This window comes from Mytilus galloprovincialis, chromosome 10 (assembly GCF_965363235.1).
Source record: "Mytilus galloprovincialis chromosome 10, xbMytGall1.hap1.1, whole genome shotgun sequence".
Lineage (NCBI taxonomy): Eukaryota > Metazoa > Mollusca > Bivalvia > Mytilida > Mytilidae > Mytilus > Mytilus galloprovincialis.
Genome location: NC_134847.1, coordinates 13,082,832 through 13,154,920, shown reverse-complemented (window position 1 = coordinate 13,154,920; position 72,089 = coordinate 13,082,832). Strand labels below are relative to the sequence as shown.

The window sequence follows — 72,089 nt, the reverse complement described above, 5'->3', positions numbered from 1 at the left end:
AATGATAAAATGTCAAGGGACTCAAAACCTAACGAGACTAACACGATGTTAATCGATTATTGTGGTTATGGACTATTCGATCGTCACATGACTGGTAGGAATCACGAATTTGTAGTCTTCGCACGTTCTCGTCAATCCCCATATGCTCATTACAACTGACTTTATAAGCTGTTTTTATTTGATTTGTAAGTGTAAACAAAATCATAATTATTAGCATTCACGATTCAAAACACTAGTTATCTATGAACAGTTTTACTTAAATATTGAACACAGGTTGTTCCCCTTTGTTAAGTAAAGATTCGTTTGATACAAAATAAGTAGCTCCTTATGCTATGCATGGTTATTTAGAAATGATTTATAAACGTTTTGACCATTTTTGGAAAATTAATGACTTTTGATATAGAACGTTTTTTTTGGTAACACAATGTATAATAAAAGTTTGAAAGGAATACAAGATTTGAATAACTTTAAAAGATTACACACATCTTACACCTATACATTTAGTATTTTCGATACCAACTTCAAAAACGGATCTGCAATCACAGGTATGGATCAATTACGAAATTGACAAAAGGTAATAGGACAATAGTTAAATTGATGATATCAATTGTGCGAACAGCAACTTCATGAGTGTTATTCCGTTTAACGAGAGAAATGATCGCGAAAGAATATCTAACGGGGGTCAAGTATTACGAGACGATCGTGAAAGCCCTGGTACCGGATCGTGAAAGATATTTAATGTAAATTCTAGTTCAAAATCTGTGAAAAAATTGCTTAATTTTCAAAACGCGGAACAAACCGAAACAAAAAAAAAATGTGTCTGTCAAAATGGTTCAACTTTCTCAGTCTCAACATTACTGTGCAATAAGATAAAGAAAATGTGCAGTACTTTATGAAAAAGCACAAAAGATGCAATGCATGTCTATGAAATTTATTAAAAAGACACGTTATTTGTACCTATAATGGTCATATTTCAATATATCATGATATATTTGAAATTTAATCTTTGGTGTATCTGATAGTACATTAAAATAAAAGTATGATCTTCCCGTAAAACAGTTAATCTGTTTATGAAAACCTTGATTGTTGTTGAATTTTCATAAACTTGATCGTGAAAGATCAAGCAACGCATTATTTTAATCGTGAAAGATAATGCGTGATCAGACCTAATACTTGTAATCAGAAATCAATATATCTTTTACCACTTGATATACCTGCAACGGGTTGAAGCCTGTAACTATTTTGATAAGAATGAACATATTAAAGCTATCATGTTTTTATTAAATTCAACACTTTACCTCGAAAGTTAAAACCAGAGACTCTAAAGAGCCTGTGTCGCTCACCTTGGTCTATGTGAATATTAAACAAAAGAAGCAGATGGATTCATGACAAAATTGTGTTTTGGTGATGGTGATGTTTTTGTACATCTTACTTTACTGAACATTCTTGCTGCTTACAGTTATCTCTATCTATAATGAACTTGGCTTAGTAGTTTCAGTTGAAAATGTTGGTAAAAATTTACAAATTTTATGAAAATTGTTAAAAATTGACTATAAAGGACAATAACTCCTTAGGGGGTCAATTGACCATTTTGTTCATGTTGAATTACTTTTAGGTCTACTTTGCTGAACATTATTGCTGTTTACAGTTTATCTCTGTCTATAAAAATATTCAAGATAATAACAAAAACAGCAAAATGTCCTTAAAATAACCAATTCAGGAGCAGCAACCCAATAACGGGTTGTCTGATTCATCTGCAAATTTCATGGCAGATAGATCTTGACCTGATAAACAATTTTACACCCATGTCAGATTTGATCTAAATGCTTTGTTTTTTTATTTATAAGCCAAAAATTGCATATTATCCCTATGTTCTATTTTTAGCCATGGCGGCCATCTTGGTTGGTTGGCCGGGTCACCGGACACATTAAGATACCCCAAAGATGAGTGTGGCCAAGTTTGGATTAATTTGGCCCATTAGTTTAAGAGGAGAAGATTTTTGTAAAAGATTACTAAGATTTACGAAAAATGGTTAAAAATTGACTATAAAGGGCAATAACTCCGTAAGGGGTCAACTGACCATTTCGGTCATGTTGACTTGTTTGTAAATATTACTTTGCTGAACATTATTTCAGTTAACAGTTTATCTCTATCTATAATAATATTCAAGATAATAACCAAAAACAGCAAAATTTCCTTTAAATTACCAATTCAGGGGCAGCAACCCAACAACAGGTTGTCCGATTCATCTGAAAATTTCAGGGCAGATAGATCTTAACCTGATAAACAATTTTACCCGCGTCAGATTTACTCTAAATGCTTTGGTTTTTGAGTTATAAGCCAAAAACTGCATTTTACCCCTATGTTCTATGTTTAGCCAAGGCGGCCATCTTGGTTGGTTGGCCGGGTCACCGGACACATTTTTTTAAACTAGATACTCAAATAATTATTGTGGCCAAGTTTGGTTTAATTTGGCCTAGTAGTGTCAGAGGAGAAGATTTTTGTAAAGGTTAACAGACAACGACAACGACGACGACGACGATGGACGACGGATGTAAAGTGATGAGAAAAGCTCACATGGCCCTTCGGCAAGGTGAGCTAAAAAAAAAACACACAACTAAAAACGTGTCTAAATCAGTGTGAAAAATTCAGCTCTGAGAATCGGTCTAGTACAATTCAGGCAGACCGCCACTACATAGCCAATACTATGGGTATTTAACGTTTAAACCAAGATGTTAACCATCAACCAAAAACTAATTGCAAAAACAACACCTTTCATGAACAAATTGAGATTGAACGATAACCAACATTTTGTGCAACAGTACTTTCTTAAGTTCTATGTATCTTAATATACAACGTAGCAGATGTGGATTGATTTCCAATGAGATAACTATATACTGTGGATTCATTATTATTCGTTGGATACCAATTTTCGTGGGTTTCGTGGTTACGGGTGAACCACGAATTCAAATGTTCAACGAACACAATATTTTCAATAGGCTTTGTATACAGAGATTGGCAAAACCACGAAATCAAATATCCACGAATATGCAAGTTATCAGCCATCCACGAAAATTGATACCCACGAAAATAAATGAATCCACAGGACTACAGTTTAAAGAATACCAGAGCGCAAATGCTGAAATGTCTGTTCTGCTTTACTTGGGATAGTATATTTGGTGAACGTCTGTAATATTTGGGGTTTTACTAGAAGTGTCGAATACGCTCAAAATTGTCAATAGTTGATAAAAATATCAGATGAACCATGGCATACAGAACCGGTCCATACAGATCTCTACAAACATCCCGTACAGCAAGTATACGATCATTACAGTACCTTAGAAGCTGACAAATGTAAAAGTTATGTTTGGCTAATTAATTTGGAACATAAGGTCGAAAGTATATGAATCCTGACCGACAGCCAGACAGGTATCGTACTATCATTCAATATATCAAATTCAATTAACATCATATATGGAACATGCAGACAGACACGTACACAATACATCAAATACCGTGGCGCTATAGCATACAGGTATATAAGTAAAAGGCCAAACAACATAAAACGAACATTGCGAAATGATGAGTAATAATGAGGTCAACATTATTTGAAACCTTGCAGAAGTCGAAAATATACACTGTACAATCATAACAACAGACAGTTATCCTATAGCTTAACGAATCCGCAATACGGACTTGACCACAAAACTAAACCTTCATCCATGAAATGATGCAAAGTCGAGGTCAGATGAATCCTGTCCGACGGACATGTAGATTATAGGATTCAATATACAAAATGTAGTTATCCTATAACTCGTGATAAATGAGTACTTCGAGTCAATTCTGCTGGTCTTTAGATAGAGAATAAATTATTGTATGGAATCTTTTTTCGGCGTTTTGTTGGCCATTGTCTTTTCTTATTGCCGTATTTGTTATTCCTTTTTTCTTTTTATTTTCTGAATATATTATTACTTTGAAATGCTCAAATTAATTGAGGATCTTGGCCAATCTAGTTTTTCTCAAATCCAATAAAAATATTAATTATCAATCATATAATCGAAAAATAATTTGAACGTCTTCGTAGCATCAGATCTTTCACGATCCTTTTCACGATCTTCAAAAAAGCGGTACGTGATCGTTCTCGCTCCGAATAATCAATTTTGTGTAAATATTTCTTTTATTTTAACCAAGTTTCAGATTATGTTTATACAAAATAACAATGAGAACCATTAGATTCATTTAAATAGAATACCCTTTTTCGGTAAAAAAAAATAGTGTATTGTATTCAAATTTGTGAAAAAATCATGTTTGTTTACATTTTTTATGTCATTGAAATGTCAAGAAGCAATCTGCCTTTTGTTGATTTGTAGAAACTGTGTACTTTTAAAACTTGATTTTCTCACATACTGATCATAATATTGAACCATTTTGACAGACAGTTTTATTTTGTTGTAAATTTGTCTGTGTAATTAATAAAATTAGATTATTTACTAACATTTCATATGTCTTCTCGATTTAATGTCTTTCACGATCCGGTACCAGAGCTTACACGATCGTCTCGCAATACTTGACCCCCGTTAGATATTCTTTCACGATCATTTCTCTCGTTAAACCGAATGACACCTGTGAACTTAAGTCCCCTAAACATAATTTACTTTTATTTTTTTATTTGTTGCTTCAAACAATATAACAGAACTAAAACTAAAGCTTATAGACATAGACATGTGCTGCAAAATTTAATTTTTCAAACAAAATACAACTGTCTTCAATGACTTTGCCAACACACTAAGCTGTTGCGGCATACAAGTCTTACCAACATATCTACAAAGAAAAATACTAAAATAGAATTCGTTCTTTTCAAGATCTGTAGAAAAAACGTAAAAAGTTTATGATAATCAGAAATCAATTCAAAACGTTTTACATAGGAGGGATCGAGTTGGGAAACGTTGAACATGTTGAAGCACTAAGACTGAGCATTGAATGGTCAAACTATGAAAATTGTTTTTCAGTATCAACTTTAACCTCGAATGAGTAGTCCGTGTAATCATAGAAAGACATTTGACTATATTAAGTAAGCTATCGTTTTGCTGAATCAATCTTAATATTATTGTAAATATAATCATATTTGTCAATTAAACGACAATCTCATTAGTTATTAATAGTTGATAAATGCATTTACTTAAATAACATTGCAAGGCTTTTGACCAAAATAATAGGTTAGTTCTTCAACGGAGCAGCTGAGAACCAATGACAAAACTATCGAAAACTCAATTACAGATCAAGAAACAGTACTTGACAAACTCATAACGCCACCACACTAGCAGAAATTGTCCTTAAAAAAAACAGAATGACTACAACTTCACCACCTTGATAAACAATTCAAATAAAAGCTTCATTGAAAACAACAGTCATATATTAGGAAAATCGTGATGAGAAATGGAACTCTTAATTTCTATCAATTTGGAGTTAGGTACTTCTTATGCAGGCGATGCTGAAGTGTAGCTACATCGAAAACGAAGCTGAAATCCTCTCTTTGACGTTTTAATCTCATTTTCTAGATTTAATCCTTGCCATCTTATTGCAAGTAAGATACGGTTTAACGATTAAAAGGTACTAAGTCGACATGGACATTTTATTAAGGCGAAACGGAAATTTATCTGAAATGATTTTGGAATAAAAAAAAATTTCTAATGACTGTATTGTTGTTTTTGAAAGAACTTTGAATTTTGAATTTAAATCGATGTTTGGTTTATAAGATACCAAACGGAAAATATGAACATGAGTGGTAGCTTAACTAATTGAGGGAATCTTTGATTTCATTTATGATAAAAAAAAAATATACTTGCAAATTCAGATTTGCTAAAAGTTAAATCTTTCTAAGATTATATGATGTCAGTTTTAATTCTGTCAAAACACAGCAGTAAAAGATATAATAAAAATTTTCATAATTAAGATTTATATTTTGCCTTCGTTTTCTTGGTAAAAGAGTGCCGAACGATATCAAAGGGACACTTAAACTCATTTGTTGAAAAGAAACAGACAATGTCAAGGCTAAAAAAACAACAAAAAACAAATAGACAGACAAAAATACACAAAACACAACATTATTGACTAAATACTAAGCAACACGAACCCTCCAAAATCCTGGGGTGATAACAGGTGCTCCAGAAGTGTAAGCAGATCCTGCTCAACCTGTTATACTCGTCGTGTTGGTCATGTTATTACAAACCCGGTCATAAGCCTTATTCAGAAGGTCACATGTTGTAAAAGGTGTACGGCATTGTTGTTCCGACATTGGGGACATATTCGTTAGCATCTGTGAAACGAAGTTCCATTACGGTCAATCAACTCGAAACGGCGTCGGTAAATCTAACAAAGGGATCCATTCAACTTTATCGATTGTAACTCTTGTTTGAATAGATTCCTTGTCGGCAAAAACACTATTAAGATAATCAGTATAGAAAATACAAGCCATGAAATATCGTATCAACTGGGAAATGTATACTCTGCATGCAGGTGCTATTGGAACTTTGCTACTTGAAAAAAATGTGGAAAGTTCACATATTGGGAAACCGAAGTCATCCCTTTTGTCGTAAAGATTGTTTTCAACTGACCCTCATTGTCAATTTCTAGATGTAACTCAAGATATGAGACATACTTAACTGTATATGTTGCATTCTTCATCTTAAGTTCGATAGTGAGAGAACCTATCTATATAGCGGGAAATAAACGTAAAGGATACTGCTTATTTGTTTTCTTTCTTCTTAAGAAGTTCCTGTATGAAGTATAGCATAGGTTGTTTCACAAGAACTTTGAAGTCCGACTTTGATTATAGATTAAATTGATGTAAACAACTTTGAAAAATGTTTCATGGTGCACTTGTTCTATTGTTAAGCTGCTCGAACTAGTGTTTGTCAACTGCTATATATCCAATGAAATGTTTCCGATAAAGTGCGTGGTTCAAGTTTTTGATAAATTATTTATAGTTTTGTCAAGGGGTCAAAGTAAATATTTTGTCAACATTTCTATGAAAATTAATCAAGCTACATTAAATTTTATGAAGGTACATGTACCACCATCATAAATTGTACATTTTTAAAACTTCTTCTTTTGTATGAATAAATGTACTTGTTTTATTTTGTTTCAAATACATAATCGACAAATCTATACATGCAGTTAACCCTGATCTCGTAATTTAAACGATTTTCAGTTAAAGGCTATCAAAATCCCACAAATCGGCTAAGAATAAAATGGCAGAGATTTTAAAACAATTTAGCAGTAGAAGAGATATATTAGATATCGCGTCACATAAAGTGTATCGGGAATTGATCAACACCGTGCATAGACATATATAATTCAATAAACTTTCTGACACGGTCATTGAACGTGCCATATTATCAAACCAGACAACTATTACAACCCTATCTAAAATATATAGTATTCTAACTCACGAAAGTATGTCGATACAGATTGACCACAAAGGAAGAGATAAATGTCTAACATCGTGTGTACTTTAAATTATTAATTCAATCTGGCGAGGAAAATATCGGGCAGAGTAATGTAACGGAACATAGAGAAATTGTATTTTGCTGCATAGAAATGGAATAAAAGTTTTGTTTTCAACTGACCCTCATTGTGAATTTATAGATGTATGTCAAAATATGAGACAGAGGTAACTTTATATTGATGTTGAATCCTTCCTTTCAAATTCGATGGGATAAATTCGCTCAACAAATTTGAACTATTCAAATATACCAGGGTTTTATATTTGATCGATGGACTACAAAATACCCACCATGAAAATAAATCACAACTTGAACAGCATTGAGGGCTACGAATTATCGCAAAAAGTAACTTTTGGTATAACACATATTCTTAAACAGGACTCAATTTCCTTCAAGGGCAAAATCATCCTGTTGAATTAAATTTCCATCGATATTTTTTTTCAAATATAAAAGTTTCCGGGATTAGAAGAGTGTGGTTACATTATGCAAGGCGACAATGCTCCTAATGTTTCGCATCACAGTAGCCAGGGATTAAGTTTTGGTATAACTTAAGGTGGTAGCTAACACTACAGGGAGATAACTCTGTAAAGTCGGCAAAACGTTTTAATTACGTTGTGTTGTAAAAGGAACATAAGGTTTCTCAATGATCAAAATTGGTATTTGTCAGACTGTTATATAACCAGTGTAATTTTTCTGATAAAATGGTTGGTTCAAAATTTTTGATATTTTTATATTTTTGTCAAATGGTCAAAGTAAATACTTAAATTAATTTTAGTGAAAGTGTTAGGTACCACCTTAAATGACATTATAAGTGAACTAATCACCAATTGAAAAGTAAATCTACTTGTGCTAAAAGTGCCGCTTGTATTCGAGCGTCACTGATGAGTCTTTTGTAGACGAAACGCGCGTCTGGCGTATAGACAAAATTTAGGCCTGGTATCTATGATGAGTTTATTGTCAAATTGACCAAATTGCTACAATGGTTCTTTACATCTTTATATATATTGTTTACTATAAAATGCTTAAATCTTTGACTGTCAATAATTTGAGTCTTAGACGTCCATGACGTAGGACATTGTCCATTTATTAATACAAAGGAATATATATAATTTCATTGTTCGTATCTCAAAATGTGAATCACGTAACGCAGTTGGTTGATGTACTTTTGCTTTGGACGTTTTTAACAATTCACCTAACTTGAGAAACATGCGCTATGTAGATATAATTGTATCATGTACTTTATATGCATATATAGCTTAACCGCTTTGGTTTAAGTACCATCGGTAAATGCTTGTATGATGTACAATACACCTTCCAATATATTCCCGGTTTATTAATTGTTGTAAGTTTATTACATATTAAGCTCAACACTCTGTTGCAAAATTAAATCATTGAAGACTGAAGTATAACATTCTTTTTTTTCTGTTGTTGTCGGAAATAATATCATCTGTCTTTTTCAGCATACTCGGGATCCGTACACCAGGTGACGTTTTTTCAATTTGTAAAACTTAAGATCGTGTATTTCAGGGTAGTTCAATATCATGTAACTTTATTCTCCAATTCCTTCCAGAGTAAAACATGCAAGTCAAGCAAGCAATAACAGCAGGTACAATGATTGTAATACACCCTGTACACTCCGTCAATATATAACCTGACCTTTAGGTGTTGTGTTATCTTATTCACATCTAATCTACCATAGTTTTTAACATTACATATACACCATAATGCAATAATATCTTACGGTCCTTCAACTTCGTTGCATACTTAATTCATCTCACGTCTATCAATGTCTGTATTTTTATTCCATATTTGAAGAAATTTGACGCAACCATCTTCATTGGCCATCAATTTCAATTAAGATGACTTGTTAGGAAAACGACGTTAGAATATCATATCTATAATGGAATTAAATCGTCTTAAATTGGAATGGAGAAAAATTAAATCCAATGTTTATGATTAATTAGATTTCGTTCTAATTGAATTTTTGCTGTCAACAATTCAATTGATATGATCATTGATGAGGCTTTGAAGAATTGGTCATGTGTAACTGTCAATCTGATAAGATCTCTTAATATGTCATGTCATAGATACGATACATCGATGTCTTATCTCATTGGCGACATTTTTTGCACTTTTAGATTCTTTAGATACCATAATACTCGTCATCTTATTGGTATTTGCTAGTATAACTATTGTGTCCTATTGTAGACAAACTCGTCATAAATACCAGGATTGTAATTTGTAATTGCGATGGACGCGCGTTTCATCTACAAAAGACTCATCAGTGAAGATCGAATCTCAAAAAGTTGTAAAGGCCAAAAAACTGTACGAAGTTGAAAAGCATTGAGGACAAAAAAATCTTAAAGTTTTGCCAAATACGGCTAAGGTTATCTATGGGAGATTGTGACATTTTGACTAAGGGTGAGTTCATGTGGTGGTTAAGGCATGTATATAAAGAGACGAACCCGGTCTCGCTCATTTGAAGTTCAAATAAATTCCCTCAATAGATGCGTGTTGTCCTGATTTGCTCTATCCTAATCGATATAAATACTGTCGCCGTTATCAACACATTATCATTATCTTACGTATATATTACAGATTATGCTTAAATAATTTTAAAACTCCAAAAATGAGCAATATTACAAAAGGCTTAAGGTTATCTAAATATAAGTCACTAGTTTTTCAAAAGAACACAACAATTCAATTTCCTTTATAACATCTTTCTAAGAAAAACTTTATTACAATATCATAGACTCGTAGTACAGCAATGTTGCATTAGCCATTGCATTCTAACTAGAAGTAAGTAATTCACCGCTATCATATAGTACCTTATCAGTAATTATTTTACAAAATGTATGAATTCTTTAAGTTCTCCATTGATTCGATTGCTGTTTCTGTTGCTTTATCTTTCGTTTTGTGTTTTATGATCTGTGTATTGTTTATTTTCTTCGAAAAGTTAACGGCATTTCATTTTTTCTTTGACACAATGTTGAGAAAGAATACTTAGATACTCATTCCAAATGGATTAAGGCTGTGAGCTCGTTGATACAAATGAATGGGTCTATCAATAACCATGATATATCAATTTTTAAAGACTCAAATGTTGTAAAACACTTGTCCTACCTTCATGACAAATGTGTTGTTGTCCATGCAGAGCAAGCCATTGTGTGTGTGTGTGTGTGTGTGTGTGTGTGTGTAAATTACTTTACATAAACTGCTTTATAAATGATTTAGGTATTGACAATTCACTTGGAAACTCAACAACTTGATCGTCCAAGTGCACTAAGATTTTTTTTTTAAAATTATTGACATCAACTTATTCAGCGATCAAAGTCATGTTTCCAATTTATTCTGAAAATACTTACTCTAGAGATGGCGTATATCAGATACGGATACTGAAAAAAGACATCTTTTAGAGTACATACAATCTAAGACTCTCTCATCTTTTTCCACAAAATATGGGCATACCCATCAGAACCATCTGTGACCCTCTTATAGCCGATTTGTTCCTTTGTTCTTAAATAACAGAAAAGAAGTTATCCTTTAACATTAAATACTAAATACTTGACAGTTGGTGACTGTGTTGAACTACAATCCTGTCCCCTTTTCACGAATGAAACTTATCGAATTAGTTGTGTTACTGTTTTCATACTAACTTGAACAACACTACGAATGCAACATATGAAGCATATCTGCTTACCGTCCGGACACCCAAGTTAACCCCCCCCGTATTGATATGGAACGTGTTGTTGTCGTCTCTTTTATTGCTAAGAATGTGTATGACGTCATTTAGAACGATAGAGGTTATCGACGTTTTGCAAAGTCAGAAATATTACAAGGGAAAATGTGCATTTCTTAACAAAAAGTGAAAAATATACATATTTCTAAATATGTGTTTTTTTTTAAATTTTGTCGAGTAACTTATTTCTGAAATTATCCATCAGTGCTATCATATCAAACATGTCATAATAAAATTTCATGCGTCCAAAGCGGTTTTATGGATTTACCTTTATCAGGAACGATCAAAGCAAAACATTTGAAATCCGAGGATGTACATGTACAAGTACCGAAACCGTTGAAGAGCTATATGTAAAAAAAATCCTAACATAAATAGCCGAATTCATCTAAAGTCAACTTCGCCTGAAGGAGTTGAAACCTTAGTTTCTAAATAGTTTCAAAATTTATAAACGGAAAATTTTAGAAAGATTTGTTAAATCATGTCTGTAACGAAGTACTGACTACTGAACTGATGATACCCTCGATAGTCCACCAGCAGAGGTATCGATCAAGTGATGTAAAAAATTGAAACAACATGTTTATAATTATAAATGTATGAGCTTGGTTAATTGTTGATCGTCGCTGGATGATTGTTAATGGTCTCATTAGCAGTCATATCACACGTCATTGACAAAACTGTCATTTAATGAACCAAAACAGCTTCAGTATCTTGTAATTTTATTTCTTAATTACAACTTGTTAACATACTCTGATAATACTGTGTTATCTTAGTTTAAAGTTTGGAGATTCACAAGAAAACACTGAAACATCATAATATATGTACATACTAGTTAGAGATAATTAATAAATATTACAATGAAGGCAGAGTCTTTCGGACACAAAATAGCAATATGTTTTAATAACCTGATCATAAATTTAGTTTGTAGAATAATCTTTCCTTTTGACTAGCCCGATATAGAAAAACAAATTAAGGAAACGGACAATGTTAGATATGAACATATTGACCAAAGTAAAACAAGCAAACAATCAAAGTTAACTAAAAATAAACATAAACACAACACAAATGCTAGCCTTTCGGACGCAGTATTGTTTTTCGGCTTTATTTTTATGTCTTGCAATACTATTCCATCTTATTAAACAAGTCTAGACGTGTTTACGGCGTACATGGAATTCTACGATATTTCGATTAGTTTCTGCTGAATTCTGTTAGATAATTAATCAATTTTGTAATTATGCGCTTGAAACGCAATATAAAACGATCTATTAGAAGCTAATCTATAAAGCTTTAAAAGTTCAAAAAGATACTTCTTATCCCGCACTAAATCTTACGTAAAATGTTTAAACAGAAAGTTTAATCAACTGTTTACCATACTTAGAAACTGTTCTATGTAGATAATTAGCTAATAGGTCTTATTCACCAATTAAAAGAAGGATATCAAAGCTAGATAAGTTCTGTTAAAACTTGTTTACATCTGTTTTGATAGATGAGGCTAAATAATTAATGGGAAACCAGATTAAAAAGGTAATTAAAAAAAGTTAACATGCTGTTTTGTAATGATTTTGATTAATTGATTTAACAAAACGATTCAAGGGCAATTAATAGGCAGACCTAGATATTATTTAATCGTAGATGTTCTGCGCAATTTTACGAAAACGTGTAACTCCACTCTGAGTTAAAATCAGTTGACTTCAGCATGTTCAGTGTAGTGTTAAACACCTATTTGTTGATTTGCACTGCATCAGTGTTTCATTGCAAAAAAATATGTTTTGAAATGCAAGCACATGATTATATTTTAAAATGTGAAATGTTAACGTGTTGTGAGTTGTGAGGTTTAACACTTTATTGAAAGTAGAATCGTTTGATACTGCTAGTTTGGGAATTTTGTTTTTTGAATGTATACACCATGTATCTGTTCTTATCAATTAAATTTGTAGGATGAAAAAGAGGAAAACTAATATTAATTCATTGCTACACTTAAAATGACTTAGATGAAATAAATAATGTTGATGGTATAGACATTCTTTAAGGGAGCTATATAACTGATATTGAAATCAGAAGAGTAAACCAAGACAGCACTCTGAATACATGTGGAAATAAATTACTTCAATTATGTTCGTCCTCAAGTCTCTGTATACTCAATGGCCGGGTTTTTTTTTGGGGGAGATTCCGTGGGATATTTTACTTATATGTGTAATACTGGGTTCAGTACAGTTGATTATGCTATTGCAAGTGAGAGTCTCCTGCCTGAGGTAAAATACTTCAAAACAAATGACTTCACATATTTATCAGATCATGTTCAAATAAACTTATATATGAATTGTTCTATTATATCAGATACATGTATGAAGAAATGTTTAGATGAAAAGAGATGGCATTTGATAAAATTATACAAATGGACAGAATTGTCATTTTCAAAATTAATTGATGTTCTATCAACAGATAAAGTAAATTTTAGATTTAGAGATGTAACATTTTTATAGCAATAAACTAGGCGTTGATGGTGCAACTGAAAAACTTACAAAAGTTTTACAAACTATAGCAGTAAGTACATGCAAAGTAATATCTAAAGCAATAAAAAAGGAAAAGAAAAAAATTAAAGAAGTATGATCAGATAATACAGTATATGAAACAAAAAGACAAATAAATAAAAGAAATAAAATCAAGAATAACTTAAATGACAAAGTTTAAAACCTAAATATTTTGAATTAGGTAAAAAACTAAAAAAAAAAAAATGATTAAACAGAAAAAAAAGATATTCCTGAAATTTTAATGAATGAAAATAAAATCATAAAACATTTTCAGGATCAGGGTATACCAGCTCATATGATAAATCCTTTGTAAATGAACTGGAACGTGAACTAAACATTCTACAAGATAATTTTGAATTGAATATTGAAACTGATGCACCAAATACATTTGCTGAGGTAAAACTGGTCATTTCAAACCTTAAAGTAAACAAATCAGCAGGTCCAGATAGAATTGTAATAAAATATCCAAACACTCACAACCTGTGATAACTAATTCTATTGTAAAAGTTTTTAATTTGATTTTGAAGACAGGTAATTACCCAGATTCTTGGAAATTATCTCTCATGATCCCTTTACATAAAAAAGGTGACAAGTTAGACCCTAATAATTATAGAGGAATTTCTCTTATAAGTAATCTACCAAAAGCTTTTAATGCCATATTGAATAATAGGCTAATTAAGATTGTTGACAAACAATTAAGTGATTGTCAGTTTGGTTTCAGAGAAAATCACAGAACAGCTATAGCATCTTTTTATTGAAGTCTTTGATTAATAAATATTTACATAAAAAGAAAAAAAAAGATTTATGCCAGCTTCATAGATCTTAAAAAGGCTTTTGATTCAGTATGGAGAACTGCTTTACTTTATAAATTATGCAAAATGGGAGTTGGCAGGTCTTTTTACAGAGTTATAAAACAACAATACTTAAATACTAAATCATCTTTAAAATATAAAAATGGTGTATTAGAATATATTGATATTGCTAGAGGGGTTAAATAAGGAGACACACTAAGCCCCACTTTATTTAATGTCTTTATAAATGATATTGTAAACAAATTTGAGGGAAATGATTCAAGTCCCCTTACGGTTATAAATAGTAAAGTGGGATGCCTCCTTTTTGCGGATGATCTTTTAATCCTGTCAGAATCAAAAGAGGGTCTTCAAAACAGTTTAAATAATGTTAAATTATATTGCAACAGATGGCAACTTTCTTTGAATACAAACAAAATTAAATCCATGATTTTTAGTCCTTCAAAACATAATAGTGAAACATCACATATTTACTATGAGAATAAAGCCATAGAGAGTGTAACAGAATATTCATTTTTGGGAATGTTGATAAAATATAATGGAAATTTATCACAAAGTACTTTAAAGCTGACAAAAAAAGGCAAAAAAGGATTTTTTGCAATAAAATCCTATACTAAATCATTGAATAATCTACCTATAAAAGTAGCAAATAATCTTTTTGATTCTTTAGTGAAACCAATTATGACCTATAATTCAGAAGTAACCTATTTGGATACATATTATATTTCTTTTCATATAGCCAAACACAGAGCCTTATCTTCAGGAAAACAAATTAATCAACTTGATTTTACAAACAAAACCCCTATTGAAAATATGCATCTTAAATTTTGTAAATCTACTCTAGGAATAAGAAAAATTTCATCAAATTTAGGAGCAAGAGTTGAATTAGGGAGATTGCCTATAGAATGTGTTATTAAAGCGCAAACCCTTTTATATTTAGCTAGACTTTATAATAATAATATTAATCCATTGATAAAGGAAGCTTTTTCTCTAGAACAGTCTCTAGATTTTACAGGAACTTATTCATGGTATACATATGCCAAAAAATATTGTTGAAGAGACCAATGTTGACCTTAATATTCTTTCTACTTGTAAGGACATAAAAGATGTTAATAAAATGAAAAACGTTATAAGTTAAAAATGAAAAATAGATATGAAGATTTACTTCAAACTAAATTTGAAAACATTGATGGTGAAAGTAAATTTTATCTTAAGAAAAGACTTTAAAAAGATTACAAACTAGTATCTTATCTAAATACATCTAATTTTCAGATAAAGAGATTAATCACTAAATTTAGAATAAGTGATCACTCCTTCTTGATTGAAAATGGGAGATATTTTAAAATCCCAAGAGAGGAACGACTTTGCCATAAATGTAAAATACTAGAGGATGAGCAACATTTTTTACTCTATTGTGATTATAATAAAACTCTAAGAAATAACTTTTTTCAACACATTCGTACTGAAAATAGTAACTTTAATAATTTAACTGAAGAAGAAAAAATCATTATTTACCAAATCCATCAACGCCTCTACAAACAAATAAGTTATGATCCTTCTTGAAAAAGTCATTAGAACTGAGGGCAGGGGACTCTTAACAGCTTGTTTGTTGTTATAAATTTTGATGCTGTTTTTATTGTGTATGTTTGATATGTATGTATATATGTTTATTGTGTTCATTGTGTTAATATATGTTCGTCACAAACTGTAAAAGTTATACGGCAATAAAATATTTGATTTGATTTATATTTTCTTTGCATGTTATCTCTTTTATCAATAACAATAAACCAATTACTATATACACTGTTCCGTATTTGTATCTTTAAATCAATATACGTAGTTAACTTACAACAGACCTGAAAAGAAGTGGTAAATGTCTTCTTAACCTACAATAGCAAATGTTACATTAAACAAAAATGGTTTGTACTTTGGTGTGCTAATAATAAATATTACCACAGATGTAAGAAAAGGAGAGACACAAGATTACAGAAGGATATCCAAACTCATTAGTCGAAAAAAAACCATACAAAGCCATGGCTAAAAAAGAAAAAAACAAAAAGACAAACAATTGTACACAAAACAAAACAAAGAAAACTAAAGAATGAGGAACACCATTTCGCGGGCATCTTCTGGTCATAACAAAAGGATTGCAATGTTAAAAACAATGGAAATGCGACCAATTACGTGACGTCAATTACATGTGGGGTAGGAACAATGATAATACTAATAATCAAAAGGATATGGTGTATGATTGACAATGAGTCAGCTATTCACTATAATTCGATGAAGAGGAAGTAAGCAATTGTAGGTTACTATACGATCTTCAACAATGAGTGTAACCACACGTCTCATTAAAACTTTTTTTTTTCAAAACTGCTCAGTTTATGTATTAACAATATACGAAAAAGGAAAAAAGTAGAGACATCAACAAACAACCGCTGCATTACATGCTTCTGACTATGAACAGGCTTATACAGAAAGTATTGGAGCTAAACATGTTTGCTGGCGCTCAATCCCCACCAATACCTAGCTAGGACATTGATGCAACTGCACAACGACAAACAAAATATGATAATCAGTCTAGTTTCATCAGGTCGACAAGTACACAAAATACAAATTTGAGAGTACTCACAGTTTCTGAAAGCTAATTCAAAGCCATTACAACAAGTATAAAATCATGTTTCTGAGAGTAAAATATCAATCATTACACATTTAATGACAAATAAGCTATAAGATTTAGTATGAATTTCCCCGTGATTATATATAAAACAAGACTGCCTTGATCATATTAAATTCAAGTTAGTTCCTTTAGGACCATTTGCAAGTACATTGAACTAATTCGTAATAATGTGGCAAAAGATATCATCGAGATAAACGGCAATTTTAATATCACCGACTTTTGACTCTGAATGTAAAATGTTTCGATAAGTTTAATTGTCAGTGGTAAGATGTCCTGATACTCAGTGTTTGCTTAATAACACAATTTTGGTTAAAAGAAATTGTAAACGTTCTACTTTGTTATTTTCTTTAGGTTTATTTAAAGCAGAGTACTATTGACATACAGAGGTCACTAACATCGATCATTAATTGGAAATCAGAAGGGACCTGCATAATTTTAATTCTGCTCACTGCGCTTTTCTGTCTGTATACATCAATAACATGTCAATTGAATATCCTTGATTGTACAGAAAACCTGGTCAAACGCCTTTATGACATATTTAGGCATAACTAAAACTGACATTCCTGAATGAAAACAGGATTATAGCAACTATTATATAGTAAATGGTTTTTGTTTTAAGTCAACAGATAGACGTATGATTACTGGTGGGTCTCGATGGGGGATATCACATTTCTTTATTCTTTAGAAAGCAGTTATACCATATATGTTGCTTTTATGTGTGTGTTGTGCCTGCTATTCCATATTCTTTATATTTGTGTAGCCCATTATTCACTATTTTTTCTGTTTTTCTGTTTTTGTTATTTTTTCATTTTAGTTTCCTCTTTTGTCCATTATCTCCGTTCATGTCCTGTTATTGGAACAATAATATTTTAGTCTATTCATGTAACATTGAAACCAGTGAAAATAAACATTCAGCAGTTTTGAAAGTAAACATTAAAGGAGACGGCTAAGGAGCGATGAACACAATTTCCAGAATAAACGTGTACCATAAGAAAAGCACATAAATACACAACAATGTACACATGAGCTTTTCTTATTTTGCCATTCAATTTGATTGGAATCGGTGTCTAAATTTTAAATTATTTTGTGACATATTAAGTAATAAGTAATATGCAATTTATGAAATGTACATCAATTAAAAGACACAAAATTAACTAGAAAATTATACATGTAGATGTACTAATAGGGTATGTCATCAAATTGAGAGTACGGAAGCTACACGTATCTGTATGGCAACGCAGTGGTCAGCTTAATTAGATACAAGATTAAGAAATCTTTGCGTATATCGGAATCCCAAAGAATGCATGTGTTATCATGTTGCCTTTACATATCCTAACTCATAATAAACAATATCGGTAATTAGGAAGTATATGTACATGTATGTGTCTGACTGATATGAAAAGAGCACATGCATTACAGTAATACACTGTTTGGCTGTTGAGTTAATGTATTTAATGTCATTCTGTAAAGTGCTGAATATTTGAAAAAAATGTGACGAAGTTCACTGAAAAAAATGAAACTATGAACAATCAGGAAGCAAGACTCTGACATCCGAAAAGTACTTAAACTGTTAAAGTACTGATCAGTTTCAATCAGATTTCTAAATAAGAACTCATTCGTTTGGAAGTTTCTTAAAAAAGTGTGAAAAGATATGGTTGAACGTTTTGATTGACGAATAGTGAATCGACGAACCGATGGCATGCGAACTCATGGTACAAATGATTACCTTAAAGCATCACTCTCAAATATTGTTCTTGTTTTTATTTTTTTTACTTTAATGCAAATTGGATACTTTTTATGCTTGAACTTAAAAAAACACTTTCTTTATCTTACTGTCAATACATTTGTTGAGCCAAAAATTGTATAAATGACTAGCAAGAGTAAACATGTATTTATTAGTTCAGTGAAAATCTCATTCTTATTGATAGAGGGAGATCGGAGTGTCGGATGAGAACCATCGATAATCATTAGGAAAATAACAACCCTAGTCATTTGAGATTAGTGTCGAACGTACCTGCTACTTGCCGGATTCGAAGTCCCAAATTCAGTTTTGACAAGCAATATAGTTGTTTGTTTACCTAGAACACTCGACCACCAAGGCCCAAAAACATGCATCGAAAGTAATAATTAAATAATCAAAAAGTGCTACTAATTTCTATGAGACCAACTTACTAAGCATGTCATTATCAAATTGTCTCTCAACTCGTAAAATAGAACCAAGGACTGCTTACAGAATATTACAATTATATTTAGATAATGGGTTCAAGGGAGGACTCACCAAACTTGTATACTGTAAGAAGGTATTAATTGTGGTCAACTTTTGGCGGCAACTGTTATCGGATGTTTTTTTTTTCGTTTGGAAATGAACTGGTGTGAAATAATTTTGTTTATTGCAAAATATTAAATGCAAAATAAGCCGAGATCATGCCAATAATGGTAACCTTCATTTAAGATTTGTTTCCCCATTAAAATTCGCATATTTGACTAAACGAGATGCCAATAAATATAGTGGATAGTTAAGATGAGTAGATTCAAATCTTGGAAAGAAAATGAAGATATGCTATTGCCTAATGTTACGTTTATTTGGTGTACTTTCTCAACAATTTAAAAATATGTAGTGACCTAGTGTTGTAATTAAGAATAAAAACTGTTGTTCTAAGTCTAATCTGATATCCGTAAAAATAACTAGCTGTATAAATAAGTAAATAAAAACAGTAATAATGAAATAAGTTTGAACAATTTATATTAACGAGTCAACATTGATCAAACCAATTTGCTTAACTTGATACAATAATTGTGTTTAAACTTCCGATCGATTTCTTAAGCATACGTTAATGACTTTCACCCACGAAAATGTATTTTGATGTACAGCTTATATTCATAATATTAAATTAAATATATACAAAACAATAATGTAGATGTCTGTCTGAGCATTAGAGATAATTTATTTTGAATAAAGGGCTTCGTGTTCTCAGAGGTCTTCTTCATATGAAATAATTCAACAATTTATATACTGTGTTTATCTTCTGGGACACAGTGTCATGCTGTTATAACCGATATAACACAACACGTTAAATGGGTTAATAATTCTAATGTAAAGTATCTTACTCGGGCGTACATTGCTTGATTCATTTTTTTTTCATTGTTATTCTTGGTGATAGGCAATTTATATCCAGCAAAAAGTTATAATACTTTTCAACTTTATTTGGCAGTTTTCACAATAAAGCTTTCATTCAAGATTATTTCACTTCCAAATTAGATGTTCTCATTTGATCATCTACATGAAATTATCTAAACACGGTCGGATTGCATATCTTATTTTGTTGTTTTGAATAAAAAAATATGTCTGTTGCCATTATTCACGTCTAAATTTTACAAAGGAGAGAAAAAAAAAAACGCAACTTTTTAACGGAAACTGTTATTTTGATTTATTTAATCCGATACACTGTAAAACTTGCATTAATGTCAATTTGTTTAATGACATTTGTAAATATTTTTCAGAGACATGAAACCGACAAAACAGCAATGTCATAATATAAAAAAACAATGCTGAATATTGCCACAACCACATAAAAAAAAAGAAAAAAAAGTGTTTCATACGGGCATATTCTATGTTTATTTCCTAATAACGTTTAATTCAAACAACGACCTCTTATTGAGATTACCTGTTATCAACAAACATGTATACTTTATATAGAATACGATGTAAAGATTTAGAATTAAATATCTCGATTATATTTAAACATGTACAGTATACTAAGTGATATATAATACGGACTTGTTATATATATATACAGGTTGTTATCACCTTGAACTGTCACAGTATCTTACCAAAATGACTGATGAACATACCCTTGGTAAAAGTTTCACATTGAATGATGGGAATTCCATCCCTTTGGTAGGACTTGGTACATCTAGGGTAAGTAACTAAATGGTTAGGTACCTTTCTTCCATTAAATATTATTTTTGCCTTCGAAATATTGTCAAACCGGTCAAGAAACGATGGAATACCAGTTTACTATGTGGTAACATTTTCACTGCACGTCTTGTTTCCGCCGACTTTGTAGAAAAAGAAAAACTTATCACGATCTATTGGATAATAAATAACAATTATCATAACGTATATTTACTTATTTATATCACAGAGGTTGAATATTTGATATATCATTTAGTTATCTATTAAAATACTATACATGACTACATATAAAATTAAGAAGATGTGGTATCATTTCTAACGAGACAACTCTTCCAAAGTGATCAAAATGACACACAACTAACAATATGTTACTGTACGGCCTTCAATAAGGTAGAAAAGGATCAACGAAAAATAAATTTAATATACAGCAACAAAAGACCACCACTTAATTGGAGTTTCTTGACTTGGGACAAGTATATATATAGTAGTTTGGAGGGGTTAAATGTATATTTTGAACTTTGTTTCTATTTATTTATATGTTGATCATGTCTTTTTTCACCTTTTCTTTCATTATAATGAATTGGGTAAGTTTGGCTTTGTTATTATATAGATAAACATAGAAAGGGCTTAGGTACGTTATGTATCATTCATCGACATTTTCGATTAGAGATTTACTCGAGAATAAGTCAAAACAATTCACATTCACATATTATCTTATTAGCTCATGCAATTCATTTATTGGCCCCGTTTTTGTCTTAAATTTGTTTATCATCAAGTTGTGGTCAGCTCTAACATCGTGCTAATTCTTTAATGTACACTTTGGCAGAATTGCAATAAATAGTAAAATCACAAAAATACTGAAGTTAGAGGAAAATCTAATCGGAAAGTCCATAATAAATGAGTTGTTCTTTGCTTTGGTTCTATTGAGTGTGTGTTCTGACATGGGTCTTGAATCGATACATGTAAAGCATATTTTCCCTATTAGATAAAACAATAAGTAAAAGAAAACAAACGAATAAGATTATAAAATATATCATCATTGCACGGTTTTAGCTAGCAATGTATTTATGAGAACTGAACGTAATTTTAAAGGGTTGATCGTGTGCACACATGAAGCGCAGTCATATATATATATTAAAACTGCTTTGGTCAACTATAGATGTAAAAGCCATGTGGGTCATCTTTTTTTTTAAAGTTTATTGCCTGAATAAAATCACAAACTGAAGCATTAAATTCTTAATTTAAATGTTATGTTTATTTTCAAGATTTTACCAAATGAAACGATTTCTGTTATCACTACTGCTATTGATATTGGTTACCGTCACTTTGATACGTCAGAGTTCTACAAAAATACAACACAGTTAGGCGACGGCCTACGACAAGTTCTACTTTCAGGAAAGGTCAACAGGGATGAACTGTTCATAACAGCGAAGGTGATATAAGTTTAAAAGTTGAATTTAAATCACAAATATACTGAACTCCGAGGAACACTCAAATGGCAAAATCAAATCTCAAACACATCAAACGAATGGAAAACAACGGTCATATTTCTAACACAAAATAAACAATACAATAAAATGCAAATGGTATCTGCATCTTGAACTTTCCTCTGTTTCAACAACGCAGAGTCTTTTCTTGGACAGTGTAGAATTTACCAGCACATAAAGTATTATGGTGCACTGTCAGGAAATCGTTAGCAAAAAGTTGAGACAGGATACATGCTATATTGTTATAACATGATCAGATGCCAAAACACAATATGTAGAGTTTAAACTGATATGTCATTCCTTATATTACTCTTGAATTTCCCAAACAAACAGTTCATACTCAAAGCGAAAAGAAAATAAAGCTTATAATTTAAATTATCAAGAGACTACGAAAGAAACGCAACCTCTCGACGGACTAAGCCATAAAAGAAAAAAGTTAACAAACATCCTGAATAAAATCTAACCAATAGATTTTTTTATACCGTAGCTAATAAAAAAAGGTATTACGCTATGTGACATTGAGATCCTAAACTCCTATTAGGGCACTAATCGTCTGAAAGAAATATTTGCAGTAAAACATTTTCTGTGATTTAGTAATCAAGCAAAACTGGTTAAAGGCCGTATAATAACATATGCATGTTTACTAGCACGTTATTTGAATTAAGGTTGATAGATATCTCATTGCAAATCAAACCTCATCTCCATATTTCATTAAAAAAATCTGCTATTAGGGAGCAAATATATAGTGGAATACTTTTGATTTGTAAGCTGCGAGGAAGTATTCTAATTAAATATATTAGATGATGATGTGTTTAAATATGACTATGGGGGAAACGCAGCCAAGGCTAGTGCACAGATTAATCAACGGTTGTTTCTTTTTCATAGCGTTAAACACAACGTAACATTTGTCTAAATATAGACTGTTTTTAACAATAGTATGAAATTCAAAACAGTGTGGCTGTGGCCATTGATTGACACATTAAATTCATCCATTGACTGGGACAATTTACGTGAACGTTTGTCTGTAACGACCACTGTTGACGACGTACCTACGATAGTCATTTAAACTGTGGGGTCACCAAAGGTTTCTTAACGCCTTTAATTATAAAGTAAATCGAAAAAATAATCAGGAATAACCTTTATGTTTTGATTTATATAATTGGTATAAATCAAAACATCGTGTTATTTCTGATTAATTTTTTCGAATTACTTTATTGAGGTGTTGAGAACCTTTGGTGACCCCATAGTTTAAGTGTCTTTAAAAAGTACATAGTGATCAGTGGTCGTTACATACAAACGTTCACCTAAATTGTCCCAGTCAATGGATGAATTTAATGTGTCAATCAATGGCCAAAGCCACACTGTTTTGAATTTCATTCTAATTTCTGAAAATGATCACTACATATCCATAATTTAAACAATTGGATTAACCTTTAAAACATTTTTTTTTAAATAGCTTGCGGTATGTGTTATGTTACATTAAGAGGCATTTTTTATTACTTCCGAATTTTCTGAAAGGCTCTGTAGGATGAAAAAACCTCCTTCTTCCGACACGAATATACTTGACTAGGCGTTGGAACATATTCTAAACGTGTGTGAGGTGGGCTTAATTGTGCCTACCCACGTAAACATGTTATTGCTTGGAAGATTTTTAATACCAATTCGATCGACACATCTACCATGTATAAGACACAAATATGCTTTTCTTGATCGAATATTTAAGAATTAAAACTTTTTTTCTGCTTCATCAAAGAGTATAATGCTTTATTTATCAATTTTACTACCCTGAAAACGTATTTACCGTTTAAATGGTTTTTATAAATAGTTACCTGGATAGAGAGTTGTCTCATTGGCAGTCATATCACATCTTCCTATATCTATTTACATCAAACAAGAACAACAACGATCTATGTCATTGGTTGCTTTGTAAGAAAGTACAAAAACAAAATATAATTTATGGTACAAATACAAATTGAATAATACATTTTTATAAAAAAAAAAAAACCAAACACCTAACATTGATAGTAAATTGTGTGTTCTTTATATTAGCTAGCTCCATGTTATGAGGCCTTTGGAGACATAGAAACTTCACTGAAAGAGTTTTTAACACTATTGCAGCTAGAATATGTTGACCTGTGTCTTCTGCACTTTCCAATACAGTTTAAGGTAAATGTAAAGTTATCTTGACAAAAGTAACGTTAGTCATGCATGATAGGTAGAATGATACAGTTCTAACCCTTATACAATATGTCATTCACTATGTCTACCTTAAGTTATCTCATAAACATGTTGATCTTTACAATTTTAGATACTGTAAGTATCTAATATCAGCAAATAATCAGTCGAACCTTTACGAATGAGAAGATATTGAACATAGCTGTATAAAATATTTACCGAATTACTCCTTGTAACGCTCACATAGTTTATTGTGCAAATTGTACACGACTCTCGCTGAGAGATCTGATATTGATTTTGCATGTGAGTACAGATATGGCCCTTCCATTGAAATGCACATTTAGCTAATGTCCCTTCGAAATAACTGTTTTTTTTACTGTTGCCACTGCCGTCACAAATGTTCCTAACAACGATTGCGGACGACGTAGCTGCTTTACTGATAAATAACAGGATCACTCTTAATTCTTTCGTTCTTTAAGGTTTCACGTTATTGTCAGTAAATAAAGGCAAAAGTAGTATACCGCTGTTCAAAACTCATAAATCCATGGACAAAAAACAAAATCGGAGTAACAAGCTAAAACTGAGGGAAACTCATTAAATATAAGAGGAGAACAACGACACAACATTAAATTGTAACACACACACACACACACACAGAAACGGACTAAGCATTAGACAAAATCCTATGAGAATAACAAATATAACATCAAAACCAAATACATGAATTTGGGATAGATAAGTACCGTGACACGTCTTATAGTAATATGAATTCACACTCAAAAATAAGAAAAAACAAACGACACAACGGAAACACAACGTTAAAAAACGAACTATAATATAACAATGGCCATATTACTGACTTGGTACAGGACATTTTTAAAGGACACAATGGTTGATTGAAACTGGTTTTGTGGCATGCCAAACCTCCCTCTTTTATGGCCATGTGAAATATAACATTAAAATGACAACACAACATTACAGGACTACAATACAAATAAATAGGAGAACACAATTGACAAAGAAACACACGAATAATAGCTAACAAAAGGCAACAAGTTTAAAATTTGTAATACACCAGAAGTGCATTTTGTCCACACAAGACTTACTAGTGACGCCCAGATACAAAAGTTTGAAAGCCGAAACAAGTACAAAGTTGAACAGCATCGAGAACCAAAAGTTCAAAAAAGTTGTGCCAAAAACGGCCAGGTACCAGAACATCCCTATTATTTAGAAGAATTTATACTTTTGCAAACAGTAAATTTTATAAAATGACTATACAAAAGATGTACATGATAAAACTGAGTATTAACTAAATACAGGAAACAACCGAATACAATACATAACCCGACAAAATGCAACACATCCGAATAAGTTAAAACCTCAACGCCAAGTGACGTCATATTAGAAAATGTAAAAAATGACAAAAAAATTACGTCACATTTGAATTTGTAAAACAGATCATCAGAAAATGAAAAATGACGTCACATCTGAATGAATAAGATAGAATTAGGATTGATTTAAGATAATATTTGAACTAAATACTGATATTACATTTAATAACAATGCACATTTCAATACTTATTTATAGCAAACTAAGGTAGCAATTAACTATATTATATAGCTATGTCCGGTTTGTTTTGAATCTAACTTCAAACGTTAAACATCGTACAGATTACGTTAAACAAAATCAAATCTAATATATGAAGGCGGTGATTAATTTTCTTAACCATAACTCATGAATATAATAAAAAAGACGTCAATACAAATGACAAAATCCGATAAGAATTACAAATATAACATTAAAAATTTAACTAAATACATGAATTTGGGATAGATAAGTACCGTAACACGTCTTATGGTAATGCGAATTCACACTCAGCAAAACAGTCACAATCGGGAATAAGTCACGTTTGGTAATTAAAACATTAGACGACGTAATGACAAACCACAATCTACCATGTGGTAAAAATGTCCTTTGCTAGTTTGGTCAAAGACACATCGTATGGATTCACCAATTGGTGATGGTGTCCATAAAATTTACGGAGTGTCAATTCTAATCTGTCCTCCTCATAACTTTGTTGGAACAGTTTCTGCGTAAGGAGCACACTCCTGTATATGAAGTCCGTATAGTGTGAACAAGCACGAGAATAACGTATCAATTGTGATATGTAAACACCATACGAAGAGGCAGAGGGTATGTTACTGCTGAGAAATGGAAAATTGATAATTGGGAAGTTGAAATCGTCCCGTTTATCATAGAATTTCGTGTGAAGTCGTCCATCTGCGTCAATATTGAGGAAAATATCAAGGTATGAAGCAGTCCTTCTAGTATCAGTAGTATCCTTAATTTCAAGTTCACTGGGATATTTGAGATGTAAGTATTAGCTGAAATAGGGGTTATTCAATGATAGAACATCATCAATATATCGGAAAGTAATATTTTCTTTTTGTCTTTTAGAAGGTTCTGAATTAATTCTGCTTCAAACGAGTACAAAAACAAATCGGCCAGCAGGTGTGCACAATTAGTACCCATTGGAATAGCGACTGTCTGTTGAAATATAAATCCTCCAAACTCAACAAATATATTGTCGATCAAAAAGTCCAGCATTTTTATAACATCATCTTCAGTATACTTTCTAGAAGATTCAGTCTGATTCTTCACAAAATATGAATTATTGTAACCCAAAACAAGAAATGTGTATCTACGATTCCCATTTTTATAGAAAAAGCTCTGTTTTATGAGAAGGTGAAGTCGATCATTCAATTGAGCATGGGGAATAGTAGTATATAGCGTAGAAAAATCAAAAGTTTTTATGTTGCTGCAAAATTGCAAAGATTGTGATCGAAGATTAAGCAGTAGATCTGGTTAACACATCTGGTTAACACCACTGGTAGAATCATCACAATATTTTTAAAGCCCATCTCTAACTGTAGAAAGAATAGTAGTCAGTACTTTAGAAAGATGTTTAGTCGAACATTTTGAAGACCCAGCTATGTATTGTTCTTTATATGGAGTTTTGTGTAATTAAGGTATCCAATTTATAATGAAGGTAAGTTTTCTTCGTTTTCTTTGATGTTGATACCAAAAGAAAGAAGGACAGATCTATAATTTTGTAAAATTTCGTCCTTGGTAAATAATGTTAAAGAATATGTAGAGTTACCAGTAGTTTTATTTATTCCAAGCTCTGTTGTGAGACATTGCAAATAATGATTTTTACATATGAAGACAATATTATTGGAGGCTTTATCTGCTGGAACAACGACATATTTGTCATGCGTTAAGGATAAAGCATCCCCAACATCCGGATTCTTGAAAGGGTTAGTAACTCTTGTATTCATATTACATCGTAGTTTTTGTATGCGCCTCTGAATGCATGATCGAATTGCTTTGATCCATTCAGACAAAATGTCCAGTTCTGGTTCGTCTGGTTCGTGCTTTACCTATTTTCTTGCATAGTCCTCAACTGCATCCATCAGTAACTTGAAATTATTTTTCCAGTTGATGGACTGGGGGATTCTATATTTTGGTTCCTTGGCTAACAACTCTCTAAGTTGTTCATTGGTAACGATGCCAAGGTCACCAGTAATAACATGACCAGCTGTACTATAATGGTATTGTGACTATGCACATGAGCAATACGGAGGCTTGGATTTCGTCTCTTTGACGTTAAAAGCCTCTAAAACTCTCCTGTGGTTGAAAATTTTGGATGCAATAGACTTAGTATAAGTATAAGAAATAACAGGTGTAGCTTTAGTTTTGAAGTAATCAGGTATAGTTTGTTGAACAGATTTTTGATGGAAAAAATGCTAATAGTTACAGCATCTAAACCTTTATTGGCGAATTCTATCTTAAAAAATAACGTTTTTCCTCACTATTGTATGTAGTCGATACGGATTTGAAAAGTATATGGTTAGCAATGTCCATGACTATTTCAACTAATCTATACAAAACAGAACGAGAATCAGTAACGGAAGTATTTTGGGCTTCTTGAAATAGTCAAGAAAGTTTTGACAATGGAATGGAGTATAATCTAGTTCTAATATGATGATTGCCTAAAGGTTTTTGAACAGACGTTAATAGACTATCTATTGTCACGGTGTGTACAGCAGGTGGTATATATTTTCTGTTGTAATGTATTGACGGTACTACACCTGGACTAGATAAAATACCTACAGTAATAATTTAAACATTTAAAATATATTACAAATAAAGGCAACAGTAGTATACCCTGTTCGAAATTCATAAATCGATTGAGAAAAAACAAATCCGGGTTACAAACTGAAACTGAGGAATACACATCAAATATATGAGAACAACGACACAACAGAACCACTTAAATGCAACACACAGAGAAACGACATATAAGATAACAACTGCCATTTTCCTGACTTGGTATGGTCATTATAAAAAAAAAATGGTGAACTTGTTTTGTGGCAAGCGATTTTTAATTTCAGCAATCCGTTTGATTATAAACATCATTTACCAAAAGTCTTTACTGAAATTATTGCAATTATTCAACTTATAATATCCCACACGTTACTATTTTTATGCAGAAAGGGGCTACAAAGTGTAACAACGACCCAAAGTTTGGAGAATATATAAATGGATTTTGTGACCATGTTCAGCTGTGGAAAGTAGGTACAAAAATGTATTATAAAACATTGGTGATCTAGATCGGTTTAATACTTACTTTTAATTTGTTGTTTGTTTATTTTATATTCTTTCAATGTTCCCATAGTTTGTATTGTAGGCCAACTTAAGCCTTTGACGAAGTTATTGTTTCACGTGTTGCTACTGATCAATAAACGTATAATTATGTTTTACTAAAATTGAACATAGTAGAAAGTTGAATCCAGACAAATATAAAAACAAATTATTCTAAATTGATGTTGCTACCATTTATAGTGGCAAATACTTCTTGATTATTTATGATAAAAAACTTGGTTTGTAAAGTAACTAGACCGAGATGAAAGGTGGCAAATGTAAACCCTTACAAAAAAAAGGGAAAGATTCAGAAAGAAAAAAAAATGCTTTGTATAGAAATCTTATTTTCCAAAATTGAAAAATATCAATATATTTATTTCTCAATAAACCATTTACAGTTGAATAGTACAGAGATCATATGAAATTGGTAACAAATCAACCAGTCAATATATATGAGAGAGATGTCAGCCTGGATAACACAACCCTTCATTATCGATTTCAATAAATTTTCAGAGTTTCGAAAGTATCAATTTTCTTTTGCAATACGCTTTGTTTTAAATTTCAGGAAATGGAAGATGTTGTTGAAAAGGGATTAGCAATGTCTATTGGAGTCTCTAATTTTAATCAACAACAAATAAAAAATATAATTCAGACATGTAAAATACCTCCAGCTGTTCTTCAGGTATTTACAGTTGTTGCTCAGTTTTGGGTTTTGAAAAACAGACATGGGTTGCCATTAAAACACATATAATTTCCCCATAATATTCAATGATACAATGCTTGTTCCTTTTCGAAGTGTGTCCATTGCTTCTATTTCTAAGTAGTATCTAAACATTCTCCATCGTTATTGTACGATGAAAATCAAATCATTTTGACTGATGAATGATTTCAATAGCTCGTATTGTGTCTAAATCCATGCTGTACCTTAACGTTCGGATAATAATCTAGTTACCCATTCGGAGCACTTAATATCACGCTGGGTTTCGGGTGAGTTCGTGTTTGTCAGTCTTAAGGTAGATCACAAGTATATATTTTTTGAGACAGATTTTCTTTATAATTTGCCAAAATGAAGATTTTACTATGCTCTTTTCAAAAATTTAATAAAAAGTATGGGTCACCGTGCTATATTTCAAGCTATGAGTCGTTGAAAATTGTCTAAATTTGGTTAGTTTGTTCATGAAAAAACACATTAGTGTGCATAAAAAATATTCTATGAGATAGAATTTTGAAATAAATTGTGAGAAGAAAGGTTTCATAATATGTTTTAAGAAAATATAAAGAAAACATGGTGTCACCGAACTTGTTTTCTTGCTACGAGTAAAAATAAAAAATTTCCCAGTATAAATTTTGTACTAAAAGAGTTATCTCCCCTTAAATGGCTCATTTGAAAAAAATGATTTTTAAACCCAAAAAATTGATATTTGTTAAAATATTTTGTATAATACAATTAATTAACAAATTTTCTTTAAATAGAAAAAAAACATTCTAACAATTGAATTGCAAATCTGTCTCCAAATTTCCAGATTTAGGCAAATAACTAGACCGATTTTGTACTGTGATTGTACAATCCCAGATGGCAGTATACCATGAATCTACCTTAAGTTTTCTATCTTTTGGCTGGAGACGGGTGTTTGTCTTTGTCGTATTTCCTTTTAATGCCACAAACGTTGTCAATATTTTTAAATACATTTCTAATGTAAAATTAGTATCCCCCGCTTCCCTTTTCTACACCATGTCATCTATAGTCACCATCTCTCATATTTATTCCCAACGATTGGTGAAACAGATAATGTTTTTAACAATGTACATGTATGTATAAAAATAAGAAGCTGTGGTATGATTGCCAATGAAACATTTCTTTACCAGAGACGAAATGAAAAAGTGAAGTTTTCAACTATACTCCATAGGTCACCATACAGCCTTCGACAATCAGCTAAGCACATACCGCAAAGTCAGCTTTAAATGGTATCGAAATGATAAATGTTAACAATTCAAACGAAAAAAAAAATAGTATCCGCCTGTTTAATGTACAATACAATGAATGAACAAACAAAAAAAACCCAATATTATGCAACAATCCGAAACCTTTTATCATATCATTTTTTTTAGACAGAATGTCATGCATATCTACAAGTAAAAGATCTTGTAAAGTTTTGCCAACATGAAGGAATATTTATAACTGCATTTGCGCCATTTGGATCGCCTGGACTATCGAAGTTTGAACCTTGGTAAGAATTTAACAAATTATAGAACTTTTAATAGATGTTCATGCTTTCATGTTTTTAAGATTTTGTGTGTTTGTTTCGTTCTCCAGTATTTTCATAATTTGATTATTTCTTGTCTGTCAACTTTAATTTTTGCTGGTGACAGTTATATTCACTTGTGTCAGTTTGTCAAAGATGCAGTAAAGATATCATATATACATTACAATTTATCAGAATGTGCTTTAAATCCAGAAAATAAATGAGATGTTTCAGAAAAAATTTGTTGAACTGATCAGGACAACAACCTGTTAAAAATGTTAAGTATTTAATTATTGATTCAGTTGTTTTGCGTATTTTTTTATCCATTAGAAAAAAAAAACATTTGTGAAGGAGCCACCTTAAGTCGGGAATATGACAGTTGTAATCCATTCGTTTGATGTGTTTGAGCTTCTGGTGTTGCCATTTGATTGAGGACTTTCCGTTTTGAATTTTCCTCGGAGTTCAGTATTTTTGTGATTTTACTTTTTAAGTCCGCATCCGCGGGCGGGATTTTCTATCTGTGTTGCAGATCTGTTGGTGGCCTTGGGCTGTGTTTTGCTCTTATGATGATTGCTTTCTCTTTAACTCATTCCCTGTTTACATTCTTAATTTTATAAATGCATGCATTACATATTGAGTAATAAAGGCAAAGTAGTATACAGCTGTTCGAAAGTCATAAATGGAGAGATAACAAATCCGGGTTACAAACTAAAACTGAAGGAAACACATCAAATATGAGAGAAACGCAACGAAACAACAGAAACACTAAATTTTTAACAAAAATCCAAACGACAACGCAACACACACTTAAATGAACTAAAAGATAACAATTGCCATTTCCTGACTTGGTTTAGGACTTTTATTTTAGAAAAAAAATATGGGTTGAACCTGGCTGTGTGGTTAGCCAAACTGCCCGCTCATATGGCATTGTTAAGTATAACAATAAAATGACAACACTACATGACATAACTACAATACAAATAAATGGAGGAACAGCTGGGCAAGGAAATACACAAATAAACAATACAGTAGAACATTACGACATGCTAATAGTTATCAAAGGTATCATGTAATATGTCAGATGTGTGTGTTATTTACATAAGACTCATCAGCTTAAGTGAAAAGAGCAAAGAAAGCCAAACAAAAATGACAAGCATTGAAGACCCAAGATTCAAACAAATTTGTGTCAAATACGGCTAAGGTTATCTGCCTGGGATAAGAAAATCCTTAGTATTTATATTACATGTAGAATAATTTATACTTTTGCAAACAGTAAATTTATAAATGTGAACATATTATTGATTTACTGTCAACACGGAAGTGACGATTAACCAGAAAATAAAAAAACGAGTGAAACAACATAGGTCAGCACATAAAACAGCACAACTATAGCATGCTTTGTATTTCACACGATTTGATCGACGTCACAGGTAAATTTCTAAACATTTCTCAAAAATAAGATATAGTTCAAGATCAAAAATGTGAATATCACAGACATTTTAAACCAATACACATGTAATATTATACAACAGCTACAAAGAATGCGATATTCTCTCAGACGAAGTGGTATTAGATCTTGTTAGAAAGTATGGACGGACATCTGCACAGGTTCGTGTACTTCTAATTGATATGTTTTGTTTTAAACAACATTAAGTTTATTCATTGCTGTGATAAGAAAAATAAAAAACAATGCTACGAAACAACGACTGACAATAAACCGAATTAGGCAACAACCATTTTCTTATCTGGGGGGGCCTGGGATTTTTTTGAAAAAAATATTTTGATGGCCTAGCTGACCGAAAAAAAAATTATATTTTGCACTGAAGCTGAAAAAAATGTTATGCTGTCACCTGCTTGCAATTTTTTTTTTGCACTGCTGAATTTGAGAATGGTGAAACTAACAACAGACGAGACAGTGAAACAGCAGATTATAAACATCTATACAGATTAAGCTAAGATTTCTATTTATAGATCTTTATACCTTATCTCTTTTTGTATGTTCCTATAATAGTGTTTGATCCAGAAATATTTATAAGAATTCCAAATCTCCCTCATATATATGATACTACTGTAAGACCATACTTAAAACTGCAACTATTATAAACATGAAATGGTCATTTTATAACAGAAATAGATACGGTATCATACGCAGTCTTTTAAGATAGCCCTGATTGTGTTTGACACAGACTTGTATACTGGTAGTATTTTCCGTTTGTATCATTCTTTATTCCACTTTTTTCAATGGAATGTCAATTATCATAGTTGGAAACAGTGGATTTTATAAGTTGGAGCTACTCACTATTTGCCATTACATATGGCAATGGTGGCCACTTCAATTGCAGTATTAAAATTTAAGGATACCTGTATGACGGACTCCGATAACATCATAATGTAGAAAGTGGGCTAAAAAAACCAACTGAGACAACAGTCAATGCCAGGATATAGACAGAGCCATGCACTTTACATTTTACATCAATTAAAAAAAAATGAATTTTATGTTAATTTTATGGTTTTGTGAAAAAAAAATTGTATTTCTGTTCCACATTATAGGAAAAAAATTTTTGCTTTCCTTCTCATAAGAAAAAAAATATTTTGTCGCAGGAAGGTTCTGAAAAAAAAAAATATGAACACAATAAAAATCCCAGTTGTTTTATAAATGTTTATTTCTATTCTAAAATATAACTAAATGTACTAGTAAGCCATCAGCGTACAAAAAAAAAAGATGCAATCTTAAAACATACACCGAAATCATAACATATCAAAAAGCTTATGAAGATTAGAAGTTTAATCTGAATATTCATAATTTGATTAATGTAAAGATTACAGTTAAATTCATTAAGTTTAAAATATTCTACTAGTAATTTACAGATTGTATTTAAAAGATTTGTTTTCAGATTCTTTTACGGTACCTCATTCAGCGTGGTATTGGAGTGATTCCAAAGAGTTCCGATGCTGTTCGATTGACAGAGAATATAAATGTGAGATATGTTCAAGGGAATATAAAAATAATTATTTCATGTATTAAGGGCAAAAAATGTAATAAATATAACATTTAATTTGAAAGATAAAATCAATTGAGGTCATTTTTGACGTTTTTATAGCTGTTAGGAATAGTATATGATTTTCCGACTGTTGAAATAAAAAAAGTATAAAAAATACAAATGTAAAATACAAATTAAAATGACTTAGAGATGAAACGGAGAACTCGTATCTTACTGTTGTCCGAACTTTAGTAAAATAACGAATTTAATGATACATTTTAGCTGTAAGTAATTATATATTCAACGTTATTAAAATTGAACTTTCAACGCAGGCAAAGCTATCATTAGACTGGCTGTTCTATTTAAGAAAGTAAGTTCAGGCGTTAACGATTTATTTGTATTTACTATGTCAAACCAATGATTTCCAGCATTCTATGGGTGACGTCTATTCCAGACAAACTGTTGAACACACTGAAATGTCAATTTGACATGTATGTTATTACAAGCATAGTGAAACTCAATACTTCTGTTTAAATCCTATTAATATCTCGACTTACATAAAATGTTATCATTTAGTAGCAAAAAGTTCAGAACTTGCCAATTATACATTTAACAATCCAAGATAGTACAGAGATTCACATTGCCATACAAAAGCAGTAATAATTATCTATTTGACCGCAGAAAAAAGATTTCATTCTAAACCAAAAAGCATCTTATAAAAATGTTACTGCATCCATTAAATTTTAAATAGTGACACATTTCTTGTTTTATCAAAATTTATTTCGCCTTGTAGAGCAAAAAATACAAATGATTTATTGGTTCTATGCAAACAGACGTAATTGTCTTATATCTACGGAGCTAACGTCCCTCAAATATGAAATGTTAAGGCTTACATCGAATACTTATGTTTAATATTTCAGATATTTGATTTTAGTTTAACAGATGATGATATGGAAATGATGACCAAGTTAGACAAAAATGGTCGTATATTTTCTTTTCCATTGTAAGTTGTTTAGTATCTTTACTGTTATTTAAGCTAATCGAGTTTTCCATTTGTCTATTTGCTGTATAAAATAACTGGGTTGCTCATGCATTGATGTATATCTTGGGACCAATACATAAAAGAACATATTAACTTATACGTCATTGCATGGTCTCTAGTGTAGAGTGTTATCATTGGAAATCATTGCACGTCTTTTTATTTTGATATATGAAAACACTGGTGTGGTTCTCCTACATAGGAGGTTAAAGATACAAAGATTATATTATATTAGATTAGATAAGATATATAACTAAGAATGTTTCTCAACTAAATGACTGACAGAGTTTACCTGTAATTGACTGTTGGTTTTTTTTTTTGTGTGTTGTTTCACTGTCGGAACATTGGTCTATTATTTGTATAACTTCTTAAAGAATTTGTTTTTATTATGTTAAAACACATACATTGCTTTAAACATGTTAAAGATGAATATTGTTATGTGGAAAGGTAATTATCATTTTCATTATTTCTTAATAAGTATAAAAAAGAAGATGTGGTACAATTGTTAATGAGACGACTCTCCACAAAAGACCAAATGACACAGAAATAGACAAATATAGGTCACTATACGGCCTTCAACAATGAGCAAAGCCCATACCGTATAGTCGGTTATAAAAGGGCCAGAAATGACATATGTTAAACAAATCAAACGAGAAAAACTAACGGCCTAATTTATGTACAAACAAGAATGTGTCCAAAGTACACGGATGCCCACTCGCACTATCCTTTTCCATGTTCCATGGACCGTGAAATTGGGTAATTATCTAATTTGGCATTAAAATTAGAAAGATCATATCATAAGCAACAAGTGTACTAAGTTTCAAGTTCATTGGACTTCAGCTTCATCAAAAACTACCTTGACCAAAAACTTTAACCTGAAACTCCCACTTTCATTTTCTATGTTCAGTGGACCGTGAAATTGGAATCAAAAGTCTAATTTGGCTTAAAAATTAGAAAGATCATCTCATAAGCAACAAGTGTACTAAGTTTCAAGTTGATTGGACTTCAGCTTCAGCAAAAACTACCTTGACCAAAAACTTTAACCTGGACGGACGGACGGACGAACGGAGCCACAGACCAGAAAACATAATGCCCCTCTACTATCGTAGGTGGGGCATAAAAATGAGCGAAAAACAAATATGCAACACATCAACGAACAAAAACACTGAATTACAGGCTCCTGACAAGGGACAAACACATATATACAGAATGTGGCGGCGTAAAACATGTAAGCGGGATCTCAACCCTCTCCCTAACTTGGGACAGTGGTGTTGCACTACAACATAAAAAAGAACTATAAATTAGTTGAAAAAGGCTTTAAGTTAACTAACCAGATGGATAATAATAGAAATACTACACACAGTTTTTGATTTGTTTATGGAAATAATTAACAATTTTCATATAGTTGGAAAATATTTCAGGCACTGGTTTGTACGTTTATACATAATGAGTTTTAAGATTTACAATTACAACTGATAAATGCAGAAAATTATCTGATTCCTTAAAAAAAATATTTGAAAAAAATACTAGAATTGTTAGCATTTTAATACTATTGTTAAATCAGGCAAAACTTGTATAGCTTTAATAACTTCTGTGCACACTGCCTGCATGTATTGATGTTATCATATAACTGTAGTCTATTGTTGTTGCTTTATTGGTTTCGGTCATGAAGTCGTATATCACATTGTTCTATTATTGTATCATTGAAATAACAATAACAGTTTTTGCAAGAATATTCTGAATGTGCCAAATTCCAAGTTATAATATGGAGATATGATTTGATGAATTAAATATCACTGTTCAAGACGGGGCTATACTTGATTAATGATAATAAAAAATATAAACAATAATGATAATATGCCTGACGTGACACAATTGACGCCAAAGCGGTTAGTTAAATCCGGTTTTACTGTGCAAAGTTTACCTGTCAATTATATGAAAAAGGTCAAATACAAAAAATACATAACTCCAAGGAAAATTCGGAACGAAACGTCCTTTATCTAATGGCAAAGTCCAAAGCTAAAACCACTTAAACGAATGTTCAACAACTCTCATAATCCTAAATTGGTACAGATGTAGAAAATGGTGGATTACACATAGCTATCTTAACCTATCACAAATATAATAGTCGCATAGCGTTCCACAACAACGACAACAAATGTTTGAAAAAACAGATTTCAAAGACAAACGTACATAATCATATCGGGCCGTTAGTTTTCTCGTTTGAATAATTTTACATTTTTCACTTCGGAGTCTTTAAAAGCTTAGTATGCGGTTTTGGATTTGCTCATTGTTGAATGTTTCGGTATCATTTGGTTTCTGGTGGAGAGTTGCCGCATTGGCATTTATACCACAACGTCTCATTCTACCTATACTAATACCGTAAACATTAATACGAATCGATCTTGTATCCTTAACATCTCGAAAAAAATGTTATCAGTCCGATGTTCAATAAACGATACAAAGAATGAAATTCACTTATGCTGTAATATTTAAAGGTATTGCAATATTCTATCAAATTAAAATCTAGCTTTCGAAAAACTTTTTCAGACATTTTGTCAATCTCATAAAGACTAAAGATTTTATTGACTATTACATATTGTTTATGACATACTCATGTTTACCCTCAATCAACTAACATTCCAGAACCTTCAGTGTGTGTCAAGTGTTTGTTGTTTTAATTACGTATACCCCACAATTTTTTGCATTTATACATTCGACAGTAATTTTTCAAATAATTGAAACGTTTTACAAGTGCTTTCTTAACAGTTGGTTTGGTTTATAGGCTTAGAAACGACAGTTAAATTATAAGTGTTAATTAGATATGTTGTATTTGTTAATGATTTAATTAACACTTAACACTTAACAACGTTTGACTAACCTGACTTTAAATCTTTTTGTAACTTGAATGAATCCAGTTCATACCAATAAAATGTTTAGTACATCAATACTGTTTAACTTAAATGATACTCATGTCAATGTACTCCTTGTTTTCTTTTAGTTTCAAAGAACATCCGCAATATCCGTACTGTGAAGAAATAAATTAACATAACAAACATCAAATTCCGTACTTTGATCGATTCTGTTCCGGAGTTATTTTCTATTATACATCAGTATGCGGATGGGAGCTGAAGCTGTCGGGGAGTTTGGACAAACATAAAGGGACGGAAGAGATTTAAATATGTTTTCAAGTTTATAAAAGAAAGATTAATAAAAGTGCTCATTTCTTTTTATGATATGTTTTCTTCCTCTTGAACACTCTTAAACGCACGTTTATCAAATAATCGAAAGTGAAAATCCCGTTGAAACATCGAGTATTTACTAGGGAACAATAACTTTACCTGAGTATTGATGATTCATATGTGTTGGTTCATCGTTGAGGTCATTTTTGCATATTCTCACGAAGTGAACGATAACAAAGTTTTTAAAAATTAGTTATTTCATGTAGAAACGTCATTGCTTTGAAGGTTTCTCATTGGTGGTAACTTCATTTGAGAGGGATAGAAACGAACGTTAGAATGCTGAAATATGCATTGACGATATGTACACTTTATGTGTACAAGAGATATCATTTCATCATAGTTATAGAGGCATATAATATATGACGGTAGTTAGATATTTACAATAGGGCTTTGATTAATACAAAAGCTGTTTATTAATTAAACGAAAGACGAATCATTGACAATGTATGTAAACATCTTAAAAATTATCAAATCAAATACGCCTCCTTCCAAAATAAATGTACACTATTTACCTTAGCATTTTATATTCTCCGGGCATATCAACAGAACCAACCACACAAATATGAGTGACTTTGGATAAAAAGTTAAGAATTTAATTGAAATAAAGATATATCAATGAATTTTTAAAACAGCATTCATCTTATGTGATAAATTTGCCAATTCCGTAATTCAATTATTTATAAATTAAATAGAGAACAGTATACGTTGGTTACTGGATTTTACAAAAAAAAATGAACACGATTTATTATACATTTGTCGAGAAAATATTAACAAATGATGTAAAACATGTAGCTAGGTTTATCTTACAGATTTTGTGAATTATTGAATACGGCATTCATAGCAGTTCTCTGAATAAAAAAAATAAGAAATAAGAAAACAAGCATGAAAAAATCAACCGTTATCAACCAATGGAACGAGAGGAAAACAGCTATCATATGTCTCATAAAGTACAAGCAATTTTGAAAATGTGGCTACGTTTTATCTCGCACACAACAGGCATATGACATTTTAACTTGACGTGTCATACTTTCCATTTTTGACATGTTTAGCACAAATCAAATAAACAGCAAGCAATATGTGGAATTATTATATTATTAGTCGAATATATTTGAAGATTTTTGATTTGTTCAAACTTGATCACATGTACATTTGTATTTACTCACTTTACACGCCATAAGTGTTTAGCTTTTTGTAGGTCAAACCGGCATTGTGCACAGGGCTTAAAGCATGTTGTTAAAATACATTTAAAAAATCCCCAATTTCACACTGTTTATATAATAGTTGTTGATTGATAATATGACAATTACCCTTTGGGTGTCCTCGGTCAATATGCTTCTCGTATTTCTATATATCCTCATACTGACTTCATAAACAAGTCAAAATTATTTGATATGCATAGGCACTAATAAAAATATGTAGCCATTTGTGATGATCGAATTTGTATATCTTAGACTTGATATTGTTTCCTGTGTATTAACATTTAAAACGATGATGCATGACAAAGTTCCTAAAATATATAGAGATTTATACTTGGCCTTTTCCATATCGGCCGTGGTATCATCCCGAGACCCCCATATCAGCCCGAGACGTTAAGGCTATTTATCAATTTCTTTGTCATGTACTTCCGACAATAGTTTATGTAATGCAAATAAGAAAAGAAAATAACTAAAACAACCAAAAACTTCACAAAGATTTGAATTATGCATCCAACATGTACACTATAATTTTCCAACAATACCATCACTACCTCCCGGTAACATAGATCCTGTAGATTCTGTTAAATTTTTTTATAGTGTTATGGAATGTTTAACATTAAAAATTCAATTATTTGATAATGTCTCTGTATTGTTACAAAAAAGTAACAAAACTTCACATTATATGTTTCTAAAATTAAAATGCGGGCAATGACAATCTTTTTTTACACCTACCATAGATTGAACTTTTAAAAATCATATCCCAAATCAGCAACAAAAAAAACTATCAGACGTATATAGTTTTGAAGTAAATTATATGTTTTATCAAGAAAAGTAATGACCTCACACAGGTCATTATTGTATGTCTTGGAGCATATATCAGTGAAACATGGTATCGTCCGGGTTATTTCCTCGAAAGAAAGATCTATTGTTTTGAAAGAAAATAACTCCATATAGATATTTAAATACAATGGTAAAAAAGAGACATGGTCCGGGACCACAATTATTGTCCCTTGATTTTTGTTGTTCACAAATATAGTCCCTAGTGTTGACAGTGGGTTACTTGCTAATTTTTTATACCCCTTACAAATTTATTTCTCCATGTTTAATGCCTCAAATGGCAAAAAGGGGGAGGGGGAATTACACTGTAAAAAAAATTGGGTCCAGAATTTTAAAGGAAAGTAGTGATTTGGTCCAGCTGAAAAAGGTTTTAAATTAGCACTTCGGAAGCTGTCAAAAGATTTCAAGACGCCCTAAACATAAAATTGTCCATATTTTGAGTGAGAGCCGATGAAGTCTTCTATAATTTTGATATAATTTGTCCCAAAAGTAGTACAACACACTGTAAAAGTTTCTTTGAGAAAGCGCAGGTGGGTTTTTTTTTATTTTCATTTATGTTCTAAAAGAAATGCACTATGAAATAATTGTGGTCTCGGACTTCATACCATAGTCCCAAAATAATACATATCAATAAAAATCTACCTTGTGTTGTGATTGAGGTAGATTTTTATTTATATGTATTATTTTGAGGCCTATTGTTTGACCTTCCGTCGTCTATCATATGTAGCAATTAGGTTCTTCGTCCGTCTATCTGTGACGTATACGTTTAAAGTCTCATTGGTATTATCCGCCTCTGTTTAAAATTATTGCGAATATATCATGTGCACTTTGAGACATCATCAAATCAATTTACCATCGGAGCATGATATTTCAACCATAAATATGACTGACTGTGAAATTCTTAAATGAAAACTGACTTCTTCAATATCATGTAAGACAGTTACTTAGATAGAGACGCAAAATAATTGTTGACTAAAGATACAACACAGGAAACAAGATTAAACATAAAACAAAGGTTTTCAATTTCCAAGACATGACCTCAACTTTGGATGTGATTTCTTGTTAGCGGCAACCCCCTATCATCTACCTAGAAAATCAGGATAGGAAATGACAGTTATTGAATATCATACCATGCAAATCAAGAATCTAACACCGGTATACTCAATATGCAGGAACGGCTGGCATATTGTTTTCTAGAAATAAAAAGTTACCAATAGGAAATAGGAAAGCTGTAATAATCAAGACAGATCGTATAAAGTCAGTTTTAAAATTATCTGCATATCTATTGATGTACAAGTACATGTATGTGGTATTAGTGCCGTTGAAACAATTTTCCACCACAGTCACATTGTGTAAAGGTAAACCAATATAGACTTTGTTCGATTTAAATCTTGTCGTGTTCATTTAGTGAATAGTCTATTGTCTTCAAATGATCTTCACTAGGTTTTTGTGTACTGAACATGTTAACTCACATACTTTCATTAGTATTCATTTTTAAAAAATACTCTCTTAACATTATTTGAAAGGTATGAAATCTACCTAGTTAATAAGAAAATTAAATGATAAATCTAAGGACTAATAAAATCAGATGCTGTGTAATAGAAAAACTTTCATAAGATTACATTTTACCAAATATTAATTTTGTTCACGATGCAATTATGCATAGCCGCACTCGATGTACCAGAAATATGTAGGAACGTGATATAACATATATACCATTGATGATCTGATTACGTGATGCGAATACATTATTGTATACGTTGTGTTTGTATGCAGTGAATTATAAATGCTATTAAAGCACTGTACTACAAGTACCAGTCACAGGAAATTTGTATATTAGGAGATTTTAACTTCAATTCGTAAGTACATGTTGGTTGTAAGTAAGTGCCTCTCAAACATGTTATTCTTCCTAAAAAAAATCAAATCAGTAGATGTACGTTGTTTCCCTTTGTAAATTCAGATATTTACAAATAAATTTCAGTTATACTTGGGGATCTAATAAAAGTAAAAACTTTTGAGCCCCGAACGTAAAGTTAATGAAATGGCAAAATCAAAAGCTCAAATACATCAAAACTACTGTCATATGCCTGACTTGGTACAAACATTTTCTGATGTAGAAATTGGTAGTCCAAACATGATTCTATGGCTACCTAAAGCATTCACTTGTATTACAGTCGCATAAAACTCCATATTATTGATAACGACGTGCAAACAAAACAATCAGACGTAATAGATAAACATGTCAAAATAGGGGAACAGCAGTAAATTTCTATAGAACTGAAACAATCTTTGATGTGGCCTTTGATGTTTTTTTTACTTTGGTAATAACTTTACTATAGTAAGAAAACTAATGTGTGTAGATTTTTCGAATCACTACTGTTGTATTTATCTTATTAAAGTGGTACCTTACTCTACAGGGAGATAACTCTGTAAAGTCAGCTAAACGTTTTAATTACGTTGCGTTGTAAAGGAAATAGTAAGCTTCTCAATGATCAAAATTGTTGTTTGTCAAATTGCTATATAACCAGTGCAATCAATTTTTTTTATTTTTTAATATTTTTGTTAAAGGGTCAAAGTAAATACTTTGGCAAAATTTTATGAAAATTAAACGAGCCAAATTAATTTTAGTGAAAGTGTTGGGTACCACCTTAAATGATATATCATATTACATTCATATTATACCGTAGTCCCACTATGCCACGATCACACTACAATCCCTGAAAAAATGTAATTTTTGACGATCATGGTCCAATCGTATGATCGCAGTAAGGTCGTGGTACGGTGTGGTGAGGTCTTCATAATCGCGATGAGTGTGATCAACTTTGAACATGTTCAGAACAATCGCAGTGCGGTCGTCCCGAAATTAGGTCGTAGTTGAACCGAAGCGAGAGCGCAATAAAGTCGAGGTTAGATCACAAAGGACGCTGTACCATCGTAGCGAGAGCGTAGCTAAAACGCAATTCTAGACGGAGAGATTGCGCTACTATTTCACAGCAAGGTTATTACGAACCCACTACTACCATTGCGATCTCTATATGATTCAACAACGCTTCTACGACTATACCACGTTTATACAACGCTGTTCAAGACCTTAGTACGATTATAGCACGACTCATGTTGTTCTCATCGCGCTTGTCTTACGTCTTGACTACGTTCATACAACAACAATTTCGATTGCATGCTCATTGTCATTGTCACATACAATACGTTTGACTGTCCCTCTGGTATATTTTGATCCTCTTTTAAAAGCTTTCCAGGTTTTTATATGTCGGTGTGTTATTCGAAGCTCATGTTGATAATTTCCAACAGATCAACCATGCTTGACAAATCTGTTTCATTCCCACTATTGTTCTATTAATAAAATATCGTCATTTGATCGTGATAGATCAGCACGACGTTGTGATTCAGGTTTGAATGGTCGATCCTACATCTCTACTGGATGAGAATTCGTATCAGAGACTTCTCTGACTCTACCTCTACCCATACCACCACACCCACAAGATCTGGTAGATTTTGATGGTATGCCTTTGTTGTTTTCGAGAATTCTACGTCTTAATGACAAATAGAAGGAATAGAGTTTTTATATGGCACATGATGTTGACATTATTGGTGAGAGCGTAGTTATATGGCGGTAAGAACGCAGTATGATCGTAGTATGGTCGTAGTAAGGGCATACTTTAATCGCGGAAGAAGCGTGATAAGATCGTGTTCTAGTCAGATACATTGTGGTATGGTCGTAGTGAGAACGTGATGAGCGCAGTAATATCGTGATAATCGTAGTGCGGTCGAAGAATTTGCGTGGTGGTTAGGTGGTATAATTGTAGCGGGATCAGTGTAGAAGTCTTATCAGGACGTAGTAGTATCGTGAAAACAACGAAAATTTAGATGTTCATGTCGCTCATAACGCGATCGACCTCACGACGCCATGAATTTATTTTAGATCGCGGTGAGCGCTGTGTGATTGTGGCTTAGTGTAACTGGGACTCTACATTCATGGTTATCTGAACAATCTGTTTATTTGTTGCTTGAAACTAAAATAATCAAAAGCCTTATTCAATTTCCATCACCGGATAAAATCGTCAATTTTGTGCGATTTTGTGACTTCATTTACCAGATAGAGGGGATAACCTGTATCACTGCTGTATTTAAGTTTTTAAAGCTTTTTTGTGATCGTCATTATGCTTTTACTTTACAAATAGGTTGTCATTTACCCGTCAAAGATACTGAGCAGCAATGAATGGTTGCTATGTGTTAAGTGAGCAGCATACCTTAAATGATGGGAATATGATACCTGTTGTAGCACTAGGAACCTCGAGAGTAAGAAAAAAAATCTCAGTATGATGCATCAACTCTTTTATCATTTGTTTATATGATAAATGTGTTAATTATTGGGATACATGATCTTTTCTTTTCATAAGCACATGATAAATAAGTTTAATCGTTTTAGTTTGTAACCCGGATTTGTTTTTTCTTAATCGATTTAGGAATTTCGAACAGCGGTATACTACTGTTGCCTTTATCATCATTTCTTCATCAATGAAATTTTTGTTGGTATTTTGTTTTACACGAAAACAGATTAAAAGTTTAGATATAAGTTATTTCTTATCTACCATCAGTGAATGGGCTTCCAATTGTGGCAACGGCCATCTAGATTTATTCATGTGAAACAGTTAACTTTTTTATTTGTTTTCGAAAAATACCCTAAATAAAGGCAACAGTAGTATACCGCTATTCAAAACTCATAAGTCCATGGACAAAAAACAAAATTTGGGTAATTAACTAAAACTGAGGGAAACGCATTAAATACAAGAGGAGAACAACGACACAACATTTAAATGTACCACGTACACACAGAAACGAACTAAGCATTAAACAAAATCCTATGAGAATAAGAAATATAACATCAAAACCAAATACATGAATTTTGGATAGATAAGTACCGTGACACGTCTTATAGTAATGTGAATTCACACTCAAAAATAAGAGAAAACAAACGACACAACAGAAACATAACGTTACAATGTAACGCACACAGAAACAATGGCCATATTCCTGACTTGGTACAGGACATTTTTAAAGGAAAAAGTGGTGGGTTGAACCTGGTTTTGTGGCATGCCAAACCTCCCTCTTTTATGGCCATGTGAAATATAACATTAAAATGACAATACAGCATTACAGGACTACAATATAAATAAATAGGAGAACACAATTGACAAAGAAACACACGAAAAATAGCTAACAAAAAGCAACAAGTTTAAAAAATTTTAATACGCCAGAAGTGCATTTTGTTCACAAAAGACTTACTAGTGACGCCCAGATACAAAAGTTTGGAAGCCGAAACAAGTACAAAGTTGAACAGCATCGAGGATCAAAAGTTGAAGAGATAAAGAGAGAGACATACAAATAAGTGAGTGTACGTGATAGGATTTTTTTTATTCCTTTTAAGATCCAAATAAGTGAAACTATTGATGTGATCACTACTGCTGCTAACAGCGGTTATCGCCATTTCGATACATCAGAGGTCTACGAAAATACTGCCCAATTAGGCGAAGGAATACGGAAAGTTTTACTTTTAGGGAAAGTAAAAAGGAAAGATCTCTTTATAACAGCTAAGGTAAACATACTAGTAGTATTATTTGAAGCCGACTGTTTCAGTTTGAAGTAAAGTCAATTTTAGAAATTGGTCTTCTGCAGTTGAATATTGAAAAGTAAATACCAACAGTGAAAAGAAATGATTATCATAATTTACTCATTCAATGTTTAGTATTGGCAAGCAGAATATTTTACCGTTATTCAAAGATTTCTATATACCAGGCTGTGCTTAAACTTAATGTGTACTTTACAAACGCGTTTTCATAAGTTTTTAAAACATATAACATTAAAACAAGTAAGAGAGTGCTTATCAATATCATATAATATCCATCTTTAAGCTAGGTCCTTGTTATGAGCAACGTGGAGACATCGAGACTTCATTAAGAGAGATTTTAGCCATCCTACAGCTAGATTATGTTGATGCGTGCCTCCTTCATTTTCCAGTACAGTTCAAGGTAAATATACTAATATAACATCATTCGATAAAAAGGTTAAATTATTAATTTTATTAGAGGCAACAACTTCTAGTACACGTTCTCCGCTTTGACAAAAATATCAATTTTTTTTATGTATACCCTACTATCCAAATTGCATAAAGCCATATCTAACCAGTTGCCAACATTGTACAATACATCATAACAAAATTCAAGAAGTCTGAAAAGAACAAATTATGTCTTGATTTACATAAACATTTTCTTTATATTCTCAAAAAGTATGAATTGTGTCTTAATTTGTGGATGACGAATTCTGACTTATACTTTATTTGTATAAATTTTACTCGACATATTCTAGCTATTCTGAATACGGTCTTAAAATTTCTTGACAAATTCTCGACATTTTTATACTGTTTTCATATTTTTCTCAGTATGGCTTGACATATACTGAACATTTTAAATAATGTCTTGAATTTACTTGACAATTCAATATATTGCAAATCCTGACTAATATACATGATTTATATCTTGCTTTAATACATTGTTTATCGTTATGTCAAGCTACATTTACTACAACAAAAAAGTTTGGCACGTAAATACTTTTACAATTACAAAATGTAGATATATATTTTGTTAATAAATACAAATATGAATATGAAAATTTCAACAAATAGGTCATAAATGTGCCAGACGAACTTTATACGGTCCAGATAGTGCCGAGTCATACTAAGATTTCTTTACGACCATCACGAATGTGTCAAGATATGTATATATTTAAGACAGATTCCGACTTTTTAAGAATTTTCAAAAACATTTCAGATAATTTTAGGTAAAAGGTCATGCAAATTGGGACATAAATTGGACTTTTAGTCTGTTGGACCTGCTATAATGTATCAAACTGTTCGAGTGGTTTTTTTTTATAATTGCTTTTGATAATTTGAAGCCAGCCGTCTGTTGGTATTGTATAAAAACTTAAAAATATTGCGCAAAAAAAGAGAAAATAACAGTACATCTAGTATAATAAAACAATTAACATATGAATGAGAATGGGATAAAGCAGAGGAAGAACTCGACATCTAGATAGCATTTGTCAAATGTAGCACATCCTGGGATTACAACGATATTTTCAAAGGTCACAATTAAATTTATAAAGTGTTCTATTCATTTATATAATGATAGTGCAAATACAAAAATAGTGATGCTTATACCTTATAGTCTAATTTGGATGATAATATTACTGATGATTCTATTCTCAGAAAACAATAAAACAGCTTGCCGCTACGATAAAATGGGGTGAATATTTAAATGGAATATGTGATCATGAGCAAGTATGGAAAGTATGTATCAAAATGTACACTATCCTTTTTTGTGTATTCATACTGGTTTGCTTATAGTGTTAAATAAAAAAAATATCTCTAATTTATTGAAACGTAAGAGAGTTGTCTTCGTGTATTTCCCATTCTTTCCCTATGATAAAACCTTCCGAAGGCGAAAATTAATGACTGCGGAATGGCATCAACTAATTGATACTAAATTAACAGGAAGTGCGGTAGATCCAGTGATTTGAAGATACGAAAATACCAAAATATTTATATACAAGCTGTACGGAAATTTCTATGAAAATGGAACACATTTGATACATTTCTCACTGAAATGAATTACAAAATACAGAATATGATCTCGTCCGTTTTTCTCTTTTACTATGTGTTAAAACAGCATTTAAAATATTTTTACTTAATTTTCAAATATTTCGGCTTCGCACATCACTGAAGAGTCATTTTATGTAAGAATACATATATATCTGTTGTATGTTTCATTTGGTACCGTCCAAAGTGATAACCATTTTTATTAGATACTTAGTAGTAAATACAGATAAATTGTATGTGTAATACAATCAATGGCAAGCGTGCTGTATCAGCTACCAGTGATGATATCGTTATCAGCACGGTTGCAAAAGCTTTATCACACCTTTAATCTGTATGACGTCACGTCATCGATTGCAGTCACTGTTGCAAAGGCTTAATCAAAACCCTAATCTGTATGACGTCATGTCAAACCTTCTTATCTGTATGACGTCATGTCACATAAAAAACATCTACTTCAGGTATATGTATATAATAAAGTGCATATGATATGACTTTTTCAATATCACACACCGTATCAACCCTCAACCAATATAATCCCTCGAGCAGAGCTCTTGGGATTATATTGGTGTCTCGGGTTGATACGGATGCGATATTGAAAACGCCATATGATATTCTCTATAAATCATATCTGATGATTCTAGAAAAACAGTTGTCATATATTTGTTTCAATAAATCATTGTTGTTTATTACAGTCTCACCTTTATTGTTTTGAATATGTATTTACTATGGTTTACTGACTTCAATGCGTCTTAGCATGTTATGTCAAATGCCTTATCCTGCTGAATATTTGGTGGCTTCGAAAGTTACTGGAGAGAAACTAATAGTCGAAATGTGAATCTAGTGATTTAAAATATGTACCGTTTAAATTTATAATCGTTCAATTGATCTATTAACTTTGAACAGCGGTATACTACTAGAGTTGATTTTGCAAAAAAAAAAAAAAAAAATTTACGGCTTTACTGAATTGTCAATGACTTACAATCAATCTTAATCGTAAGTTTTTTTCGTGAAACCGACTCCTGTTGCCTTCATTTATCGTTGGAAGAAACATTGAAAGTTAATCTTTTACGTGTTACTTTAATTACGTGCAATAAAGGATATAATTAACGGGAAGTAATATTTAGCGTAACAAACAAGTCGACTTTAAAATTCCCTGGCAAAACATGTTTGCTTAATCCTTCCTTTTTGGTTAGTGTTTACATGTATAATGTCAATTAGTAAATAAGATTTTCTGAACATCATGTCATTTTTACATATCAATAATGAATGAGGTATTAAACTGGTAGTTGATAACTTTACTTTCATTCTTAAAAGTAGGATATTTCTTTTGTACCTATTCATTGTATACAATACGTTTTATATAAACCAAAATAATATAAAAGGAAAGCTGAAAATATAGCATATAGTACTCCAGTATAAAAATTATTATGGCATCGCATCAGCTAAACATGTTACTTATACTTAAAACAGACCCAGGTTACAACTGACCTGCACCAAAATGATAATTTATAATGGTAGTTACTGTTATATGTAAAATGAGTAAATTTTGTGTATTGCTACATATGACATGTCATTACATATACGTGTTGTAGTAACCAGCCGTGTGATATATACGATGAAAGTATAGTGCTTGATTTAGCAAAACAGCATGAGAGAACACCAGCGCAGGTTTGTGGACTAGTTTTAACATTTTAAACACCCTGGAGTAGTTACATAAAAAGATCGTTGGTATGATTTAAGTCATAGTGTGATGGTGTTAAACGCCATCGTCAGCTCGTTTCGCCGATGGTTAATTCAAATTCTAAGTTTTGGCAGCCGAGTTACCGCTGTTAATGAAATATTCGACCACATACAACCCTACAAAGGCAATGAAGGTATCTGGAACAAAATAAATTTAGTATATAAATGATCTATTTAAACCATTCGACCACATACAACCTTAGATCTACAATAAAGGTATCTGGAACACAATGCATTTTTTGTATATAGCAAACAGTATTATCTAAATCAATAAAATAAACATTTTGCATCAAAAAAATGAAGTAAATAGATGATTTAGATAAATTGTCAAGGGTTTTCTATTCTGACACATTGATTGCATGCATATGATGTTATGAATCTATCAACTTATATCCTTTCATAAATACATCAATCGAAAGAAAAATGATTTTGATTATGACACGAATGAATAAATCTCATACCAAAGATTGAGTTATTTCAAATTGTAAATCGGAGATTGAATAAGAGGCTTCTGATTTTGATGGATCATCAAAAAGTAAAATCACAAAAATATTGATCTCCGAGGAAAATTTAAAACGGAAAGTACCTTATCACATTGCAAAATTTAAAGGTGAAGAACAATAACACAATGGCGGAATGTATAAGTACAGAGCCACATTAAATGGATACCACCAAAAGACCAGAATAGACATTTAAAGTATTATTCAAAAAGACAAGTATAAGAACATTTTGCTCAGATACTGGTGACGAAACTCATACCCTTACCCTTTATACCATTATAACTAAGATGAAAGAAAACCACGACGATATAAACAATATAACTATATATGTTATTATCATATTTTTTCTGCAAAAAAAAAATAAATATCTCCATGTGCGATAATGGCAGACGTGTTTAGAAATATTCTTTAGAAACAAGAGTTTTCGGACGAAACATTGCTGAAATTGTCTTTTCTAACATATTTGTACATTTCTCTCCTGTCTTTCTTCAACTGAAACACGTGTCGCGTCACAGTTTGGGCTAAGAAAATCTACCTTGAGTATAATGCAGAGTGCACGAATAATCTAGTGATAAAAATACAAGCTGCCCATTTCGACAAATCAAGATGAGCCATACTCGTAATTGTCAGTACCATGTTATCTTTATGAAATGGCTGCGTCCACAATGTCTAACGGTTGATTGTAACCTACATGACACAGCTAGACGAATCTTAAATTTGAGACTTATTGATGCACAGGCATAGAAAGACAAGGTTGAAAATATTGTCAATACATCTGGTCTTTTGATGTATGTACCAGGCGCATGATGTCATATTTATTTTTGTGCGTACTACTTAAAATGCAAAACAATGGGTCGTAAAAATTCTCCAAAATAAAAAATTACATGATCACAAAGACTCAATTTAGTTAAGTAAGCTAATAAATGTCCAAATTTGCTGTTTGAATTATTTACCTTATTACTAGACATGTATTTTCTACATCTACACTTGTATAACGTTAACTGTATTTTCTTTTAGATTATTTTACGGTATCTCATCCAACGTGGTATAGGAGTTCTCCCAAAAAGTTCTAATCCTGAAAGATTAAAGGAAAATATAAATGTAAGAATTAAATGGAATATGTGAAATCATAAAAATATTGAACTCAAAGGAAGATCTTAAATTCACTTAAAAAATAACAAAATAAAAAAGTAAAACTCATCAAACAAATAAATAACAACTGTCGTAGTAATTATTTGGTATGAAATGCATATATATATATATATATATATATATCGCTTCGTTTCCCTTTGTATAATCAGGAATATATCTGTAAAATTTAAAAAAAAAAAAAAAAAAAAAACTTTTAATTTGTCAAAATTTTTGGTTTCAGAATTTGATATTTATTTTTGTAGAACTAAATAATCAGTCGATTCAAATAGAATTATTTATTTTGTAAAATGTTAAATCTACAACATGAGGACTATTTTTTTTAACATAATAACCTCAATTTTGATATCCCTTGTACTGCAAATTAAGATGTGTAAAACTTTGTGGACAAAGATGTTATGAGAGCAACTTCTACGGACGCCATCATGATTTGGTTGACAGTTGTGGAATACATATGTCATCATGCATATCTTACACCTTTAGATGCAAACAAAAATGTTGCTGCAGTTGATAGTAAATACACTCATCTTTATTAACAGAATTGAAATATTTAACGGTAGACGCTCGCTGTGTGTTAAAAAGACAAAGTAGTGACATTTGAATCAATAAAGTAAAAAATTTTGTACAAAGTTCAAGAGCATTGAGGACCCAAATTCGTAAAAATTTTGCTAAATACAAGAAAGATTCAACAAAGTTGTTTTTGTAAATGATGGTAGATTGCCAAAGACCCCGATACAAATTTTGATATTTGATAGTAATTACCGTAAAATGTGTTTACATTCTCGATTTACATTATTAAGTATAAAAAATAGGTCAAGTATGAAAACATGTACAATGTAATCAAAATTAAAACATTTTGAAAGCATCGAATTCTTATATATAATGCACATAACAACAGTTTAAAAAATTATTTTATTTCAAAGATCTTCGATTTTAATCTGACAAAATGTGACATGGAGTCAATGAAGATGTTGGAAAAAGGTCGACGCATATTTTCCTTTGGTTTGTGAGTAACTATTCTATATTTTTAACGAGTACTAACACATTATTATATATTTGAAAATACAAATTAAAATAATTAATAATGCTGGAGTTGTTATTAAGAGTTTCTCTATTTTTTGTTCTATTTTCATATTTCTTGATTGGTATGAGAAAAAAAATTCTCCTCACTAGTGATGGTTCCTCTGAAATTTCCTATGGTGACGTTATAAAAAGAGGTGACCATGCCTGATGACGTCACATTTAAAGAACACAACTTTCTGCAAATATTTTAAAAAGAAGGACAAACATCATTAGAGAAACAGATACCATCACTATAACTCTAGTAAAACGATATTTCTCCACTATCAACAGTTAAATTTCAGCCTCGCGCGTTAAATATTAAACTGTGTCGAGTGGAGAAATGTCGTAACAAACTAAATGCAGTAGTTGAATCTATATTCCAACACAACACGTGGTTCGACTTGAAGTCAGGGTCATACATTATAACTCATATGATTCTCTCATCAAATCAGAATGTAAAGAAAGTATGAGTATAATTCATTATTATGATACAGGTGTATCAAATGTTATTAAGTCGTGATGTCATTGATGACATGCAATGACCTCAGTAAGCACAATCTATTGATATGTATAAAAAACATTGTTTTCCTGAAAACAAAAAGTAAACGTATACATTTTTCAGAACAAGCAAAATGTTTGAATTGAAAATATATTTTTTTTAATCTGGCAACCATTAAAAGCACCGATCGATGCCGTTTCAGCAGGTGAAAGTCTTTGTTTTCAGTAAAGTACTCTCCCAATTCAGATCTCTACAAAAATTTAAAAATTCCAAAGGTAACTTCAGTATATTTAAAAGCATAGAATTCATTTCAATATCATTGCATACCGGTTTTTTTTTATCTTTATAGTTGAGGTCCTTGCTGTGAGGCGGATTATGGATATTAACATATATTTTGCATTCCAATCACGAATACGAATACCCTTATACATCTGGTGTTTATACATATATATATATTATTGAAGGAATTACTGTAACAATTCTTTCTGGCTATGAAGAAATAACATTAAAAATGTGATGCACACGGAATAACACGCGTAACGCGTTATTTTTAAGTGTGCATCTCATTTTTTTATGTTATTTCGAATAGACAGAAAAAATGTTACAGTCATTTCCTATTATCTAATTTTTAATTCCATTTTAAACCGGAGTAAACGATAAAAGACCGTTGATGACCTCATGGTCAAATAAAAAAATTATGACCATGAGCTGATAAACAAAACAACGTCAGCCAATTAAAAGACGCCTTACATCCAAAATTAAATTATATATAAATGAAATGACATATAAGAGGATCTAAATATTTTCAACATTTTGTCTACAATTATATTTCGATTGTTTTTATTTAATTTTTTTGTGCGTTTTTTTTCAGTCTGAAAGAACATCCACAGTATCCGTTTACAGACACAACATAAAATAACTGTATGTTGCTAAAAGGGAAAATAAGTCAAAAAGAGAAACTTTTAACTTGTAGTTGCATGGAGGTTACATGTTTATTCTCTTACAGTTTTCGTTGTATAAATTTAATTATAGACTGAAAACATGGAAATCTTCTTTTTTCTTTCAAACCAATGACTTATAAATGTATTAATATATCTTATATTGTATTTTTTTTTATAAATTTCAGTTTGTAATATAATATCAAAATTTTGAGTTAATTGAATCAAAAGCAAAGTACCTATTAACATGGAGGGTCTTCGTATAATGCGTCATGAACACTTGTTTTTGTAATGAACTACTCTTGCAATTCTTTACCCAGATTTCTGGTAATTAAGAGCTAGTTTTTCGTGGTACAGTAAAGACCATTCTTCATTTTTCACAAATATTCTGTGTAAATCAGTCATTGGAAAATTTCTTCATTATTACATTAACCTGGCTCAAAGGCTTATACGGGTTATTGCCATTTTTGGTCAGTTATTCGTCGTCGTATTCACTTGTTTATTTTTTTTACGACCTCTGGTCTAGGTTTAAGAAAAATAGTTTGGGTTATGATCGCCAAGCTGCTTTGATCCAGAATGCTGAATTTTCTCATTTGTTGTTCGTTGTCATAAAAATAAGAAATTAGAAACTACAGGTCATCATATAATCTTCAACAATAACCCAAACCCATGTCTTGTTTATTTTTGATTGTGTCAGCTTTTTATGAAGGAGTCGATAGTTAGTGTCTTATGTATTCTCTTGACCTGCTTGTTTTTTTGTTTGCTTTTGTTTGTTTTTTTATTTCTTTTATTTTACACACCCTGACAGAAAGGACTCATCTAATGTGAAAGTATGAAAGTGAAGAAATTTAAACATAATCAATTGCCAGTTTCATATTTGTGATTGTTTACGTTTTTTAAATGAAACCAATTTCATAAGCAATATTTTGACTAAATTCGATTATTCAGATTTTGAATCATTTTGATTTTTCATTTCAAAATCGCCGTATAATACGGCAATACATATTTACAGCATTACATACAATATTATCACAAGTAATACAAAGTAAAGATATGGTTTTATTATTTATATTGGTTAGACAATCATCCAACAGAGATCCAGAGGTCGAGGACGTAATCAAATAGCAATACAATCTTCAATCATAAACAAATATCATAGGGCAAAAAAAACTTACCACACAAAAATTAATAAACGTATCTGTAGTCGAGGGAATTTGTGACGAATTGCAAAATATTTTTGTTATTAAAAACGCGGTGTTTAACCAACGCATATTAACGTGGTAGTTTAAATCAGTCATAATCTTTAACAAAAACGATACAAATTTTACTGCACCAGATACGAAGATAAACGTCACTTCGTTTCTGCACACATGTCAACAATGCATCTCAAAATTTTATAATAATTTTCATCGGATTTTTTTTCGTTTATACTTTACACGTAATAAGAGCAAATGTGCCTTTGACGTGAATACTTTAGACGTCATCAACATTTCTGTATTATTATTAAATTTATCTAACTCAATTTGCGTAATTAAAGTAAACAATTAAATTACAACAACATACACATATTAGTTTAACTCCGTACTAATGTCAGTATGATACATTCATCAAACCAATGACATTGTGAAATGGGTTTGGTATCAATCATTGTTCACCCCTTATGCATTTATAGAATTTAGCATTGGTTTTTATGCAGACAACATGTTTGTAAGATCAATATAATAATTACTCTGTAGATTGTAAAATAAGATTTTCGAGAATAAAAAAAACCCTAAATATGTATTTGTATGTATTTTATGTGTTTATCTGTCTTTAGATGCACAATCAATATCTTTTTTTTAACGTATGCTTATGTTACTGGTATGAAATATTATTTCTTGAACGTCATTTATATGTTGCTATTGATACGTACACGATTGCTGGCATATTCACCTTACATTTTTATAAGACTTTTTTTCATAACATTTAGGTTTGAGTAGTGTGCCTGTTTTATGTAGAACTAATTTAGTACTTCTAAACTATTCTACTTGAGTGTCCTCTGTACATAATGAGTATAATAAATTTAAGCACTTTATATACAAGTGAATCACGAAAACCTCAAATAAATCTAAGGGTGATCTAATGTGCACTGGAATAGTAAGCAGGTCCTGCTCCACCACAGTTTGCACTCATCGTCTTGGTCATATAAATTTTATGTTCAATGACGTCATATTAGACAAATGATCTGGAATATTGTATTAACTGGCATAATATAATCCCAATATATAGATAAGTCCAAAAGTCTTATCTCATTTATACATTTTGTATCAATCAAAGGTCCCATAGTATGAATTGAAATTAATCTATGTTCAAAATGTAACACTTGTTTCCTTCTCCGGTTCCTGTAATTAACTACATAATTTGGTTGAAATGCACTTGAAATTGTATATTAAGGGTAGCTTACTTCGTATTTATTATAGTACTTACTTTTAAAATATTCGCATTACCAGACACGCAGAAACAAAAGACCTACCCTTTCTAACTAAGGATGAAGTAACTGCAAAAAATGATTAGGTCGGTGTCCTTTTTTTTTAACCATGTATTGATTTTTTTTATCAATTGCTGGACTCTTACTAAAACTGGCACATAAGTTAATAGTTATCAAAGGTACCAGCATTATAATTTAGTCTACCTAAGACTCATAAGTAAAATGATGAGGAATATTAATTTTGTATTGATATCAGATTTTTAATATAAATGTGACAAACTAGGCAGTACATTTTTATGTTTTTATTAAAAGACTTCAATTCAAAATCGACAGTTTCTGTTCAAAACACTGGTTAATGTAAGCAAAAGATGTCTTTTTCTTCTTATTCTTTATGACCATAGAAATAATAATATTTAAAATATCCAAATTTTAATTATGTAATAAACAAGAGGAATTGCTGTTTGCAGGTTCAGTTCCTGGACTATTACAGCATATTTTTAAGTTCGAAGAATATAGTACCCCAAGCCTTCAGGTATGCCGGTCGATCAATCACGAAAATTATGCGAATCGTTTTCAATATATCATTTTACTTAACAGCGTAGTTTGATCTACATTAACGTAATTGTCTGGTTTTATATTGTAACTTGGAAATCTACAGCAAGTAACTCAACATTCTAATAATTTGTCTATAATAACAATAGTAGAGTTTAATTACGATATAGCTTACTGTGATTGATAATGTTGGAGATTTAATTCAATAAGAAACACTCCCTTGCTTCAATAACATATCAAAGTTCAGAAGATCACAAAAACGGTCCTGATAGATACAGTTATGATCCAAATATTAAGGATTTGTTCATGAACTCGTTGATTTAAATTTTACCCAAGCTGATTCAACGTTAAATTGTGCATCATTTCATGAAAAAATGACTTAGATTTGGTGTTCTTTATAGATAAAAACAATATTATAAAAAAATAACTCGCTTAATGGATGTTTCAAGCTATTGTATTTAAAAGTTCTTGTGTGTTATTGTATTTATTAACATTTCTACCAAATCACCCGAATTTGTGCATGATAGAAATCCTGACACTTATACACCTTTGTCGATATAAACGAACTATAACAACTGATTAGGAAACGGGTTGAACCCACCATTCAATTCTCTTAATGTCTGTTTTAGACCCGGAACAGTTAGGCCCTTTTTGAATCAGCGTGATTTAAGTACGATTTTTTAGGGTATTATAATGACTCATTATTTCTCCTGTCTCCTGTGTTTTCGAACGTTTTAGGGTGATTCGACAATGCTGACGTATTGACACAAATCGTTGATTAAAATGCTGTTTTTTGGTTGCAGACAATTTAGACAATACTGAACAGTTATCAATTATTGAAACTGAAATTTGAAACTGAAACTGAAAATGGGAAAATATACAGAAGGGGAAATCGGTAATTGCTTGTGAAAGACACTTGGACGACACAATTCCAAACAGAAGACAAACAAACAAAGTCTGAGCATAACAAACCCCACAAAAACAGGAAACGGAAGTAGGTGTTTTGAGACTTCTTCTAAATATTTTCGTGAAACGAAAGTGGATTATTTTCTATTTGTATACACATCTTCCAATTCAGCATATACCATTTACTGATTAATATGATAAGCCAATAGATTCTGACTAAACATAACACTTCATACGTTGAGGGAGTCAGAAGTGCTTTCTAGATTTTCAGACATGCGCATTACCAATCTTGAACGTTTGAAAAGACAATTAACGACGTGCTCACACATACAAAATCGTCCTAGATGATTAAAGATGAAAAATATACTAAATAAAATTGAGAATGGAAATGGGGAATGTGTCAAAGAGACAACAACCCGACCATAGAAAAGACAACAGCAGAAGGTCACCAACAAGTCTTCAGTGTAACGAGAAATTCCCGCACTAGCATTATTTATGTGTTGTTTTACTGTCGAAAAGTAGTGTGTTTTAGAGACAAAATATCCGAGATTGTCGAAGGAAGACATGGTTATCCTAAATATAAAGTGACAATCATAAAAAAAACAACAGGTTCATGTGTATCAACCTCAAACTTTATTGGATTTATTTTTTTCTAAACGTAAGATATCATTCTTTACAACATTGGTTTTCTTGGCTTTACATCATAGATAAATACGGAATACCGGCCGTACGAATTGTGTACCCTGAATTGATATACTTTCTTATTCAAGAGTTTGGTGCGTTAATGTTATATTTTAAAATATTCAAACACAAACCACTATCAAATTGAATTTTCCTATTAGAGGCTCCCACAGGGTACCCCCTCAGGTCGCAAGGTCGCTTTAAAATTCGTCGAGAGGTCGTTTTTAAGGGAAATGTACAGGTCGCAGGTCGTTATTCCCTAACACAGAGGACGGAAGTCGGTCGGAGGTCGTTTTTTTCCAAATTTTATAGGTCGCAGGTCGTTTTTAGAAGGCCCTCAGGTCGGAAGCCGCCTCTAAAAAGCGCAGAGGTGGCAGGTCGTTTTTTACCCTACAGGAGCCTCCTATTAGGACTAGTCACTACAAAAGAACGTAGTCTATTAAAAACAGTTCGTCTTTAATTTTAACATTAATTCTTAATGTGGAAAAAACGCCTTTTACAATCGGATATCATTTGTTGAATGAATAAATGAAAACATTTTTAGTTGTCCTCGTTTTATTTCAGTCGAGCAAACTGAAAAAGAAATGAAAACCAACATTTAAGAAAAGAATATTTTACTCATGGTAGTCAATATGAAGGAATGTTATGCGAATATCGAAGAAGTGAAAAGTTAAGCTATCTATAAAAACAGGGTTCCTCTAAAATTAAGTTAATGTCTGTACATAGTCAGAAATATGACAGTATGATGTGTTTGAGTTTTTGGTTTATCTATTTTATCACGATCTTTCCGTTTGGTATTTTCATCGGGGTTCAGTATTTTTGTGATTGTTTTACACCTATAAAGATTTTTTTGTGATTTTAATTTCTAAAGTTCATATATACAGCAGACCTACATAAATTATGTATGTCCATTCTATTTCACATTTACTGCTTATGATAACTAGGTAGCACAGACACAAAGTATTTTTAGAAACGGCTTACTGTTATTACCGAGTTGTTTTGTATAACAAGGTAACTGATCGTGATTCAATATACTGCAACAATTTTAAATTTCTACATAGACTAATGCTGTTTAATAATATCATCGCTAACATAAAGCTAACAAATAGTTTATTTAGTTATCTTTACATAAATTCTAATAATTAAAGCCTTCCATCTATTATATGCGTCGTTTAAAAGCGAGAGTTTACTAGTGTATGTATACTGCTTGATCAAACAAAAGAATAACACTGTATTTTCTAATTGTTTGGCTTTATAAATATTTTGATATGAACGTTACTGATGAGTCTTATGTAGACGAAACGCGCGTCTGGCGTACAAAATAATAATTCTGGTATCTTTGATAACTGTTTACACCAGTGGGTCGATGCCACTGCTGGTGGACGTTTCGTCCCCGAGGGTATCACCAGCCACGTGGTCAACATTTCGGTGTTGACATGAATATCAATAATGTGGTCATTATTATAAATTTCCTGTATAAAAAACTTTTAAGAAGAATTTTTCGAAAAACTCAGGATTTTCTTATTTCAGGCATATATTACCTTAGCCGTATTGGGCACAACTTTTTGGAATTTGGATCCTTAATGCTCTTCAATTTTGTACTTTTTTGGCTTTATAAATATTTTGATTTTGGGCGTCTGGCGTAGTAAATTATAATCCTGGTACCTTTGATAACTATAAATATAATTAAATTATGTTGTTTTCATAATCAGATCAAATCTAATATGCAAACATGCTCCAAACAAGTAGAGAATAAATCAATTTATTATCACCAAAAATACTCCAAAATAAATAACAAATAATACAAAAACAAAACAAATTTTATGAAAGAACTATTTCGAGCAAATCGGACAAAACATGTTAACTCCAGTGTTTTGTGCTCAAACATATTATGCAGAATTCTATCATGCATTAGAAATTTATCAAATATATTTACAGATTTTATACATATTTAAATATACATTCGTTTACACCCAGTAATTACAGTCCAGCAAAGAAATCGAATAAAAACATGCCTAAGAAAAACAAAGAAATAAATAGTATCATATAGAAATCTATCATTCTTCTGCGTTTTCGGAATCAAATGTTGTCACCTTGAACATCACAAAGATATAAATAGTCAAAACGCATTTGCAGTGCAATAGAATGGTACCTCAATGTTCATGTCAAGAGTAGTATTGGTTAGCAAAATTCTATCTGAATTTTAATTAATATTTTATAATGATGACGCAAAGATTTAGTTTTTATAAGTTTCCTACTAACGAAATTGTTGTGACATAATGGTCCAAAAGCGTACAAAATTCATTAAAATTGTACTTATTTTGCCACTTTTGTAACGCCTTAAGATCTTTACCTAAAACTTAATGTTAATGATGATCAAAATGTGAAGAGTGTGTGCCTCGGTTATGGTTGACTGGCTTTTAAAGGGATAACACTCTTTCACAATTTCAAGTAAAAATTTCCTTTTTAAATATTTTTTTATGTACGTCCAAAGATGCTGTTCGGTACACATATTTATGAGGAAGGCTTACATAATATACCTAAATCATATAATTATCCTTAAAAACAACATTATATTGATGAGTCATCAAAATGCTTCACGAAACCTCTTTTTAAATTATTAACATTAATGTTATCAGCAATTAATGTCGGGTTTTTTTTTTTAGTTATTGTTAAAGTACCTATTCTGGAGATGGCGATAATCGGATGTAGATACTTAACACGTCTGAAGGTTTGCTGGAGTACATACAATCTAAGACTCTTTCGTCTTACAATAGTCTTAACACATTTGACTTCTTCTCACTTTGCACATGTTTTTTTCCGTTTTAAAATAAATGACAAATTTGAAGAGTTGGTCCTGCTTTGTTTCGTAAAAAAAAAACAACATAGAAACAAGTATCTTTTCTTTTTGAGAAATATGTCTATTTCATCCTAGTAAATATCACTCTGATCTACCAAAAAACCAACAGCATTTAAAACGAAAATTATGAAGATGCTTGATTTCTTGATTGACAACATATGTGTTACGTTTGGAGGACGAGGTTTTTAAACATTGGCATCTAATGGAAACTTTCTGTGCTCCTTTTTCAGCCGACTTGTTTCTTTGTTCATATTAGGCTGACTTCATATAAAAGCGTCTTAGGAAATATAAAAAGAAGCTAGCACTAACAGTAAACTTTCCTTTCCACTATATAGATAATGACGCTCACTATACAATTAAGGGTTAGTGATTAGTTTTAACGTATATATCCCATCGAACTTAAAATAAAGGATTCAAATGTTACAGTTATTTATGTCTTATATCTTAACTTAATAAATGACAACGTAATGGCAAAAAACCGATCAACAAACAAACAATAGTACACAGATCACAACATAAAAATACTAAAAATCATCGCTCAAATACCGAGTTAGATTTATCACTTGGTATTTACTTACATGCGCAACTTGACGGATACCATATGTGAAGCAGAATTTACTTACCCTTCTGAAGCACCTGAGATAATTCCCGGTTATTGGTGGGTTCGTGTTTATCAGTCTTTGGTGCCTTCCGTTTAAACATAAATAAAACCCGACTAGTGCGGAAACGCCAACAAAAACCTGATTAGTCCGTTAACCATTCCACAACCTTCGGAATTTTTTAAACCTGTTGATTTAATTATTAGAAAATAAGTTTATAATGATTTCTTAAAGATGGGGTGTATATTTCATCAATTTTTACCGACTCGATAGTTGTATCATTAGCAATCATACCACATCTAATATTTTGTTATTTTTTGTAAACTTTAAGGCTAAATTTTTTCTTGTTATTATTATCTAACATTCCTGTTTACCGACATTTCCAATTCAACGAATGATCAACTAAATTTCGTTGTATAATCGAATAGTTACAAGTGCCGTGTGAAAAGTATACCTCCGACTCAATGTGTATAAATGTATCTGAAATTCGGATCAACAATGTAATATTGTTATTCAAAATGCAGTGTTTCTCCACAGCAAACACATGTGGTAATTTGAATTATTCGTTATTTATGTTCGTTTTCTGCACACCTATCGGCAAAGCATTCCATCAACTTCATCTTTTGATAGCCAGCTTTTTTGAAAATGTTTACCGCTTTACACGTAATAAACCAAATTGTGCATTTGACGTTGAATACTTTAAATGTCATAAACATTTCAGTGTTATAATTGAATTATCTAACTAGATTTGCGCTAACAGAGAAACAATCAAATTAGAACAACTATTCTACATGTTAATTTCACTCTGTACAAAAGTCACCATGAGACAATGTATCAAACCGATGACAGTTTGCAATAAGTTTTGTATATATAATTGTGTTCTCATACGGTATGTATATATGTTTGAAATGACGATATCGGAAAACGTCTACATTAAATATGTTCCTTATTACAAAAAAAAAACTTGACATAGGCATTTGTATTTTGGTGTTTTTATATGTTCAAGACACCAGATATGTCATATTTTATACTAATAGTATTATATAAGACGCCTTTAATTTCTATACGGAGGAATTAGTTTCTTTCAGATTTGCATTTGACAGAAGCTTGGAAACATCGTATCATCTGAGTGACAAATCCTCCATATGAAAGCATTGCTTAAATGTTGCTCCATAGTAAGTTTACAACTTGCTGTTTTAGTTTAAACTTGTGTTTTTAAACCACTAAATAGTCAATGCCTAGTTTTAGTCAAGATATATAACAGAATTATCAGAATCTTCAAATTTACATCTGATTTCTACTGCCAAAGAGGTACGTATTTTCATAAAAACTCAGAGGCCCACCTTGATTGCTACCACAGTAATGTAAATTGTTTTGAAAGTGCTTTTGTGGAGCAATTAGTAAAGCCATCAACAAAATTTAAGAACACTTATATGTAACGTAATTATTTAGGATTCGAAATTACTATGAGTTCATTCCTTTATAAAGAAACAAAAGATACAAAGTACATCTATACCATAAAGGCTATATTCAAAATAGACATTTCACTGAAATACAAAGAACACAAACAGGGTTCAAATGATACTTCACTGAAGTAAAACAAGGGCATAGAAACGTGTTGTGCAAATACATAATGAATCCAGAATCGTACGAATATGATACTAAAAAAATAATAATGTTGGAGAGGCGGTGAAACCGTGATTTTATGTTGCTATATCTTCAGTACTTCCTAATTTACCAGTGCAAATGTAGAAAATTTAGGTTTAAATATAATCTTACTTTCTATTGTATGACGTCATTACAATGAAACATTTTGTTGAGTGACATTTCTAGTTGGTTCTGCAAATAACTAGTACGGTGAGGAGTTTGGTTGATGGGACAGCCATCCTGTAGTCTGAAAAATGCATCATAATTAGAAAAATATTTAAACAGTATGTTGCATCTCATCTTTCAAGCTAACAAAAGACGCAACACCAGGTAGTAAAGTTTAACAGTTAAAGGTCAATAACAATGTTTTTTTAACAATTTCTAATTATTATCATACTATTTCATTTTGAAGTAAGGAATCAAATTTGAATATAGAAGTCATCATTCGTCTTAACATTTTACAGTTAATGTTTTGCTTAGAAATAAGAGGTTCTAAACAAATTTGTGCTAAATAATTACCATGGTTACGTTTGATGTATTTTTCATTATAATACGTTATTCTGATTGGCTAACACTATTTTTCGTCATTCTAAATCAACCTCTATTCCAAAATGAATTTAACATTCGTGATGACACGCGCTTCTACAATAAAGTGCATATGTATATAAAAGAAATAGCTAAATGTAATCGTGGTTTCATGCATCTGATCATAGCAAAAACATTGTATGTATTGAACATGTTGAATACTTCTTTAAATTATTTCACAGAGTTGTAAAAGCCTTCACCGTGCGCACATCTATAGAATAAAGCGCTTCCGCGCTTCATACAAGAGGGACGAACGATACCAAAGGGACAGTCAAACTCATAAATCTAAATCAAACTGACAACGCCATGGCAAACTGTACCTCGGTCAACGTTTTTACAAATCAATGAATTTACAAAAAGAAGTATTCCATTCTTAAAAAATAAAATAAATAGTATGTAAGATATTGTTTTCAAGTTTCAATCAGCAAAATGAATTCACTGGAAAAAAAACTTTTTGAAAAAAAAGACAAAATGCACTTCTGGCGTATTAAAATTTTAAACTTGTTGCCTTTTGCTAGCTATTATTCGTGTGTTTCTTTGTCAATTGTGTTCTCCTATTTATTTACATTGTAGTCCTGTAATGTTGTGTTGTCATTTTAATGTTATATTTCCCATGGCCATAAAAGTGGGAGGTTTGGCATGTCACAAACCCAGGTTCACCCAACCATTTTTTCCTTTACAAATGTCCTGTACCAAGTCAGGAATATGGCAATTGTTATATTATAGTTCGTTTCTGTGTGTGTTACATTTTAACGTTGTGTTTCCGTTGTGTCGATTGTTTTCTCTTATTTATGTGAATTCACATTACTATAAGACGTGTCACAGTACTTATCTATCCCAAATTCATGTATTTGGTTTTGATGTTATATTTGTTATTGGCATATGATTTTGTCTAATGCTTAGTTCGTTTCTGTGTGTTACATTTTAATGTTGTGTCATTGTTCTCCTCTTACATTTAATGCGTTTACCTCAGTTTTAGTTTGTTACCCCGATTTTGTTTTTTGCCCATGGATTTATGAGTTTTAAACAGCGGTATACTACTGTTGCCTTTATTTGCTAATAATTCAAGAATGATGTATTACTTTATACGTAAATTTTAGACATTTTGACGTTTAAGCGATAACTTGGGTTTAAATGGAATAAAATAAAAATTGAAGAAGGTCATATCATTGGTGGTCACTGCTTGTGATTTCCAATTTCCATCTTTGATTTTTTAATGTTCACCTCTTCTGAACCCAATTTCAAAACTGTCAAAATATTGGAAACAATTGAAATACTTCATCGTTCAAGGACAAACAGAAAACAAAAACATTGAATGGATCAACTAAAGCAAATTATTTTTAACGGTAAATATCAATGTTCAAAATTCAGTTGCAAATTTTGTTGAAGAAACATATTACAAAATTGCGCACTTCAAGATCTAAATAGAATAATAAAGGATTGTAAAAATATCAGAATTGATTATTCATGTGTCAAACTAGGCATTTAATGTCATGTTATTAAATGATATGACGATAATTTTAAATCCTCAGTTTCTGTTAGATACTATGGTAATTTAAGAAAAAACAATTGTGTTTGGAACAAGACTATAAAAGGAACATCACCATCGAACAAAAGTGTTTTTCAAGCCTGCAGGTATATTTGTATGCCGATCTATCTATTTTTTGTAAATTGGTCATGTCACTTAGCAGAGTAGTTCTAATTTTCATTCAGTAAGTTTCCGACTTTATATTATAGTTTTCTAACCTACAGCAAGCAAATTAATAATTTGTATGTAATAAACAATCTGATTTCGATTGAGCTTACTGGGGTTACTAACCTTGGATATTTTAATGAAATAAGAAACACTCCTAGGTTTCAATAACGTTTAATAGTTCAATAGTGCACTGATACAGTTTTGATAACCAAACTGTTGATTACAACATTTAGGTGTCGTGCATAAAGTCATTAATTCAAATTTTTACCGAGACTGATTCAAGGTCAAAGTTTGCATGACAAGATGTCTCAGGGGATTGGATGTTTTATAGACCAAACAATCCTATTGATAAATGAGTAGTAAAATGGAAGAAAAGTAATTTATTTGTTTATAAAAAAAAACTGTTTTGCACAATAGTGTACGAATGTGTGTTTCTTTCGAGAAGATCAATGTTTGCGTAATAATGTCCTTGAAACGCAGGATTTTAAATGAAAATCAAGTCTAGCGCTGGATCGGATTTCTTTGATTACAAATGTATAATGATAACCGAAGTTTAGGATTCGTTTTTGATGACACATTTTCACGATTAGGCTGCTCCTGCGGCATTGACGTATCGAAAAAAAAAGTTGTTGAACAGACACAAATTTAAGAAAATGTTAAATGTTATGGACTTTTAATTTCTATGTAGCAACATTCCAACAGCGCATGCCTACAGTGTATTTATCTTTTAGTTAATATGATACTTCAGGAGCTGTATTTTCTATCATAATTTGTTTGGTACAGGATTGCATCCACAAGGATGATATTGTCCAAGAGTAGCAAATGGTACAGTTGAAATCATCCCTTCATAAATTTTACAGATGACATCACGAGTTTGTTGACCGTACTTTTTTTATGTAGACAATCTGAATGACGAATTAGCTCAAAATACATGAGAAACATAAGAACGAAGTTATTTATTCTACCTTTGTTTCTGCTCGTTTGTATTAAAACTATGAGATGTTTATCTCTTATCTTTCTCGCTGTGTAAAATTGAGAATGGAAATGGGGAATGTGTCAAAGAGACAACAACCCGACCAAATAAAAAACAACAGCAGAGGGTCACCAACAGGTCTTCAATGTAGCGAGAAATTCCCGCACCCGGAGGCGTCCTTCAGCTGGCCCCTAAACAAATATATACTAGTGCAGTGATAATGAACGCCATACTAATTTCCAAATTGTACACAAGAAACTAAAATTAAAATTTTACAAGACTAACAAAGGCCAGAGACTCCTGACTTGGGACAGGCGGGGTTAAACATGTTTGTGAGATCTCAACCCTCCCCCTATACCTCTAACCAATGTAGAAAAGTAAACGCATAACAATACGCACATTAAAATTCAGTTCAAGAGAAGTCCGAGTCTGATGTCAGAAGATGTAACCAAAGAAAATGAACAAAATGACAATAATACATAAATAACAACAGACTACTAGCAGTTAACTGACATGCCAGCTCCAGACTTCAATTAAACTGACTGAAAGATTATGATTTCATCATATGAACATCAGGCACAATCCTTCCCGTTAGGGGTTTAGTATCATACCATCATAACATATATGAGAAGAACATAACCCGTGTCATGCCAACAACTGGTTTATTAATTATAAATGTGTTTAGTTCCGATGCAAAGACCTTATCAGTGACTCAATATTAACACCAAAATATGCAATCTTTAATGACTTGACAACAGTATCGTAATTATATCCCTTCTTAATAAGTCTATTCAAAGGTTTTGTAAGTTTCTGAGGTGAATACTGACACCTTTGTGCTTTATAAAGAATATTTCCATAAAAAATTGGATGTGAAATAACTGAACGTATCAGAAGTCTGCATGTTGAGCTATATTTACGAATGATGTCTTTATACCGATGATAAAATTGTAAGTTTAAAAGTCATTGTCAAAGTGCCACGCTTATAACTTTAAAACAGTGTTTCATCAATTCATTGGCTTTTCATCCAGCTATTTAATGTTTTATAAAAAATAAACGCCATTATTGTATTCATACTATTTTGCCGTTAACAGCACATCAAAATAAAAACGAATATTCCTATTTTAATTGAAATCAAACTTAAGTGGGATGGCATTACATTTTGTTCTATTGTCAAGTTATTTCAAACAATTCTGTACATCCACTCAGACAAGTTTTCAGTTGTATATAATTATATTTCTACAATACCTATAATTTCTTGAAATTATTCTATCTTATAGCGTTCTTACAAACAACATAAATATATGTTTTTGCATAAGTGTTGATATTTAGGGAACATCGTTTGTCATGTTAGCTATTTAACAACATTTCATTGCGTACTATCCGGAAACTAGAATATAGCTTTCAATGTTTCTACATATTTTCACATCCTAGGCTTTCAAAAAAACAGTCTAATTTTCATTTTTGTAAAATAGATTTGGAATAAACCATACCCCTGTTATTCCTAATAAACTCATGTTAAAAAGTATATGTTTTAACTAATAACATGGTCCCCCTCAACAATTTCAAAAGGTGGACAATACAATTGTTAAATGTAAAATTAGACAGGTATTTTATTCTGCGACAGTGAAAATACATCGATAAGCTACCGTCAGTTTTGCGACATTATTTATATACTCAGATGATTTTAGTACGTCAGAAAAACGCTCTGGTATCTTTCGCTCCTCTTGTATCAAAATTATTTGTGAGTTCTTTTTGGTACTCAATAAACAGATTGGTAGATACAGCACATAAGTTTACTCTGGTTTATAACCTTTTATGCTTTAATACTGTAGGAAACACTCAATGGCTCCATTACCATTTAATAGTTCGATAATGTACAGATAAAATGTTGGTAAACAAGTTGATGATCCTTTACAAGAAAGGTGTCTCACATATTTTCAAACCTTGTTATCCTCATAGAAGTTCAATGATACAGAATAGTAATTTTGTAGACTGATTCAAGGTTATATTGTTCATGACTTGTTTCCATACATAAACCCAGCTTCAAAATTAACTCATGAATATACGTATACGCTAAATAGATTTTTTTTTGTTTTTCAGATGCTGACGTACCGAAACAAGTTGTTGATTTTTAGTTTTTTGTTTGTGGCAGACATTTTGGATAATATTTCACAGTTATTGATTAGTGATTGGTTAACAAAAATTAGAATATCATTAAATAGTTCGACAATGTACAGATAAAATGTTAGTATTCAAATACATGCCCCGAACGTCAGAGGTGTACCTCATAATTTCATACTGTATTATCCTCATAGAAGTTCAATGATCCAGAATAGTAATTGTCTAGACTGAATCAAGGTTATATTGTGCATGACTTGTTTCAATATATAAACATTAGCTTTAAATGTAACTCATAAAGATGCGCTCAGTATAATTTTAATTTGTTTTTCACATGATTTATGTCCCCTCCACTCAATTGGTTTTTTTTTTTGCATGTCTGTACGTTTTTCGTTCTATTGAAACCATGCATTCTAAGAATGTGCACTTCATGCCGTTTCGATAAATCTAGATCATGAATATTTTGTTATTATAATACATTCGTGTCAAATTATATTTTAAGCTATGTTAAACGTTGTTCTTTTTTGTATTTTATTTAAATAAAATTAAAAAAGACAAAATTTGCAATAAGCATAAGACTAACAGAAATGAACAAAGAAAGGACAAACAGACAAACACGACTTCACAAAAATACAACCGTTATTTATCTATGTACAAATCTAACACATTTCAATTCATTAGACAGATCAAACGACTATTATGTTATGAAGACATGTTGTTGGTTTTTTTTTCAATTAAGAACATTGTATCAAATGTAAATATGTATGTTGATAGTGTATTAATGTACGTTTTTTTATTGAGTTAAGCCTGCCAATTGATATTTTATGGTGTGTTTTTCTATGTTGTAATGTTATGCTATTGTTTCAGAAAAATGAAGAAGGTTTGAATCCATTAAAACGTTTAATCCCGCTACAAATGTTTGCGCCTGTCTTAAGCCAGGAATCTGATGTACAGTAGCTGTCGTTTGTTTATGTAATTTATACGTGTTTCTCGTATCTCGTTTTTTTTATTATTCTATAGAGATTAGACCGTTATTTTTCCCGTTTGAATGGTTTTACACTAGTAATTTTGGGGCCCTTTATAGCTTGTTGTTCGGTGTGAGCCAAGGCTCCGTGTTGAAGGCCGTACATTGACTTATAGTGGTTTACTATTTTTTAATTGTTATTTGGATGGAAAGTTGTCTCATTGGCACCCACACCACATCTTCCTATATCTATATGTATAATACAGGGTTACATTTTCAAAAATAGTAGCATTGCGCTCAACTTTAAAATTTTGCAAGATCAAGAATGTTTGTATGGATAAGGAGTCATGAACAAAAATAAAAATCTTAACAGTGGAAGTCAAAATAAAAAGTAGTTGAATCTTATTTGTTTGTATACCATTATAGCATTATTTACTGGAGGCAGAAGAGATTACAATTTAAACCTAGACGCTATTGGTATATTTTTTTCTCTCATTGAATTAAACAACTAGTTGTAGTTCTTGTCGATATCTTTTATTAAGCATGTTAAGGGTTTACACGTTCCAACATTTCAACAGCGCATGCCTACAGAGTATTTATCTCCCAGTTAATATAATACTTCAGGGCCTCTATTTTCTATCATAATTTGTTTGGTACAGGATTGCATCTCACAAGGATGATATTGTCCAAGAGTTACAAATGGTACAGTTGAAATCATCCCTTCGTAAATTTTACAGATGACATCACGAGTTTGTTGACCGTACTTTTTTTATGTAGACAATCTGATTGACGATTCAGCTCAAAATACATGAGAAACATAAGAACGAAGGTATTTATTCTACCTTTGTGTCTGCTCGCTTGTCTTAAAACTATGAGATGTTTATCTCTTATCTTTCTCGCTGTGTAAGTTTAAAAGTCATTATCAAAGTGTCACGCTAATAACTTTAAAACAGTGTTTTATCAATTCATTGGCTTTTCATTCAGCTATTTAATGTTTTATAAAGAATAAACGCCATTATTGTATTCATACTACTTTGCCGTTAACAGCACATCAAAATAAAAATGAATATTCCTATTTTAATTAAATTCAAACTTAAGTGGGATGGCATTACATTTTGTTCTATTGTCAAGTTGTTTCAAACAATTCTGTACATCCACTCAGACAAGATTTCAGTTGTATATAATTATATTTCTACAATACCTATAATTTCTTGAAATTATTCGATCTTATAGCGTTCTTACAAACAACATAAATATATGTTTTTGCGTAAGTGTTGATATTAAGGGAACATCGTTTGTCATGTTAGCTATTTAACAACATGTTATTGCGTACTATCCGGAAACCAGAATAAAGCTTTCAATGTTTCTACATATTTTCACATCCTAGGCTTTCAAAAAT

General features: G+C 31.4%; 2 protein-coding genes and 1 long non-coding RNA gene across 5 annotated transcripts; all 3 read left to right on the top strand.

Moving 5' to 3' along the window:
• Positions 1 to 21,024: 21,024 nt before the first annotated feature.
• Positions 21,025 to 39,040, top strand: LOC143049875 (1,5-anhydro-D-fructose reductase-like). 3 transcript variants are annotated; one of them, XM_076223637.1, is made up of 10 exons: positions 21,025 to 21,180; positions 22,443 to 22,610; positions 24,783 to 24,830; positions 29,394 to 29,474; positions 30,110 to 30,226; positions 31,654 to 31,772; positions 33,320 to 33,395; positions 34,682 to 34,765; positions 35,689 to 35,771; positions 38,809 to 39,040. In XM_076223637.1, the coding sequence occupies exons 1-10, from the start codon at positions 21,097 to 21,099 to the stop codon at positions 38,852 to 38,854; spliced, it is 906 nt and encodes a 301-aa protein (XP_076079752.1). In that variant the 5' UTR covers positions 21,025 to 21,096; the 3' UTR covers positions 38,855 to 39,040. The 3 variants fall into 3 exon arrangements, with proteins under 3 accessions (XP_076079752.1, XP_076079751.1, XP_076079753.1); XM_076223636.1 differs by having other exon boundaries at positions 24,714 to 24,830; XM_076223638.1 differs by lacking the exon at positions 22,443 to 22,610 and having other exon boundaries at positions 21,027 to 21,180; positions 24,714 to 24,830.
• A 3,811-nt stretch (positions 39,041 to 42,851) lies between these two features.
• Positions 42,852 to 48,446, top strand: LOC143048981 (uncharacterized). The gene is made up of 5 exons (XR_012969972.1): positions 42,852 to 42,941; positions 45,282 to 45,399; positions 46,529 to 46,696; positions 47,013 to 47,129; positions 48,365 to 48,446. It is a non-coding gene; the product is annotated as an uncharacterized LOC143048981 (long non-coding RNA).
• A 1,574-nt stretch (positions 48,447 to 50,020) lies between these two features.
• LOC143048869 (1,5-anhydro-D-fructose reductase-like) lies at positions 50,021 to 54,856 on the top strand. The gene is made up of 5 exons (XM_076222738.1): positions 50,021 to 50,025; positions 50,347 to 50,422; positions 52,012 to 52,095; positions 53,067 to 53,149; positions 54,576 to 54,856. Exons 1-5 carry the CDS (start codon positions 50,021 to 50,023, stop codon positions 54,616 to 54,618), a joined length of 291 nt encoding a protein of 96 aa, XP_076078853.1. The 3' UTR covers positions 54,619 to 54,856.
• The last annotated feature ends 17,233 nt before the right edge of the window (positions 54,857 to 72,089 follow it).

What these genes read in the sequence shown, in the direction of transcription:
- LOC143049875 (XM_076223636.1), top strand. Translation starts at nt 21,097, where the DNA reads ATGACTGATGAACATACCCTTGGTAAAAGTTTCACATTGAATGATGGG. An exon ending in ACCATGTTCAGCTGTGGAAA is followed by an intron (nt 29,475 to 30,109) that starts GTAGGTACAAAA and finishes TTTAAATTTCAG; the next exon opens with GAAATGGAAGATGTTGTTGA. An exon ending in CGTATATTTTCTTTTCCATT is followed by an intron (nt 35,772 to 38,808) that starts GTAAGTTGTTTA and finishes GTTTTCTTTTAG; the next exon opens with TTTCAAAGAACATCCGCAAT.
- LOC143048869 (XM_076222738.1), top strand. An exon ending in ATGAGAGAACACCAGCGCAG is followed by an intron (nt 50,423 to 52,011) that starts GTTTGTGGACTA and finishes ATTTTCTTTTAG; the next exon opens with ATTATTTTACGGTATCTCAT. An exon ending in CGCATATTTTCCTTTGGTTT is followed by an intron (nt 53,150 to 54,575) that starts GTGAGTAACTAT and finishes GTTTTTTTTCAG; the next exon opens with TCTGAAAGAACATCCACAGT.